This window comes from Epinephelus moara, chromosome 24 (genome assembly GCF_006386435.1).
Source record: "Epinephelus moara isolate mb chromosome 24, YSFRI_EMoa_1.0, whole genome shotgun sequence".
Taxonomy (NCBI): Eukaryota; Metazoa; Chordata; class Actinopteri; order Perciformes; family Serranidae; genus Epinephelus; species Epinephelus moara.
The window spans coordinates 27,220,589-27,291,370 of record NC_065529.1 but is presented as its reverse complement, the minus strand read 5'-3'; the positions used below and the strand labels follow the sequence as shown (position 1 = coordinate 27,291,370).

General features: G+C 39.6%; 5 protein-coding genes across 7 annotated transcripts; 2 read left to right on the top strand and 3 right to left on the bottom strand.

Moving 5' to 3' along the window:
* Positions 1-5,869: 5,869 nt before the first annotated feature.
* ppil1 (peptidylprolyl isomerase (cyclophilin)-like 1) lies at positions 5,870-8,321 on the bottom strand. Its single transcript, XM_050038021.1, has 4 exons — positions 8,121-8,321; positions 7,535-7,689; positions 6,700-6,768; positions 5,870-6,336 (listed from the first exon to the last, which is right to left on the bottom strand). The coding sequence occupies exons 1-4, from the start codon at positions 8,174-8,176 to the stop codon at positions 6,116-6,118; spliced, it is 501 nt and encodes a 166-aa protein (XP_049893978.1). The 5' UTR covers positions 8,177-8,321; the 3' UTR covers positions 5,870-6,115.
* A 2,263-nt stretch (positions 8,322-10,584) lies between these two features.
* Positions 10,585-22,473, top strand: eno1b (enolase 1b, (alpha)). 2 transcript variants are annotated; one of them, XM_050038603.1, is made up of 12 exons: positions 10,585-10,703; positions 13,386-13,480; positions 15,387-15,482; positions 16,136-16,194; positions 16,330-16,399; positions 17,998-18,131; positions 18,256-18,478; positions 18,957-19,154; positions 20,880-21,081; positions 21,198-21,306; positions 21,923-21,981; positions 22,357-22,473. In XM_050038603.1, the coding sequence occupies exons 2-12, from the start codon at positions 13,396-13,398 to the stop codon at positions 22,421-22,423; spliced, it is 1,302 nt and encodes a 433-aa protein (XP_049894560.1). In that variant the 5' UTR covers positions 10,585-10,703; positions 13,386-13,395; the 3' UTR covers positions 22,424-22,473. The 2 variants fall into 2 exon arrangements, with proteins under 2 accessions (XP_049894560.1, XP_049894562.1); XM_050038605.1 differs by having other exon boundaries at positions 10,650-10,698.
* Positions 22,474-25,902: 3,429 nt separating this feature from the next.
* rereb (arginine-glutamic acid dipeptide (RE) repeats b) lies at positions 25,903-41,267 on the top strand. Of its 2 annotated transcripts, none has more exons than XM_050038313.1 (17): positions 25,903-26,074; positions 27,004-27,052; positions 27,634-27,758; positions 29,632-29,731; positions 29,832-29,930; positions 30,232-30,312; positions 30,422-30,572; positions 30,698-30,784; positions 30,936-31,129; positions 31,413-31,571; positions 31,863-31,973; positions 32,940-34,081; positions 35,813-36,017; positions 36,110-36,812; positions 36,911-37,051; positions 37,146-37,320; positions 38,669-41,267. In XM_050038313.1, the coding sequence occupies exons 1-17, from the start codon at positions 26,049-26,051 to the stop codon at positions 38,700-38,702; spliced, it is 3,582 nt and encodes a 1,193-aa protein (XP_049894270.1). In that variant the 5' UTR covers positions 25,903-26,048; the 3' UTR covers positions 38,703-41,267. The 2 variants fall into 2 exon arrangements, with proteins under 2 accessions (XP_049894270.1, XP_049894269.1); XM_050038312.1 differs by having other exon boundaries at positions 31,410-31,571.
* A 106-nt stretch (positions 41,268-41,373) lies between these two features.
* On the bottom strand, positions 41,374-52,193 carry perm1 (PPARGC1 and ESRR induced regulator, muscle 1). The gene is made up of 4 exons (XM_050038314.1): positions 52,091-52,193; positions 45,717-48,598; positions 45,514-45,630; positions 41,374-43,904 (listed from the first exon to the last, which is right to left on the bottom strand). Exons 2-4 carry the CDS (start codon positions 48,571-48,573, stop codon positions 43,816-43,818), a joined length of 3,063 nt encoding a protein of 1,020 aa, XP_049894271.1. The 5' UTR covers positions 48,574-48,598; positions 52,091-52,193; the 3' UTR covers positions 41,374-43,815.
* A 1,968-nt stretch (positions 52,194-54,161) lies between these two features.
* c24h1orf159 (chromosome 24 C1orf159 homolog) lies at positions 54,162-63,426 on the bottom strand. Its single transcript, XM_050039158.1, has 9 exons — positions 63,247-63,426; positions 61,317-61,397; positions 61,138-61,222; positions 59,289-59,384; positions 59,138-59,194; positions 57,713-57,847; positions 57,532-57,557; positions 57,368-57,392; positions 54,162-57,051 (listed from the first exon to the last, which is right to left on the bottom strand). Exons 2-9 carry the CDS (start codon positions 61,386-61,388, stop codon positions 56,948-56,950), a joined length of 600 nt encoding a protein of 199 aa, XP_049895115.1. The 5' UTR covers positions 61,389-61,397; positions 63,247-63,426; the 3' UTR covers positions 54,162-56,947.
* Between the last annotated feature and the right edge of the window lie 7,356 nt (positions 63,427-70,782).

The following is a 70,782-nucleotide window of genomic DNA, read 5'->3' as shown; positions in this document are numbered from 1 at the left end:
CTTTTTGCTGTTTCTCTGATTCCCAGTAAATATTGAAACTTGATGTATTGTAACTTGTGTATTGAAAATCCTTGTTATTTTTTGTACAGCAGTCTACATTAATGTATATAAGGTATGGTTAAAAAACACAACATTATTGCTTTCCTAAAATCACATTTGGCAAAACATTATTTATTTAAAATAAATGTATGCCTGTATATTTACTTTAGGGATATTAGACATTATTATTATTGGACATGATCTATTGATGTGGGGGATCTTTGTCTCCTTGTTGTGTGTTGTTGTTGTTTTTTCCACATGTTTACATGTTCTCTGTGATTTTTCTGTGGGGTATTCCATCAAGCAGGCTAAAGGCAAATCCAGGCTTAAATGGCCACGTCTGGCTAATGTGAGCCAGAGTTCTGTTCCATCAAAGTGGCTAAGATTAGCCTCACATCGGTAACCATGGAAACCATGAAACCATGATTCTGGCTAAGCCTGATACATTGAGCTAAACTCTGGTTTCCGTTCCATCAACCTGAGCCACAACTCCGTTCCATCAAGGTGGTTAACCTGAATCCCAGCCTAGTAACCATGGTAATTTATGATGCCGGGCAATCCTGGTCTGTAGCCGGATTAAGGTGAGGATTAGCTCCATCTATGATCAAAAAATGTTCAATAGACAAGAACAGACACCTAAAAGACAGTTCTAATAATTATAAAATAATATCTAGATCATAAAATATATAACATAATTAATAAAAATAAAAGCTATTAAAAAAACAAATTAAAATGTAATAAAAATAAGATAATAAAAAAAAAACACAACTGTAAAGCCAAAATCAATTTAATAAAAACAAAACTATAATAAAATGAAACTGAGGCATTAAAAAAAAGATTGTACATGAATATGTGATTGCCCTCCCATCCCCACCCCACTCTGTTTCCAATTGGCTAGCAAATTCACAGCCAATTAAGGTCAACTGACAACGGCCAGAGAAGGAGAGGGACACACCCAGAGAGACACAGAGACAGAGCAAGAGAGAGTAAATTAGGAAATAATGGCATGCCCCTTCATCGAGGATCCTGTTGATGAGGAGGCCCACATTGTTCAGTTGGCCTTCCAACCACCACCAGCCCCAAGGGTCTTCCAGGACAGGACCAACCCATTGATACAGATGGACTCCTGTCTGTGGGAGAGGTACCGGTTCAGCAGGCAAAGCATAGTGTATCTATGCAGTTTGCTGGAACCACACATTATGAAGGTCACACGCCGCAGCCGGTCTCTGACCACTGTGCAGTCAGTCTGTACTGCACTGAAGTTCTTTGCTAGCGGTACACTCCTGTATAGTGTTGGTGATGCTGAGAGGCTAATTAAGGCAACTGTTTGCAGAGAGGTAAAAAAGGTGTATTTTCTATTCATTTTGATTATTTCTAGCATCACCATACATCATGCATAGGGCTTGATTTGCTCACATTAACATAGGTTATCTTTTATATTTATGAATTAACCATGACACAAAGCAACCACATTAAAATGGGACACACACCATTGTGGTTTGCCTGTTCCTCATCCTATAGCACATTCCATACATGTAAGGGGATTTTCCTTATTTTGATATAATAAGGGATAGAGCTTACAAATGACTCCCAAATGATGAGAAATAGATAATTGATTCACTATCACCTGCATTCACTTAATAGTTTTCCTCATCTCCACTGAACTGATGGATTTGCTAAATGGAATTTTCTACAATCAATAGATAAATGTAATGTGATTATTTCCTATAAACTGATCATTTCGGAAATGTCAAAATCTACAATCAATTATGTGATAATTGCGATGATTCACATAAAATAGTTTGATTAAATGCATCATCTGAAATGTACATAGGAATCAGTAGATAAATGTGATAAATAGTCACTAATATTCATTTACACATTTGGTGAATTTCACTAGGCATACTTGAATTGTTAGATTAAATAGGTGTTCTTATCTACATATGCTTTGTCCCTTTGATGCGGGATTTATATAACATGACATTATGCTGAAATGCTGAATTTTCTTTGTCACTTGCGCATTAAGCCTGTCGGCAGTATTCCGCCACGCCACCTGCCTTGCTTTATTAATTGCTGCAGTATTGCCTTTGTTCGTAATCATATCCTTATAGTCCTCATACACTTCCATAAGGAGCGTTTGCTCCGCCTTAGGAAAAGCCTCCGCTCGCTCCTTTCCTTTGCTTTTTTGACATCACAACATTTTCGGCACTCGACTAGTTTGGGCTTTTTATTTTCCCTGGGCGCGTGCATGAGTTGAAGTTTAACAGGTGAGGCTTGAATTAGCGTCAATTGGAGCCACCTGATTTCACTTTATCTCATTTAACCTTTATCTTTTGTTATTTTAGTTAGCCTATAGGTTTTAGTTTTGATGCATTTTATGTCTCTGTTTTAGATCATTCTTACCTAGCTACTAACTCAATTTTATGAGCTAAATAGCTTTTTGTTGGGTGGGAGGGTTGGGTTTTCTCTTTTCTTTTTGTTTTCTGTTTGGATCTTTGTTGTTTTTAACCTCTGTGAGGCACTTTGTGTTACTGTTGTATGAAAAGTGCCATATAAATAAAGTTGATTTGATCTGATTTGATTCTGGTGTTTTCCCCATCTTTTTTTGGACACATCCACATGGCCTACACCTTTAGCGCCCTCTGCTGTTTACATATTGGTGTCAAACAGAATGCCAACCTCACCTGTATATATTTGAGATTGATTAGTTGTTTGTCAGACCCTGAAGAAGACTTTTGGTCTGTTTTGTTGCCTTTGCTCAAATAAAGTTACTTTATATATTTTTACCTGAAGACGGAGTGCCTCAGCATTTTTTCCTTGGTTGTCTGCATTTTTTACAAACAGCAAGACCTCCTTGGTTTTTGTTCCATATCAGTTCACCTACTTTACTGAAGAGCACCTGTCGAGTCAGAGCCTTGTTTTTCCAAGCAGCGCTTCCTTCCTTCTTTCTTTTTCAAAGTATGGTGATAAATATTTGATTTGCTTGCTGTGGAGTTTTGTCTACTCAAACTGTTGTCACTGTTTCACTTTTGTGCCTTTTTAAGTGTTTAAAATTTTAATGTTTTCACCTTATTTTTAAGAGCAGCCCGCAGGCATTATACAAAAGGACGATATTTATTTATTTATTTATTTAAATGTATTCATTTCTCTTTGTTCCATGACTATTTTCTTTACTGATTAATGTGACGATTTGTTTGATAATAGTTTAGTAGATTAAACATTAGAAAACTCCCAGGATTCAATGTAATATATTTCTTGTTTTGTTTTACCAACAAAATCCACAGATATTCAGTTTACTGTAAAGACCAAGAAAAGCAGCAAATATTAATGTAATAATCTGGACTCATCAACTTCAACGATTAATTACTGATCAAAATAGTTGCCGTTTAATTTTCTGTCAATGACCTTATTAATCAATTGGAAAATTGTTGCAGCGCTGGGGCCCGTTACACAAAAGTAGGATTCAGACATCCTGGGGCCTGTTGTTCGAAACCTAGATAAGGGATTAAGCTGGGATATGTTGGTTATCCCGGCTTAATTTAGCGTTGATTCGGTTGTTCGAAAGCAGAGGCACATATGTTGCCATGGATATTTATTCTGTGCACTTAGCCCGGTCCCGACCAGGCTAACAACCAGGCTTAGTTTAGCCTGGTGCCTTATCTGTCCAGTCAGCTGTCACTGCGATCGGAAATCAATGTGTTTTACCGTCATTTCATGTTCTTATGTACGTATTTGCCTCATTTTTGAACAAAATACATTAAGCTTACAATAATAAAAAAAAACCCGTAACATTTAAAACATTATTTTTGTCATAGCCCAAACATACTTTGACATGCACATATCTTTACCAATAAAAAGATTAATTGTTGGAATAAACATACAAGTAGGTGTATTTGGCATTAACACAATTAGCCTAGTGGTTATTAGGTATCATAACTGTATGACCTTCCCAAATTATATTCCCAGTTAAGTGGACCAATACTCCAGTGTACTTCACATCAATGAATGAAAACATGAAGATGAAACCACAATATTCTTTGACCTCATTTTATTTAAATGAAAAATACTGTAATCAGTCACTGTCTGCTTTGAGCTGTGGAGAGAAAGAGAGAAATAACATTGATTAATACATTGCATCACAGTCATGCTTACAGTGTGCATTAAAATCACTTACTTCTTTCTGTAGTTTCTTAATTTCCAAGTCCAGTTTCCTTAAGGTTTTTCTTTTAATTTGTCAATTTGTCTTACACTGCAAGACAATCCAAAGTCAGACAGTCCACATAACACCAACGGTTGATTAATGAATGAATAAAATGATTGATTCCATGTACAGTATACTGGAATAATGTACCTTGTACGAAGAGGGCGGTTTTTAGATTACTTACGCATTCAGTCGGTCCGCAATTGTTTGCCACGCACTCTGCATTCAGTCGGTCCGCAATTGTTTGCCACGCACTCTCTCTCTGCTTTATTATCGCTGCAGTGTTTGCTTTCTTTGTGATTATATGTTTTACCTCTTCATAAGTGTCCATGATGAGACGCTGCTCACTGAGTGAGAAGTAGGCTATGCGGCACGTGCCCTCTCCATTGCTGCATCGGTGAATCTGTGATCGATCTCGAGGTCTATTTAAGAAAGCCGTGGACACGCACTCACCTGAATAAGTTACACCTGGCTAGACAAAGCCGCGCCTCCTCAGCCTGGCTTGGTGTTTGAACAACATAGGCCAGGGTTCCTACACATTTTCCATTTTAAAACTCCACACTTTACCAGACTCCTTGGTAGAATTTTCAAACCATATTTTACATCTGAGCAAAAATAGCCAGATGTTTATTATGTAAATAAATGGTTTTAAAGTCAAACTCTTAAAATGTAGGTAAAATTCTGACTATGTGTGCAATTATATTGCCAAAAATGATATAAGATATTAGATTATAGGACTGTAGCTCATATAAATCATGTAACACCATTTAGTCCACATTCCTGAAAGTTAAACAATGTTGTCAAACATCTCTGCCCAAAGAGAAGGAAATCTAACGAAAATAAACTTAAAATGAGTTTAATTTTCACGACCTCGGTGCAGCCTTGTTTGTTCACTGCATCCATGGAAACATACATTTTTGGTTTCCTTACATAGAAAAGATAATATGTTTCTTTTCTGATAACTACATCACTGCATACGTCATGAATGTTCAGACAAGCTTAATATTTAGCTATATTGTGATACAATGTATTCTAAACCAGTGGTTCCCAACTGTTCCAGCCACGGGGTCCAGATTTCTCCTCAGTCATTAGTTCAAGGTCCACACAGTTCAGTGTCATTTTGCCATGTCTTTCAGCTAGTTTGCTGTCTCTGTCAAGTAGCTGTCCATCAGTCACTCACTCTACAGCAGGAAACAGCACTTAAAAATAAAAGCTCTGTGCTGGAAATTCACTGTACTTAAAATAAAGTGTGGGTTTTTTTTTTTGTTTGTTTTTTTTACAGACGAGTCACTTGCGGTCCATTCAGAGTGGACCCATGACCCACTTTTGGACTGCAACCCACCAGTTGGGAACCACTGTTCTAAGATATTGCTGCATTTTCTTTCCAACTATTTTGGTCTCCGATGTCTGGATGTGGTTCAGTTACAGGGCACTGGGGGCAGAGCTGATTTGCAGGCTGTGACACAAGCATAGAGGTAGCTCTGCGTAGGTGCGTGCGCTCAGCTGCATGCCACACTTCTTGGCTTGTTTTTGATGACACCAAGCTCACTTTGGCCCGCACTCACACAGTAGTAAACATTATGGCTGCTCTAACTGCTCCAAACGCTATGAAAAAAAACCCCACTCAATTCGATTCATTGAATCTTTTATATGTAAAAAAGACAAAAGAGGCAATGGTCTGGCAACACACGTTTTTCCATACTCTCTTTTTCACACTTATCCAGATCTGGAAATGATTCAAATCAAATTCAATATTCTTTCAGACTGTGTAGTAACCCTGGAAGGCCAGCCTTATACAATTAAGTCACACAGCATTGAAACATTTAACAAACATTTATTTAGAAAAAAAATCAGTGTAAAAAAATCAGTATTTGTTTAACTGGCTACATTAGTTCTGATGATTTTGATATCATCGACTGGCCGATCTTGAGGGTTCGTCTCTACCATCCCAATGCGGTTCAGCACTCCTATCCCCTGATATACTCTCCCAAAAATACTGTGCTTTCCATCTAACCACTGGGTGGGTCCGAGAGTGAGGAAGAACTGGCTGCCGTTTGTGTCCGGTCCTGCGTTGGCCATCGCCAGAATACCAGCACCTACAAGACACACAAATGAAATGACAGAGTTAAAATATTTTGACTTTTCGCTGGTAAAAGTTTATCAGGTGTCACATAAATATTAAATGTTACAAATCAGTAACACCAAAGTTGTTAATTTTAAGCAGACTTCAAATAAAACTCTTAAGGGACAATGTTTGCCTAACATTTGATGCACATTGATTTAAATCAATGTATTTGAATATTGAGTTGTATTAAGTACACACAAACCTGAGTAATGACACAATACTAATAGCAATAACAGTAAAGGGCGCTGGAGCCTTTTCTTTATTTGCAAAACTACATTTGTCTCTTTCACATCTACAACCTTGTATTGAATTGGGATTTTCCCACTGTGATTACCTGTGAATTTCAGTTCTGGGTTCAGCTCATCTTCAAACTGTTTACCGAATATGGAGGCGCCACCGCGACCTGTTAGACAAACAAAGATCAGTTAAACCACAGATTCACTCCCAAGTAAAGTAAATGAACTATATTTCACACTTGTTTTGTCAAAGAGGTCAAGTTTGGATTTGTAATGCGTTTTCAGGGTGACAGGATTACAAATGAAATGTGACTGATGCATTAAAAAAACAAATGTAGGAGCATGAGCTACAGCATGTGGTGTAAGACTTGGTATGATATTTATTATGAAGAACAAAAATGTTACAGGCCACATATTACTAAGCATCCCGCTACACTCCTTAATAAAGTATACATTAACAGATAAGGCCCACAAAATATACAGAGATTTGACTGAGATGCAAGCCACTAGATACACCACATGGCCAAAAAATATGGACACTCGAAATGAAACACATCTGGAAGCTGGCCGCAGACATTGGGCGTTCCTCAAACCCAAGAAGGCAAAGAATGGACTTATGTTCTCACGGAGGATACTCTTGCTACTGCGCTATGCCCCCATCACAGGGGCCACCTGCAGTTATCCACAAAAACAAGTCAGGCTTTATCCAGTGATAGAAAGTAACACCTATATTTGTTCAAGTAAAGTACTTTAGGGGATACTTTGCCGATTTTCAACCATCTTTGTATCAGGACAATGTGGGCAGTATGTGTAAATAAAGCATGTTAAACTTGCCTCCATCTGTTACCAGCCCAAACCATAAAAAAACATATCAAAAGAACATGAAAGTATGTGGACCCTTATTTATATTGTATGTTAATGTGATGAACCCACCTGTTCCTGTGGGGTCTCCTCCCTGCACCATGAAATCTTTGATTACTCTGTGAAACTTTGTGTTGTTGTAGTAGCCTCTTCTGGCCAGCTCTGCAAAGTTCTTGCAGGTCTTTGGTGCATGTCTCCAGTACAGCTCCACCACAATCGTCCCCATCCTGCAATGAATGGTCTGCATTAGTGGAGCCAAGCTACAGTATACGTTCCCAGTCCTATGTTTCCCAGCACAATATCCTCATTAAGTAGGCTTTCAGAGATTATTATGTTCTGAGCAATGTTCAAATGTTCGGTGCATGTTTCCCCTAGTCAGTATATTGAAATCACCCACATACAGCTTATATAAACATTCATATCTTTAGCATTTTGAACAGCGAAGCTCTTGCAATATTAGTTTAAATCGGGAGACACGAGCATTTCATTATGTATTCATTAGTATATCATTATTATATATATCATTATTATAACGTCAACCTGGAAACCCCGACCCTTAGCTACCATCACCAGACCGCTGGCGAACCGACATCACGTTACTGAAAGCTAGCTTAGCCGAGTCAGTTAGCATTCCTAAGTTTTAATAAATAAAACTTACGTCGTGTCCAGAGCCAATGTTGGCGGCTGCCATGTGTCCGGAGGTATCCCAGACATTATCACTCTGAACAGTAGCCTTCAGTGATCTATAAACAAACGTGTTTGAATAAAAAGTAAACTATTTATCAGTTAACACATTTATCTCATTCATTTCATGAGGAGTTTCTTCTCCGGTTGCCGCTCGTTTCCTGTACATTCTTCTTCGTTGGTGTTTAATAGCGGTTAGCATCCAAAAAGTCGCATTACCGCCCTCTAGTGGATTGAAATGAGACTTTAAAAAGTTATCCACCACCTCTCATCCCACTCTTTAATAAAACCAGTTGATAAGTAAAATTAGCCTGATCAATCTGGACTCTGAGAGGACCTGAAAGCCTCTGTCTCTCTCTTTTTAATGACTTAAATTCGTTGGATTTCAAATTTTCAACAACACCAAACCACCTTTAAAGGAAAAAAAACACCAGGCAAAAATAAAATAAAATAGGTTAGAATTGACTCATACTAATAGATGAAATAGAAGCAAAAAAAAACCATAATGATAAAACCAATAAACTGAGGTACATCAAAATAACAGTTTTAACATGACATATAAGTAAATGTGTCAGAATCCAACCATACCACTGTTAAATGTCCACTCGCAGTCCATAAAAGTGTCAAAATAGTGTCCATGTAATAGTGTCCATCGCCACATCCACCTTCCTGCACTCATTGCAATTCCAACAAGAGCTGTACACACTACCGACAACATGTCAAACATATCAATATATGCGTACCATGTATGTTTTGAGCCTGGTACTTAGCAAAATCAAAATCACTCCCCCTATGCTCAGACAAGTATGTACATTTGTCATCCCACCATAGTACTGCTGTTCTCTTTGTTTTGCCTTTACTTTATATACTGTAATGCACACTGGACTGGATAATGTCACATCCAGTCACTACCTCCAGTCACATGCTGGTGGAGTAAGCCCAAGACCAAACACAGATTCCTTTATGATACAGACATCTATCCTTGCTTTAATTCCATCGTTTAAGTACCAAATTTCCTCTAACAAATCTTGTATTACCTGACCATTATCATGTGCTCTCACACCCCCATCATGTGTTAAGCACATTAAAATCCCAACATCATACATCATGATTTATACTCTGTCCTTCTACTTCCTCAAGCGTGTTTAATTCTAGCCTTTGTTGGCTGATGGATTGTAGTAATTTCCCACCACTAACTTTTTTTCCTCTCACCCTGCACTTCACACAGGTATTTCTGACTATGCTTTGATGACTGAGCCCTTGGGTGTTGACAGAATTACTAAGATCTATGATAAGATGACAAGATATACTGAAAACTGACAGGTAAAAGCACACAGAGTGTGTGTGTGTGCAGCTTTGCTCATTATTAAAAAGGGAGGGAGACAACATGACTGATGATGGAGTACAATATGTACAGACTCATGAAGCAACAGTGTTAACAACCAAAGCAAGTCGGGAAGACCTGAAGAGAAAATGTGTAATTGTGGTAATTCTAATTACATGAGTGAGCAAGTAAATAAATATTTATTTGGCCCTTATTAAAACAAAAGTTACTACTTGCTTCACAATAAATGCATTCAGGACAGAATATGATGATTAAATACATCCTTTACCATTATATCAATGATGGGGAGTAACTAGTTTCATGTAACAGAGTTACAACATTAAATTGCAAGATAAATGTGACTGTAATCAGTTACAGTTACTGAGAAAAACTATGTGATCAAATTACAGTTACTGAGAAAAACTATGTGATCAAATTACAGTTACTTCGGCCTATATGAGGAAATAACAGTGATTTATTCATTCATTCATTCATTCTGTTGCTTTGCTTTTTTTTTTTTTTTTTTTACCGTGCAGGAATGTCTTCTTTTGGCTTTCAGGGCAATACCAGCCAGCAAAGCCCTTGAGACAAGTTTGAGTGTGACACGTATGCAGTTGTGCTTTTAGGACTTTTCAGCTTTTTGCCCAGTTTAAAGCATATGTTAGAAAAGTAATCAAATGTGACAAGTAATGGTTACTTTACTTATTTTTTTTTCACCGGGTAACTAGCCATCTGTAACGTATTACATCTCAAAAGTAACCTTCCCAACACTGCTTATCATAATTCATATACTTCTACTACATTCTTGTTAACATTCAGTTTAATTTGCAGTTACTGTCCGGTGTATTACTTTATTTCAGTTTTTTAAACTTGCTCAGTTTTATTTTTAGTTTTTTTTTATTTATTTTGTTTGCGTCATCATATCTTTCTTTTTTTTAATACTTATTTGATTAGAGTTGTTTGGGGGGGAGACTCAAGCTTAAAATTTTCATTGCCAACAACTTGAAAATGATGAGCTGAGTTTTATGTCAGTCTGGTGTAGTTCACATTTAAAAACCTATGGGGGCAGCAACACATATATGAGGCGTAGGGCGTGCCGGAAAAATATAAGAAGAAGAAGAAGAGAGTCTTCTTCGTTGATTCTTGCCTATGATTCTTGCACGCATTTGTCTTGGACGCTGTCAAGACACACTTCGTCCGAGTCTTCTCATCTTGTCTGCGGTTTACAGTAAGGTATGGTCACCTGTTGCGTCTTCACTTCTGTTATCGGGGATGTTTCATCATTTTGTTTCTCTTTTGGGCATTTTGTGCCAACACGCTCTATTTCCTGTTTTACGTAACAGTAAGTTCAGTTAAAGTTAGCTAGCGTTAGCAACCGTCGGAAACGTAGTGTTTGAGGTCTAGCTAAAAGTCAGAAGTTCATACTCTACTTAAACTTTGAACTCCTTACTTTGTTATGGTTAAACAGTGGTGTGATAGTTTGCGATGTTTAAATGTTATGCAGTAATTAATCCTAGACAAATCAGTTGTGACGTACTTATTCAGAATAACGTTATAGTTAAACTTGTCACATTGACACATTGAGATGCAGCGATAACGAGCACTTCACTCCATGTCCTCTTGCTTCTCCACTCCTAACCTGACCTCGTGTTCGTTTTTGTGTGTCAGTCTACTATTTCCAAGATCAAGAATTACTTAGAGTAAAGTCCCTAATTTCCATAATGACAGTGAGTCATATCGACAGCTAGCTGTTATGTAATGCATGTGTTCCAGCAATGTGCAAATAACTTAAAAAAGATATGTAAGATATAAAAGATATTGAAACATTAAAACCACTGGTGGTGAGGTGAATAAAACGGATCATTTAGTAACAATGTAATGTTTCGCTGGGAAACCTTGGGTCTTGCCATTCATGCGGATGTCACTTGATGTGCTCCACCTACCCGCACGTACACCACCTCATGGTAGCGGCACTTCCTGATGGCAGTGGCACCCCAGCAAGACAGTGAGCCATGCTACACCGCAAAAACTGCTCAGGAATGGCCTGAGGGACATGACAAATAGCCCAATACGTTGACCTGGCCTCCAAATCCCCCAGATTCTAATCTGAGCGTACTTGGGATGTGCTAGTATGCCACAACCCACAGTACTATAAGGATCCATCAGCAACGCAACACCATTCCTTGACGGGTCAGAGCCAAGTTCCATCCAGAGAGGTACCTCTGGGCTACCTCTGGGGTACCAGTATATTCCACGAAGGCTCAATCAGATTGGGATCTTTTGAGGCCTGGTTAATGCCTTGAGCTCTTCATCATGTTTTGTGGGCCATCCTTGAGCAGTGCTTTGCAGTGTGACATGGCATGTTGTCCTGCTGGTGGGCCACTGTCGTCTGGAGTGCAGTTGCAATGAGACGGGGTACTTGGTGGAGCACATCAAGTGCACCCACATGAATTTGAGGACCCAGGGTTTCCCAGCAGAACACTGAATTGTAACAAGATGATCAACGTTATTCACTTCACCTGTCAGTGGTTTTAATGTCTTGGCAGATTGGTGTATGTGTAGTTGTTATTCTACTACTTGGTTCTGCTCCTGTATTGACTTTTAGAAGTCTAGTGTTACAAAGACGATGCCTAAGCACATGCATTTGTTTTTTCTGTGTTTAATTGCTGCCATTGTTGTAGTAGATTTGTTTAAATCTAATTTGAACCACACCCTAGGCCTGCCTGAACCCCAGGTGGTCCAAAGGCTTTAGTTCAAGCACCCTGCAAATAACTACATTGCTTAAGGCTTGATGACCTCTAAGTGAAGATAACCTCCTACAGATAGAGGAGTCTGGCTTTTTCACATGGGTTGGGCTTTTTTTGTTCTTTTATCAGGAATGGCTGGGAGTGGGGGGTCGAGAGTTAATCAGTCATAAGTCTCTCATGGTTTTTTAACTTGTGTTAGGGATTCTTATACATTTTTTTCCCTACTCTCCTGTTTCCTATCAAAATTCAAAGGTTCACACTAAGTCACGGATGAGTCCCATGACAGGCAGCATCTCCAAGCCAAGACTTGAGACTTTGTTGTGACTTGCAAAACATTGCCTTACTAGTGCTGATTGTTCTTCAACTCTCCAAAAAAACTGTCCATCAGAGCCCAAGCTGACATAATCAGATGTCTAGTTTTATCCGACCAACACTCAGAATCAAATCTTCACATGTGGGAATCTGAAACCATTTGATTTTTGGCCTTCTTGTTTTGTAACATGACTTAAAATGATCAAAAGTTTATCAAAAAAAGTAATTAGTTCATTTTGTCCTTTGACTTATTAATTAATTATCTAATTATTTCTGCTCTCAGTGTTAGTGAGAAACTGAAACCCAGTCTGCAGGAAGAGTCATTGTGTTGGTGTGTTAGCCTGCTTGTGTATGTGGCATGCAAGGCAGAGGGATTACTGTGGATATTATGTCCAGCGGTGAATGACAGAGGGACTTTACTATGGCATAGATTCTGTTGTAATGACGGTAGCATCATGACTCCTTGGTACAACTTAAATTCATACACATTTCCCTGCAGCAACACAAGTTGTAACTAAAAGCTTATCCTGCCTTTGACAGATGCAGCAATTTCTACATTACCTCACTGCCATGTGATTAATCAGATGAGAAGGTCTAATCCAATTAGGATAGTAGCAGGCCTGTTAGCACGCCTAAGCTTGCACGTAGGTCAGGATATTTTTGTGAGTAAGCTCCAAGGAGGAAGAAAGTAAAAGAGGTGCAGCAGTAGTAACAGACAAATAGCCTTTTTTATAGCATTAAGGGTTTTTTTGCATTGTTCTATTGTCTTAAATCCGAGTTTTTACAGGCTGCAGTGCATCTTTGTCCAGAGGATTGAAAGATAGTGACAAGTTTAACCTCTCTGTCTCTTCTCAAGGTCCGACACCATGTCCATTGCCAAGATCCACGCCCGAGAGATCTTTGATTCTCGTGGAAACCCCACTGTAGAGGTTGACCTTTACACTGATAAAGGTAGGCAACAATATGACTTATTGAAAAATGTGCATCGTTTCATCAGCCATTAAATTCCTGCAAAAGTTATGAGATCAGAAGAACTGTTTCCCAGCCCTGGAGACGGTTTGAAATTAACAGGATGTTTTGGAAAAGTTTTGAATAGACATTGTTTTAGCTATTGTTTGAAATATGGTTATAGAAATTCCCAAACATACCTAACCTTACACAAAATACATTCTTTGTATTATTTATTTAAAATATAGTGCTGTGCTTTGTGACCATTGAAACATCATTAATATCATGTGATACACAGACCGGACTGACAGGACTGCATCACTGCTATTAGTTATTAGACATGTCTATAAAACAAACATTTGTTTCATAAGAAATAAATGCATATAGACTTTAAATCAAACACACATCAAATTGCATTGACATCCCAAGTATAGACGCTAATATATTTAAGCACTGGCCCTAGAGGCCCCCAGGCCCCTAAATTTGATGGCCCAACTTCTGTAAAGGCAGGTTGACCCAACTTTCCAAAGCCTTCCGTGACTGTGATAGTTCAAGGTCTTTGTGAACATACGATACATATATTCTGTCACACTTTCTTTCTCCCACTGTCTGTCATGTCTGCAATAAATGCATTACGAAAAACAGTAGAAAACCTATAGCCCTTTTTAAATAGGAATTGTGCAAATTTGCAGGAAAGCCCAATCAGTCTTCGTTCAGCATTGGCAGTATTAAAACAAAATCGGGGAGTGCAGCAGAAAACTGCCTGCCTACTTTTGTTCATACAGAATGTGTCTTTTTCGGGGGGTGAGCAAGTAACACAATGTGTAACCCAGCGTGTGACATAACTAATGACTTGCGCCTTGCTCCGAGGGAAGCCGCGGCTGGTCAGTCCTTCGGTGATTCTCTCATAAGTTGGCCTGTCCCCGTCATTTTGACGGTTAATGGCCTCTTCGTTTGCGAGTGCAAGGAGGGCGCGCTATTCCTTGTCTCCCCAGTTGCTCATCTTTACAGTGTCTGTCAGGTTTGTGTTTCCCTCTTGCTACTAGCTGCTCATTCCTGCTATCAGCTGTTTCCTGTTAGTTCACTGCCAGCGAGTCGCACGTGCGGCGTCATCAACAGCTCCTCCCACAAGTCATCAACAGCCCCTCCCGTGGCGAAGGGCACCTTTTTTTCAAAAAGGTTCCGCCAATATGTTTACCTCTACGCGGAAAATCTGGCAGTGTAAAAGGCTTATGATACATACTTCCAACTGTAGCCCTCTTTGTAGCTACTTAAATGCCTGCTTCCTTTCACACCTAAATTTCCGTTGCTGTGTTAGCAGTTTGAGCAGGCTTAGTAAACCCATACTTCAGTAGTCCCAACATATCGGTAGCTAGCCGGCAACGAGCAGTACTGTTCTCTATCTTCATAGAATGTTGAGCTAAAACGTGCAAATGAATCGGGATGTTTGTGAAACTGTAATGTGCATTGGCGAATGCTTGTAATATGGGGATTTTTTTTTTAAATTTAACCTTATTTAGACAGGTAATCTCATTGCAGTGACATTCTCAAGAGAGACCTGTGGCCATAGGGGGCCACATAAAAGAGTAACTTTTTTAAGGCCACAGACTGTCATGCATCGGTTAATGCTGAACCCTGATCTTCAGAATCTTTTCTACTGTTTTTCTGTTTAATTATCTATGGCTGTGTCAGACCTATTAATTTTAAACTACTTATATTTAAGTCATGGAAGTGGGGTAAAATAGTTGTGGAAAAGTTTTGAAAATTCACTGGTGAAAATGTGTGGGAACCTTTGAATGTACAGTCATAGTACCCATGTGCCTCAATCACAAAATTCATTTCATCATCTTTAGTTTTTGTCATGGCACCACTCTCATGTCCTCTCTCTGCTCCCATGTACATCTCACAGGCTTGTTCAGGGCAGCCGTACCAAGCGGTGCATCCACTGGAATCTACGAAGCCTTGGAGCTCAGGGACAATGACAAGTCTCGCTACCTGGGGAAAGGTCTGTATGACACTTTAGTGTTAATTTTTTAATAGGATATAATGAGTTTAATGTCAGGTGTAGTTTTTATTTTTACCACCGAATATAAAAAAACCCTTTCTTGCCTTTACAGCTTGAAGCAGAACTAAAGTTAATGTAAAAATACTATATTATACTTTTCTTTTTTTCTCTGTCTTTCTTTGTGTCATCTTTACTCTCCATTTTCTTTTCTTCTCTGAGCCAGATGTGAAAGGGTTAGTGAGTTTCCATTGCCTGTCACTCTAAAATTAAAAACCAAGATTTGTCCATTTGACAGAACAACCAATTACATGATCATTTAATGACATGACAACATAAAAACTCATCACTGAATGCTTCTGACAATCAACCAGATATGATTTGCATGGTGAACTGTCATTAAAGAATGCTCGCACCCCAGTGTTGCTGATGAGCCTGTGGATTGATGGACTGTGAAATGAAACTATGTTTAATAAGACTAATTATGTTTGTTCATCTTAAACAAATTATAAAAGAAGTACTATTGCATGCTCTCTGGATATGTATTTTATATTAAAAAAAAAGTTGCATGTGTTTCTAAATCTATGCATTGGTTTCGTTACAAGATTTACCCGTAATGTTGTGAAAGAATAATCACACTAGTTTTTCTGTTGCAGGAGTCTCACAGGCTGTCGAAAACATAAATTCAACCATTGCACCTGCACTTGTTGGCAAAGTAAGAAGATTAATTCTCAACCCTCTGTCTTTGTGCTTTGTCTCTCAAATGTTGAACCAACTAAATTTTGGACTGTTCATTGTTGTCAGTGCTAATATAAATCATCTCTAACTTGTTCCTCTCCCGTCTCCTCAGGATGTATCTGTGGTTGAGCAAGACAGAATTGACCGTATGATGATAGAGTTGGATGGCACAGAGAACAAATGTAAGTGACAGTAATCACACTGTTCACCTGTTAGCCTAAGGTTCTTTTCCCATCTGAAAGTCCGAGCCAGGGTTTGCATTTTTGTTCAAATGTATACATTTAATTTTGGTTTCACATTTGGGTCAAGCAAGTTCACTAAAGAACTTTACATGACATACCCATGTTCTGTTGTCATCAGCTATGTGAGCTTCTTCTCCTGATACTTGACATAGATTGGTTGCAAGACCAGCTCTCTCATTCTCTTGTCTCCCTCTCCCTCATCCTTTTGGGAAATAATTTAAAAGTGTCAGAGTTTTTGTAAATGTTTCCAACTGAGTCTTGATAAAGTCCACTCCTCGTCTCTCCAAGTGCTACTGCAGCTCAGTTTGTCACGTTTTGTTGTTCGTGGACAAATTGAAACTGACGGTGTACATTTGCGACCACTTGACAGTTAACTGCTGATTTCTCCTCTGGTCTGATCACCAACAACTGTCTTGTCTGAGTGCAGTGAATGTCTCTGTCGCTAAACCGCTCATGCACTACGCACTTAGGCACAAGATTACTCTTATCACATGACGATAGCCTGCCAAAACACCCCTGTAATTGTTTCAAAAGTCCTAACCATCCAAAAAGTGCTTTCACACCATGGTTTAGTTTGATCCAGACTGTGACCTCCTCTTTTCATTTGACCAAGGTTTAGCTGATTGCTTTGGACCGTGGTTCAGGGGAGGTTTGACACCTGTAATTGTGGTTCTGATCAATCTTTATCTATAATTTTTTATAACTGTCTGGACTACGGCAGTGTTCTGGCAAGGCAGCGATTTTCACTTCTTGTTTGCCCTTTTGCCTTCACTCTTGCGTTAAACAAGTGAAACCCCTCTTCAGCTGACTTGAGGTCAGACAACCAACTTGACCAGTAAAGAACTTTTTACTGTTTGGCTCTATGTTTAAGATCATTGTTTTGCTGCATTATTTTTTATTATCTGAGCATCTTTTTACTTAGATGTGATGCATGTACTTAAATCTGAGATGTTTCCATAATAACGTCACTGCTGATTGCAGCAGGAGGACAGGAACTTCCTGAATTACTGATAAATACTAAATTCAGATATAATCTGGTGATGAATGCAGGGTTTTCCTGGCTCAAAATGAGTTGGGGCTGGTACCATCAAGACCACTTGTACAATGTATATGCAACGGCATTTACAAACTCCCATCTGGTGATATAAAACTATCATTGAACAGCAGGGAAAAGTAGTTTTGTTTTCTTTAGTGTTTTCTTTTATGTTGTGTTGGCAAAGACTTTATCAGCAAAAACACGGTGGCATACCAGGCTGGCCCCCACTTTGATGCGGTTGCTGTGTTCTTCCTCTTTGGCAGTTTTGGCAGTGCCTTTCGCAATGAACTGTGCTGATTACGACAGAGCCACCACATATGTGTAATGCTGCAATGGCAGTTACAAATGACAGAAATCTACTAAGTGCAACACTTGTTAGAAAATAGTGTTTTCCAATTTGACACTCGTCATAGAGTTTTGTTGTGAGCTGGAGGCAGGATGGAATTTGAGGAGGCCGCCTCATAATTTAAATAAATCTTTCTCTCTCTCTCTCTCCAAACAGCCAAATTTGGAGCAAATGCCATCCTGGGTGTTTCCCTGGCTGTCTGCAAAGCTGGTGCAGCAGAGAAAGGTGTCCCCCTGTATCGTCATATTGCTGACCTTGCAGGAAACCCAGAGGTCATCCTGCCTGTGCCGGTGAGAATCTGTGTGCCAAATTACATGCATCATTTTCCTGGTAGATCTTCCCTTTATTATTCAGTTCACCTCCAGCTTATTGTGAAGTCACAGCTCTTGTTCCTTTCCCCTCCACCTCCACCAGGCCTTCAATGTGATCAATGGTGGCTCCCATGCAGGCAACAAGCTTGCCATGCAGGAGTTCATGATCCTGCCCATCGGCGCAAGCACCTTCAAAGAAGCCATGCGCATCGGAGCCGAGGTCTACCACAATCTCAAAAGCGTCATCAAAAAGAAATATGGTCAGGATGCCACCAACGTGGGTGATGAAGGTGGTTTTGCTCCAAACATCCTGGAGAACCAGGAGGGTATGTATGAGAAATTATTTTTTCTGAGCTTCTGATGATGACACACTCCTACAACTGCAAGATTAGCATAACTTTCAGGTTCCTTAAAAACCACTGCAAGCTTCTTTTATCATCATGAAGAAATTGGCTTTGCTGTAAACCAAATGTGCAGCCAGTAAAAATTTGTGATCACACCTTGTAATAAAAACACTCACACTTAAAATGTTCTTCCTTTTACTTGTTTCTAGTGTACAGTGTTAGATTGCAGTTGGTAGTGGTATGGGAGTGTGTTCTCTTGAAAGACATTTCTAATATTTGTTCCACTCTACATACATGCTTTTGAAGGTAATATTTGCCACAGGACTATTTGATTATATTACAATGTATAGGAATTTATATTTTTCTGTTCAGTCAGTGTGGAAATCATGATCATCATTTGTTGTTTTCTGTGCTGCTCAATGCAACTCATATTTTCCACATTTATTGTTTAACTCTGCAGCTCTGGAGTTGATAAAGGAGGCCATCTCCAAAGCAGGATACACAGATGAGGTTGTGATCGGCATGGATGTGGCAGCGTCTGAATTTTACAGGGAGGGAAAATATGACCTGGACTTCAAGTCTCCTGATGACCCGAGCCGTTACATCACCCCTGACGAGCTGGCTGACCTTTACAAGAGCTTTGTGAAGGATTATCCAGGTAGCCTTCACACACTTTCTCTATTTACACATTATATAGCAGGCGGAGAGTGAGACTTTCTTTTAAAGCGGCTAAAACATGTTTTGCTGCAGAGCCCCGTCCACAGCAGTGCATTACTTAGCTTCTGTGTTGGACTCTAACCTGCTTCTCCATGTAAAACACTGACTATGAATAGGTTTCCCATACAACCCCACTTCAAAAAAATCCACACTGTTCTTTTAATAGGAATATCCGACACTGTAACAGTGTATACATGAGAGAAAATAAGGGAAAGCAATGTAGGTCCCCTTTAACTATGTGGGGTATCTTAGTTTTAATCTACTCACCCTCTAAGAGGCCCAGACAAAATGATTTTGTGTGCTACTGGCAGCACTGGTTTACAACACCACACACCTGATAACCTTGGAAAGCTTTCAAGATCAGCAATTTTCATATTTCATCGCTATATTTTCTTAAATTAATGTTTAATGTGTCGGCAGCTCAAGTCTCAAACAGATATGAAGCAGAAAAAATAAAGGAAAACATTTTGAAGTAAAAAAAAAATGTTGGAAGTCATCTCATTTTTGAAGCAAGTAAAAGCTAATCAAAGCACTTGCCAAAGTGTAGACTTCAGAGATTTGTGCTCTGAATCACAATGACAGCATTGAAAGCTATTGTGAATTCCAACAGGAGCTTAAATGAATATTTGTCACAACAGTTGTCTTTGTTTGGAGTAAAAAAATAACCCTGTACAAAGATAGAGAATTGTCATTCCAGCAATGTTCAAACCTGCATTTATATTGAGTTTTTACAAGCTGTAAAACTAAATTAAATTTCCTTTTTATAGCACACATTCACTTTGAAATGAGATAACACTCAAATGTAAGTACATCCAGACTGATGTCCTCATGATTCTTTTAAAATGAAAGGATACTTTTGTGTGGGCACAACTTGGGAATGACAGCCAAAGATGCGAAAAATAAAACCTAATCAGGTTAACTGCAAAAAGTCTGAGAGAAATAACATGAGCAATCAGACGATCATACAGGTTTTAAACAGTTTTGGCAAACTGAAAAAAAAAACAAAAAGAAAGAGTCTGTTAGACTTTTTAAGTTTTTCCCATGTCATTCAGTTAGTTAAGGACCTTCAAATTGCAACCTGTGGTTATGAGTTATTGTCATGTTTTACCACAAAGAAAACCAAACATAGATAAGGACTAATATTCAATTGCTGAAGCCAGCATGCTGCCTCAGCACACAGCTCTTTATATCTGTTTCTTTAACCTTGATTCAATCCTCATCACTCATCAAGTACCTTGTGCTGCTGTTGATGTAGCCTCTGTTGTGTATTGTGTTTTAATGTAAATTGTTTTAATGTGTCCTGTCTGGATGTGATATGATTTGTTAGTGCACGTACAAACCAAAGATACATTTCCAGCTTTTGCATGCAAAAAGTAGATGATAAAGTATGTTTTTATTCTGATCTCTTTAAACTGTTGAGTTCTTTATGACCCTGTTGAATCATCTGATTATCTCATCGTTCATGTTTCTTGCCCTGCTGGACCAACAATATTATTTAGTATTTGATCATAAGCTATGATTAGTTCATTTAGGAGCTGTCTGTTTCTCTTCTGAAGGATGTGTTGATGGAACAACAGCTGAACATGATCAGATATTTCAGTTTAAGCCACACTGATCATTTGTGTCACTATCCAATAAGAAATGTCTTCATATTTTTGACTGACAGTGGTTTCCATCGAGGATCCCTTTGACCAGGACGACTGGGCGGCCTGGACCAACTTCACTGGCAGCGTAGACCTCCAGGTGGTTGGAGACGATCTGACGGTGACTAACCCTAATCGCATCACCAAGGCTGTGGATGAGAAGGCCTGCAACTGCCTGCTGCTTAAAGTCAATCAGATTGGCACAGTGACTGAGTCCATGCAGGCGTAAGTCAGCACTTAAGATTTGAATAAAGTCTGGGATGTGGCTATAGATAAGGTGAATATTGAATACTCTGTATACCATACAATGAGCTGTAATGTGTCACTCGTCCTCCTCACAGGTGTAAGATGGCCCAGGAAAACGGCTGGGGTGTGATGGTCAGCCATCGCTCTGGTGAAACTGAGGACACCTTCATAGCGGACTTGGTGGTCGGCTTGTGCACTGGGCAGGTAAATTCGAATAAAAAATATTTATTGTTTGAGTGTGTCTTTTAAGAACATAATAAATTAGACATTTAGGACAATAAAATGTATTTTTCTCCTGTCTATTTTTACTCTGGGACAATGGACCTCTCATGTTGGAATCAATATAGGCATAAATTTTGTCTTATTTGTATTCCTTAAAATTATTTGTTCTTATTTTTAGTACCCATTGATTCATCAGTGTTAAGTTACTTTGCTATTTTCTTGGGTAAAACAAAATTTGGTAACACTTTACTTGAAGGTATCTACATAAGGGTGACATGACACTGTCATAACATTATGTACATGTCATAAATGTTTATGACTGCTGTCATTAAGTGTCATTCAGTTTTTGTAATGACAAGTTGACATTGTTTGGGTTGTCTTGATTATGACAACTTGACATTAATTAAAGTGACATTACCAGGAGTTGTCTTTGTCATGACAAGTTGACATTAAATTTGTTTGGGATGTCCTTATTATGACAACTTGACATTAACATAAAGACATCTCCTGGTAATGTCATCCTGGTTAATGTCAAGTTGTAATCAAGTTGAAATCTTTCAGTTAAGATCATTGTACATGTTTTGTCCTGCACTTTCAGATCAAGACTGGGGCACCCTGTCGCTCTGAGCGTTTGGCTAAATACAACCAGATACTTCGGTAGGTCTCATTCTTCTCCTATCATAATTATGATTTATATCCCAATTGTGCCATCATTTGAAAAGTATAAAATCTGACTGTGCATGTGGTGTTCTTTAATTTCTCAAATAAAATACCACCAGTGCCTTTCTGCTAACTACTACTCCTGCAGTATTGACTAAAATCTACATAAATAATACTGTTTAAACTGTTTCTGTTAGTGCAGTAATGTCAGTTTGTCATTTCTGATCCTTTAAACAGCATTGTGTCTGTACTAAGCTGATGTTATATCCATACCATTGATGTGATTAAATACAAGGGGAAAGACCTACTTGTTGTAAAAATACATACATTAAAAAAAGGAAATTAATTTTTACTATGTCTGTTTTACTGTAGCATCGAAGAGGAGCTGGGAGACAAGGCTGTTTTTGCTGGTAAAAACTTCAGGAAGCCATTGGCATAGTAAATGGACGAAGCACTTACTTCACAGGCAAATTAATTTCTACACACAAATCCATGACAACACATTTGATAATACTGGAAAACACATCAAAGAGATAACGGTTAATGTAGAGCTACTAATCATGGTATATAATTCATAGAGGGAACAAGACTATTAAGATTTCTACTGTGTGTGTTTGTTAATGTGGAGTAAAATAATAGAGCAGATGTTACTGTGAGTAATATTTAATTACAGCACTGACGTACTGTAATCATAAAAGCTGCACTTTGAGACCGTTAATAATAAAAAAAATCTTATTAGTAACAAAATGTATTGTGATTATTTGTCCCATGTTTCGTTTTATTTTACTGTGGTGGTGGTGGAAGATGTTTATGTTGAGTTGAAGGAGATCCCACATCTTTTGAGTACTTCAGTGATTTGAAAATATATCTATAATACAATGAAACAAAAGGGCAATCTAGTCTGATTATTAAACTAGAGTGGAACCTGTGGAGCTGTAAATAAAAATATGGAGAAAAAAAAGATGGACAGATATCCAATTCTGCAAATGTGTAGACTGTTAATTTCTCAGCAGACTTTATTACAGTAACAAAGTAAAATTCAGTGAAGTGTTCATCTGCTTTTGTTAGTTTTTGTGTCATACTATATACACAAAGTTACACATTTTTTAAGTCTCGAAACTTTGTAGTGTATCAATCATAAACTTGTTTTATGTTGGTAAATTATTTAATTATTTCTGGCTCCTGATTCTCTTTTCCATCATTTAACTGTCTCATTTACACACACTTGTACCATTTAAAGCACCTTTGTGGGGAGAAGTCAGAACAGAAGAGTCTTGCTTGTTGTCTGCCTGAGTTGTGTATCTGAGCTCAGGTGAGTCTTGTGTAACTACCTTACCTCTATCTACCCCTATCACTTAAACTCATCATGACCACCCAGGGGAGTGAAACACCACATGTCCTCTGCAGGTTAATACAAATGGATGCTTTCACTTGGAATGGAAAACTTGCACATTACAGAACAACCTGTTTCCAGCTTCGGTAGATAGTCTAGATTCAGCTCTCTGTGTTTGACACACACACAGATAATAACAGGTAACATGTTGGTTTGTAGATTGTCATTCCAGAATACATCCACATCTATAATATGGTGAATATCAAGGTTTGTTTTTTTATTGATGCAGATTGATAATATAGAGTATAATCATCATTATGTCAGATATGTATGTACATAAACATCACAAACACAGATACATGCATATATAAAGTTAACACAACTCTCAGGGAAAGTAAGTGTAGTTTGATTTCCTTCATTATAAAATCATGACTTAAGTCAGGGCTTTAATTGTATACTTTATTCAAACATGAATCAATAAATTAAACTTTTTGAGGTTCAAGAGCAGGATATTAATCTGTTCACCATGTAAGTTGTTTAGAAGAAGAAGAAGAAGATTTACCAGCCATAGCACCAGACTACATCCACGTTTATAATATGGTGAATAACAATTTTAGATTAATGACATACAGTATACCATCATTGTTTGTATGTATATAAACATCACAAACACACACATGCATACAGAAACATAAGTAAACATAACACACGGTATACTATGTAACATTTCTGTATGTATATTTATTGTATATATATATATATATATATGACAATATATGAAGTTAACATGTACACACGTACATCTGTATACGTATGTATGTATATCTTACTATATAATGACGAAAACTCTGTCTGTGTGTCTGTTCCACGTTTTTCTCCTCACTGACTTGGTCAATCCATGTGAAATTTGGCACAGTGGTAGAGGGTCATGGAAGGATGCGAATAAAGCAATATTACATCAACTGGCCAAAGGGGGGTGCTATAGCAACCGATTGAAATTGCAAACTTTGAATGGCCATATCTCATGCCCCGTATGTCGTAGAGACATGAAACTTTGCACAGAGGTGGCTCTCCTCATGAGGAACAAATTTGCCTAAGAACCCATAACTTCTGGTTATATAGATTTTCCGCCATTTTGAATTTTTTGAAAAACACTTAAAATCGATCTCTTCCTAGGAAGTTTGACCGATCTGCATGAAACTCGGTGAACATAATCTAGGGACCAATATCTAAAGTTCCCTCTTGGCAAAAGTTGGAAAACTTACTAAAACTGAGCTTCTATAAGGCAATGAATATTGCGGAGGGCGTGGCTCATCACATAAAGGTGTATAACATCTCAAGGGTTTCACCGATCACCACGCAACTTTGTAGGCATATGACCACACATAATCTGAGGGGACCCCTCCATTATTGACCCCATCAAACAAAATGGGGGCGCTAGAGAGCTAATTTCTTATCTAGGCCTAACCGCCATATCGATTTTTACTAAACTTGGTAGATATGTAGAACAGGACGCCTCAAGGTGACTGGAGAAATTTAACTCTAATTGGCAACTGGGTGGCGCTATAACAACAGAAAAATGCTTAAAAATGGCTAAAATGCGACCGATCGCTGTGGCTCCCCCTGTGGCCCAATGTTGTTGTTGTTGTTGTTGTTTTTGTTTTTTTTTTGGTATCACTAAGTCATGGTGTGGTATGCTGTACATAATCACGGAAACTGTCAGTGTGATATTCTGTCAGTGAGTCATTCTGTCTGTCCCACGTTTTTCTACTCACTGACGTGGTCAATCTATGTGAAACTGCACATAGGCATTGAGGATTGGCATAGGTAGAAGGTGACAAAGCTACCAATGGGTATGGACTAGTGTGTATATATATATATATATATATATATATATATATAAATTAATAAAAATAAGTAATATTATATAAGTAGGCTACTGTAATATTAATAAACTTATAATAAACTTTATTTGTATAGTACTTTTCAAAACACAGTTACAAAGTGCTTAAAAAGTCATATATAAGCAATATAATGAGTAATATAAATAATAATATATATTATATAATATATAGATATAGAACACTCATATACATTATATGTGTATGTATAACATATATCATATGTTATTATATATTAAAATCTATCTATATACATATATATGTATGTATGTATATATGTGTATATGGGTGTTTATGGATGTATTAGGATGTTTATTTTATATATTATAATATATATATTTTAATATACTTTTAGTATTGAATAATAACCTTAAAACCAGTCGGGCTGTGAACATTACAAAGGTGTCAGTGTCTTCATCAGTCAGTGGTTTAGTATTAACCACAGTGGTACATGACAGTAGTGTTGGTGTCGGTGTCATGGCTTACATAATGCTGTCTAATAACCACAGCAGCAGCAGCAGCAGCAGCAGCACACACAGTATGAAGTGTTGTTTGATTCATGGAGGCCTGTGCAGCAGCTGATGAGCAGCCTCACTGGTTCCTGCTCCTGCTGATCCGCGGCACATGCTCAGTTATGTACACCCAGACAACTTTGAAGGCTTAGCTGTGGCTGCTGAGGTCATTGCACTGGGAAAAAAATAGACTGACTCCCTCCACTACACCGCCTCCATTTTGAATAGCCATGTAATAGGGGATTCGCATAGTTTTTGTGTGTGTATCGCCCACTGCGCTGCGTAGTGTCAACAAGCCACATCCAAACATCCTTCGACATGGACGACCTGTTCAGTCCGCGGAGGTAACTTGATTAACTTACCGTTTATATTTATATTTTACTTGTTACGTGCTGAATATGTCTGTAAGTGTTTTGTAGCGCTACTTTGGGAGCCGTTTGTATGAAATACTCGGAGTGTCAGTGGTCACGAAGTTCGTGTCTGGCTAACAAGCTAGCCAAATAACAGCGTAATGTTACTGTCTGTTAGCAGCTAGCCGCTCCTGTTGGAAAATGGCTTTGAGCTCGCTTTAATGTCGCTAACACTTATTTGTGCAGCTATTGTTTTGGGTAGTGTCAGTAAAGCAGATTAAGCGTATGCATCGTTTAATTAATCGGCTGTTATTCCCTCTGGGTTTGACGTGCGCTGACACGGGTCGTTGTCGCTATTATGTATGTATGTCAGCGACATGTTGTGCATGCTAACGTTTATATTTATTATTGATCGCATACTTTAGCTAACAGTTCACCCCGAGACGGAGTCAGCCAGCTACTGTCAACCTGTTAGGATCTCCAAAGTAGCACACACTGTTCTCGTAATGGTGACCGTAAAAATTAGCAGCTCATGTATGATTGATTGACAGTCTTTTGCGGTAGCTAGCGTCGGATTTCATTCATGTAATATAAGGAAACGACGCAGGTCACAGCTGAGATTGGCTCACAGTGATGGAGGGGCGGGATGTTATTCTGCTGCTGAAATCACTGTGCACAGGGAGGGAAGCTGCTCTGACAGCCAACTTATACACATATTGATCATACGTCTGTCTGCATACTGCACAGCCTTAATTACCCTCTTATTAACAGCTCATATATATCAGACTGACTTTTAACTGTGTGGACACTATTGACTGCTTCATTGTAAACACTTTAATACTGCCAGGACTGAAGTTGGCACATTATTATGACTGCACATGATGAAATGGGATGCTTTATTTATATTTTATGTTTTATTTCAGGAGCCTGAACAGCACACAGGGCGAGATAAGAGTGGGACCAAGTCACCAGGTACATCCTGCTTGAATTGAAATATTATTTATGTCTCATTTGAACACAATTAAGGACATCCAAAAGTCATATTTATTATTTTTTATAGGAACACTGTTGTGAGAGAAGTATGTTTGCCTACTTTTGATTTGTTTGCCTTCAGAGTGGCACATTATGCTCATTATGAAACTGGTCAGACCTGTCTGTTCAGTGTGCTTTGTTATTTGCATGTCATACAGCATGTATGCTTCTTTGTCATGTGTTAAATTGGAGGATCTTTTTGAATGTGTAGTCATGTGAAACAGACTCTAGCAGGTACCTAAAACAAACACCAGCAACATCTATTTGTGTGTGAAGAAATCCTTGTCTCTATTTATTATTTTAATATCACATGGTAATAATACACATTTTTTGACAGCTCTTAAAATGTATTTTTTTTCTTACTTTTTTATAAAAAATCTTGTATATTTTGTGAATATTGTCATTTTAAAAAAGTGCTTGGATTTTCTCCTTTTTTAAGGCATAAATACTACATTACATTGAGTTGCAGTTCTTGGGGTGGTCTAATAAGTGTTTCCTGGTCTTCTCTGGTGTCACTGCAGGCCAAGCTTCCAGAGTTGCAGCCGCGGCCTGGTCCTGGTTTACAGGCTCAGACAGAGAGCGAGGAGCTGATGTGGACGCCTGGGGTCAATGACTGTGACCTTCTCATGTACCTCAGAGCTGCCAGGTCAGTGTTTGCACTACACTGCTTAAAATCACTGGTGCTTCTGTGAACTATGTCAGTCTTGAGTTGTGTGTTAAGTAGGGCTGTACCAAATATAAATTTTTTACATTAAAAGCTTTTATTGAGGTTTTCAAATGAAGCTTTAAATGTCTGTTGTCATATTTGATGACGTCATGACCCTTTAAGAAAATAACAGAAAACCTCAATTTGAGTAGAATGATTAAACAGATTAAATGACTTAGTCTGTTTTATTAACTCAACTTTCATTAATGAATAAATATAGTTTATGGTGTTGCTGGACCGCCCTGTTGATACAGGTGTGTGCCTTCCTTTGTGTGCAGCAAGTGGGAGAGCAAACAGTTTCTTGACCACAGTGGTAATTTTGTTTTTGAAAGGCTAAATGCCAATAAATGCGGATTGAAGCAGAATGTTTCATTAGATAAAACTTATTGTGAATTTTGGAAATGAAACATATATTTTTTTCAGTAAATTTTGACCTTTGGATTTTAAAGACACTCTGAAGTGATTGGAAATGTTTGTATCATGCAGTTCAAAAACAATCCTGCGCAGCCAACACTAAAATATAATTCTACAAATAGTATAATACCAATAATATTGGTGTAGCCTAATCTTTGTCTGCAACTGTGCAGAAATACAGGGTTTAAACAGAATGGATAGACAATGCAAAAAAATAAGCTGCGCAGTGTTTGAAAGATTTAGAATTCAAATGTCAGCGCCATCAGTGAAGCTTTGAACTATTTGATACAGCCGAAGTATAGAGGTTAGCACCTTTGCCAAAGGAGCCAAAATATTTTTGGGGAAATTCACAATAAACTAATATAGCATGCAGCCATGTCCTTACTAAACAACAAGATACAGATGCTATTTAATGCTTTACTGAATTGCCCTTACTATGTATGTCAAACCAGTATTTACAGTAGGTCATGTGGGGCATTATTATTTATTATTAGTAATGTTAAAAGCCAAAAAATAACCACTATTACTTATTAACCTTTTGACACTGTATTGTATGCAACCTCTGTTTACCTGATTTTTAAAAGGAATGCTTCACCCACAAAATGACCATTTGTATATCAGTAAGTCATGCTGTTACCTTGAATTTGTGGGAAAAAAAAAAGTTTATCCTCACATGCCTTCATGGAAAACTGTGGACATACTGATTTATTAATTGATTGAAACCATATTTAACAACAACAAAACTATATCAAAACATTCATTTACAAACTCTCACACAACTCCTGCAGTGTAATCCAAGTCTCATTTAACTAATCATATTCTCAGTATTTCCCAAACACATGTATTTTTGTTAAAACCTTAGTATTCAAGTCTGGCTTTGAAGACAGCATAGACAAGTCTCACTTTCAGTTCACTTTTGAATAGTAAGGTTATAGCAGAAATGCATGTGCTGGGAAAGTACTGAGCATACGACTAGATACAAGAGACTTGGATCATACAGCACAAGTTGTAAAAGAGTTTGTAAACAGATGTCTTGATAAAGTTTTGCTGTTGTTAAAGTGTTCCCCAGTCAGTCTATAAATCAATATTTGCCTTTTTCGGTAGAGGTATACAAGATAAACAAAGTTGTCTTCATGAATTCAAGGTAACACGGCACGACTATCCGGTATAAACATAGTCATTTTGTGGTTTAAGTATTCCTTTAAATGCCATGCAGCTGAGAAATGTGGCTTAATGGGGAAGTGATTAACACTGTTGACACTGCTAGTTTTCTGTTAGAGACACCAGGGCCTGTATTTTCAAGTATTTCAGAGTCTCTCCTGAGAATCAGACTAAAAATGAAACCACAAGAGTGTAAAAATTCATCCTCAATGTTTATTTCACCTGTGTATTTTTCCAGGAGCATGGCAGCGTTTGCAGGGATGTGTGATGGTGGATCCACAGAGGACGGATGTTTGGCCGCGTCCCGTGATGACACCACGCTCAACGCACTCAACATGGTGCGGAGCTCAACTTGAATTAGATTCATCATTATACAGTAAAGTCAAAGAACAAAAATATTGCATTGCAGATTTACATCTATGATTTTATCCTTTGTAGCTACATGCAAGTCATTATGATGCGGCAAAAGCTCTCCAGCGTCTGGTCAAGAAGCCTCTGCCGAAGCTTATTGAGAAATGCTGGTCGGAGGATGATGTGGTGAGAAACCTTTAGCTTGTAACACAATCCATCACAGTCACTGAGTTATCTGCAGGCAGATAAAAATCCTTGGTAATGAAATGGATGTCTAGAAATTGGCAGTTCCTTAAATAGTAGCCTTTTATATGCTACAGTAAACAGCAAATCAGTCTCGTACTTATTTATAATATTTGTGTCAGACATCTGTTTGATAAATGCTATGTATCACAGGATTAACATTATCTATGCCGGATTCTTTCGATTTTCAACTGTATATCATGTAATTTCATCTGCCATTACCTTTCCTACTTTTTCCCAACAGAAACGCTTCATCAAAGGCCTGAGACAGTATGGAAAGAATTTCTTCCGCATCCGGAAAGACTTTCTGCCCAGCAAGAAAACTGTAATTAAACACTATGTTTTTGCATACAGAACAGTTTGTAATGCATGCGGTGATTTAATGGTAGCTATAGTTTTGGATTGTTCCCAGAGTCCTTTGTTCTTATCATCAGGGGGAGCTAATCACTTTCTATTACCACTGGAAGAAAACTCCTGAGGCTGCAGGAACGAGAGCCTATCGACAGCAACGCCGACAGCCGTCCTCTCGCAAAGCAAAGACTCGCTCTGCGGCAGCTCCTGTCACCCCATCGCGAAATTATTCAGGTGAGCACTTCTCAGATGTGTTGCCATTTTATTTTCTCACATTCATGCAGATTATTTTTGTTCATAGTCGTGCTGTCACAGAGTGTGGTGTTGGTCTTCATTGAAGCTGATCTTTTCCTTTGCAGTGGATGTGAGCTCTGCCAGTGAGGATGATCTTGATAGTGAAGACAGCGAACAGGAAATCAAGAGCTGCAGCCACTGTGGCACAACAAGTGAGTACACATCTTTATTCAGATTTTTCAGATTAGGCTGAGTGCTTTTCTGTGAAAGCCTTTTTATTCTGAGAAAATACTTGAATCCTGATGTACAAAAGCAAACAGTTTGTGAAATGTGAACCTGAAGTGTTTTACTCTTTTGAAACAGGTTCTAAAGATTGGCACCAGGGGCGAAGAGACAGCCCGCTGCTCTGCACGTCTTGTCGCACATATGAAAACAAACATGGATATCTTCCAGCAGCTCCAAAATCTGCAGGCGCTCCATTCATGTTTAAACCTGTGAAAGAGGAAGAAGAGGTTAACAGCAAGCATGGCATGAGGACACGGCGGAGCAGAGCACCTGTAAGCCTGAGGCTGACAGATCAATCAAACTGTCATATTTATTACTGCTCATTAAGATACAAAAGAGTTGTTTGTGCAAATGCAGCGCTGCAGTTAAAATGTCATCACGATTTACAACAGATTCCAGATCCTTATTGAATCTGTCAAAATGTGTCTGTCACTGTTTAATCTGAAAAATATCTTGTACGTGAGGGCAAACGTGTCTTTCCTGCACGTGTTATTACACTAATACAATACAAAAATTACAACAATACTAACTGCTGAATATTTTTATTTAAAGCAGCTGTCATCTTTGAGAAGCGGCCACAGGAGGCTCACAGGCTCCCCCACCAGTGAGGATCAGCAGATCAGCAGCCAGCCATCTCTGATCGGAGCAGCTTCTAACTCTTTGAGATCGTCTTCCACTGACAACAAGAATGAACCCAGCAAGAAGACAAACAAGGTAAACACAATCTACAAGTTTTTCTTATATGCATGTAGGCCGACATGTTGCCTCTGCATGACATTATCTTATCAGACTAGTGAGGAGGTCTTCAAAGAATTCAGCCATTAAGTAAATGAAAGTTTAGTCAGTCCCAGCCTACATGTGACTCAATTATACGTGTATGTTATACAGTTTGTAGGTGTGTCCCTTCAGAATACATGTCTCACTGCTGTAGCTATAGATGCTTGTTGAATAGTCATGTTGGGTGGTCATTAACACTTCTGTGCAAATCTCATGCTGCGTCCACAGAAAATAAAAGAGGAGGTAATGTCACCAAAGACAACAAAACGTGTACGGGAGAGTCCTGCTCAGGAGCCTGACGAGCCTGAAAAAGTTACACCGAAAAGGCCAAAGACACAGGTAAGAGGGAACACATAAGCCCGCTTTTCACTGCATTAACTTTCCCCAGAGACCAGGAACCTTTTGAGGAACTCATTGCCTTTTGACCACAGGGATCAGGGTCCAAATCAAGTTGCAGAGTCATTATTTAATCACTCAAAAAGTCCCTGATAGTGGGGTAGTACTTTTGGGGTGGGGTTTGTAGGGACCGTCGCTAATTGATCAAACACACACAGCACTGCTGGTTCAATGCATGCACCACTTCATTCACAAAACAATCAATTCAGGACCGTTTTAGGACAAAGGGGAAACATTTTATCTTGTTTGGTATCATTACACGTAAAGTCAGGCTTTTCTGTCAGCTTCCCGACTCATTTTAAAAAAGACAAAGAGGAAAACAAAGCACAAATGAATAACCTTCAAACACTCGGCAGATGATTTATCGTAGAAAAAGGCACTCTTGGTTTCATTTTCCTCCTCTGAATTTCATTCATTACACCCAACTTACATCTGACATCCGGCAGTAAATGTTGTCGTAGTGAGACAAAGCCTGAGGTGTGTTGTTTTTTTAATGTGTTTTTTAGATGAAACGGACGGGCACACTGAACTGCAGGCTGCAGTGTGTTCACTCCCAGGATAGAAACACAGACAACAATGTGCTAATGGAACCTTTAAGTTCCTTGAAAAGTTGTCTCTGGGTTTAAAAGCCCTGGGAACTGGGTTAAAACTCTACTTTAATGTCAAATACCATTTCGGTATAAACTTCTCCAAAGGTGCTCCATTTGTGATATTTTGTGCAGCAGAGACAGTAAATGTCTAGTTTTCTGCAGTAAAATCTGTCAATCTTGAAATGTCAGAGAAAATTCTGCAATATGTTTCAAGTGCAAGTGGCTCATTCCTTATTGGAAGCTCGTCCTTCATATCTGAGCACAGAAAGTTATATAGTAATAATGTATTGGAACTTAATTAGTTTGTTTTGTCCTCTAGGATCCACGGGGCTCGCGGTCAGAGGGAGAGGCCGAGGTAGAGGAGGAAAGCTCTTCAGAAAGCCGCAGTGCTCAGGATGATGGCAGCAGTGACACCAAAGACATCGATCAGGACAACCGCAGCTCCTCTCCCAGCATTCCCAGCCCTCAACAGGGCAATGAGAGTGACTCAGACTCATCTGCCCAGCCGAACGGCGTCCCATCAGAGCCTGTCGCTCCTGCTGCTGTGCTGGCTGACACACCAGTCCCACAGGCCCTCCCCTCTCAGGCTCCTCCCATCACTCCTCAGCCAACGCAAAGCACTCCCCCTGCTGATTCAGCTCAGAGCCCCCCCCCTCCTTCTCCAGACCCCCCTCAGCCAGCTGCCGGTCAGTCAGCTGCGTCAGAGGCTCCAAACATCCGACCGCAGCCCGGCTCTCACGCTCTTCCCGGTCCACCGCCTCTTCCGCCAGTACTGGGTCAGGACTCTCCTCTTTCTCCAGCATTTCACGTCCCACCTGCTCTCAGCTCTGCACAGCCTCTGCAGCCTCATGGCCCGCCACCTCAGGCCCCCCAGCGACCCCCGCCCTTCTTCAGGGAGTCTCAGCTCCCCCAGCCTCCTCTGGCCGGCCCACAAATCAAGCCTCCTCCCACCACTCCAATTCCACCCTCACACAAACAGATGCCACACCAGTCTGCTCCACCTTTTCCTCAGATGCCCTCCAATCTCCCCCCTCCCCCTGCTCTAAAGCCACTCAACGCTCTGCCCAACCAGCATCCTCCGGGTGCTCCCCCTCCCCCCCTTCAGCTCATGCCACAGCCTTTGCCAATGCAGTCGCTTCCTACCCAACTTCCAGTGATCTCTCAGGTTCAGACCCACCCTGGAAAAAGCATGACTTCCTCTCACCCACCTGCCGCAGCCTCACACCCTCTCACCTCCGTAACATCTTCTGCTATTGGCCCTGTCCCGAGCCTCCAGCCGTCATTCCCACCTCTTCCTCTGAGACCCTCGCCGAGCTCCACAGCAGGAGGACCCCAAATTCAGATCAAAGAAGAGCCACTGGATGAGATTGAAGAGGCTGAGAGCCCACCGTCTCCACCTCGGAGCCCCTCACCAGAGCCCACCATTGTCAACATGGCGAGTCATGCCAGCCAGTCTGCACGGTATGTTGGAGGGCTGTCTTATTTTTTTTAGGGAAGTCACAAAATGTTTTTGACCTTGAAATGCCTCCAGTCCTACAAATTACTTACATTATGGAAAGCAACACAAGTGGTCACTTAACCTTACCTTTCAGAGAAATCTGATTTTTTTAGCCAGCAGCGAAAACAAGCTGTAAACACTGACATATTATCGCTTAATAAGCCAACTTTTTAGCAGACAGTTGCCTATTTCATTTTAGTTGCCCAAGATTCGCAGAGTATGGCTGCCACATCTTCATCTCCTCTTCAATGTAACTTTTTCCTTAATGAGTGTTGTTGGAGGAACCCTAAAATCCAACATTTTCATTGCTAACAATCGCCTCTTTGTAATTGTGTGTCTTTAGAACTTCAGGCAGCCCCTTTTACGTACAAGTAGTCATGAAAACTGTTGATAAAAAATATTGGTCAGAGGAGCTTTACGATAGTTATCAAAATCACTTATTTAGGGGTGAAACCAAAAGTGAACATATCCCAAAAAATGTCAGAAGTTTCACTTGGTTTCGTGTGCATAACTACATCAGATAGACAGATTGGATTGTTTTAAGTGGGGCTGTGTGAGGTACCTGTATATAGTCGGTATAATATATACATTTATTCCCCAGTTTGGAGAAGCAGACTGGAGTCTGACACAGAAGCTAAGCAGTGTACTGCTGTGGATTGGGCCAGCTGTTAAACATATTTTAGCCACCGAAAAAAAATGTGACCTAAAAAAAATCAATATCTGTTTAAATGTACGTAATATATCAAATATTTTTACCGCTTTACCTTGCCATCAGACATTGATTTCCGATAAGGATATGAAGTTATATCGCTCTTTTTAAAGCCAGGTACATTTGAGTAAAACAGCAATTTAACATCGCTGAAGACAGGAGCTGCTGGTCTGTCGTGGCTTCCTCAATCAGTTAGTTAGCTTGTGTTATTGTGTGACTTCGGCGTTAAAAAGGGTTTGTTTGGATTCACCTAAGTCACACAGTAACACAAACTAACTAATCAGAGCAGCAGTAGATCAGCAGCTCCAGTGTTCAGCAAGCCAAAATTACTATTGTTGTCAATGGAGTGTGTTGGCTTTTACAAGAGCATAGACTGGGCTGTTGGACGGAAAGTAAAGAGGTGAAAATATTGTACATAAACACCTAAATAATACACTTAAACTGTTATTGATTTCTGTGGGTGGGACTTTTTATAGAGGCTAAAATTTGTTTTGCTGCTGCCCCTGTCCACAGCAGTAAATTGCTTAGCTTCTGTGGCATTACTCCTACTGCTGCTCCACACTGGGGGCGTGTCAAAAAACTTTTACTGTATGTAGTACACTGACTATGGATATGTACGTCATAAAACCCTGCTTCAAAAGGTCCAAACTATCTCTTTCAGTGTGGTTGATTGAGTTGAAGTTCCCATGGCTGTCGGCAGCATTTTAACGTCGGTTTGGGTTTGGTTAGGATTTCCTATACACATAAGTGGTTTAATTTGTACACGTAAACTGTGGACTTTCGATTGTTGATGTGGTTTCTATTTGGACTTTGTTGTAAATGCACTTCTTTCAGAGTTAATTAATTCCCAGATCTCTATAATAAAGTTGCCTCTGAAATTTTAGAACCAACAGGAATAATCTACCTTTGAATAAAACATGTCACTATTTTGTGATGAAGTTTATTAGTTATACTAAAAAAAATGTACATCTGTTATTTCTTTCAGGTTTATCAAACACTTGGATCGTGGTTACAACTCCTGTGCCAGAACAGACCTGTTCTTCACTCCACTTTCATCCTCCAAGCTGGCCAAGAAGAGGGAGGAGGCTGTGGAGAAGTCGAGGAGAGAGGCTGAGCTCAGCGCTCGACAAGAACGCGAACGGGAAAAAGACAGAGAGAGAGAGAGAGAAAGGGAGGCAGACAGAAACGCTGTGAGTGCAACAGTGTGTTCATTCTTTTTTTTAAATATCTTCTCTGTCACCAAACATGTACATGGTATCTCACTCACTGTCTTTGCTTACAGAGAGCCTCCAGCTCCTCCCATGACAGTCGTATGAGTGATCCTCAGATGACGGTTCAGGTCCATGGACGCCCCTCCTTTGAGCAGCCGCCCACCACTGTAGCCGCTGTGCCCCCCTACATTGGCCCTGACACACCCGCCCTGCGCACCCTGAGCGAATACGCCCGACCCCATGTCATGTCGCCCACCAACCGCAACCACCCTTTCTACGTGTCCCTGAGCCCTGGCGACCCTTTGCTGGCCTACCACATGCCTGGACTGTACAGCGCTGAGCCCAGCCTCAGAGAGCGCGAGCTGAGGAACCTCCGAGAGAGGGAGCTCCGCGAGAGGATGAAGCCTGGCTACGAGGTCAAACCTCCAGACATGGAAACTCTACACCCCTCGGCCAACCCCATGGAGCACTTTGCCAGACACGGGGCGATCGGTCTTCCCCACATACCAGGGCCTCCCCACCACTTTGCACCTTTCCATCCTGGGCTGAACCACCTGGAGCGGGAGAGGATGGCGCTAGCAGGACCTCAGCTGCGCCCGGAGCTGACTTACGCAGAGCGACTCACTGCAGAGCGGCTTCACGCAGAGAGGATGGCATCTGTGGCGACCGACCCTGCTGCCAGGCTGCAGATGCTCAATGTGACGCCGCATCATCACCAGCACTCTCACATTCACTCCCACCTCCACCTGCACCAACAGGATCCCCTCGGTCAAGGTGAGGTCGGATTTATTGACTTTACAGAGTCAGCAGTAACATATCCGGTGGTGGAACGTTGACCTGCATTTACTGTTTGACTTTGTTTCTTCATCCAGGAACAAGCCCTCATCCTTTAGTGGACCCCATGGCTACAGGACCACGTCTAGCTCGGTTCCCCTTCCCTGGTGGCCCGATCCCCAACCCTTTACTCAGCGATCTTCCTCATGATCATGAGATGCTGCGCCACCCACTGTTTGGTACATAATCTCATCTCTTAACACCCACAACTTGATTCTTTCCTGTGTCCTGCTCCATCAATTAGTATTTTTGTTTTTCTTGTGTTTTCGGTAGGCGCTGCATATCCACGAGAGCTGCAGGGCCCGATTCCTCAGATGTCTGCTGCTCACCAGCTCCAGGCCATGCACGCTCAGTCTGCAGAGCTGCAGAGGATGGCTATGGAGCAGCAGTGGCTGCATGGGCATCACCTGCATGGCGGCCCTCTACCAAGTCAGGAAGATTATTACAGGTAAGGTTTGTCAATGTCTGATCTACTGCACAGGCTGAAACAATCACTCGAGAAAAACACCAGAGAGAAAAAGAAATCGCATCTTTTATTTTATATATATATATATATATATGTACTTAATTGCAATATTTCATCATTTTCCAGGCAGTTGTTAACTTCAGAATCCATTGCACATTTTTATACTTTATATACAGGTTAAATTAATATATAATAGAAAATAAATAAAATATACAAAACTTGACCAAACCAAGAAGAAAAGAAACAAAAAAAGGGGGTCAGTGGGAGAGGAGGGATTAGGCAGTACCTGTTTATGGCTAGATTAAAACAGAGTCTGTCTTTGGAATAAGTCTTATTATTTAATCTCTGATTGTAAAGCTTATTTTTCCTTGTCTAAAATTTGTTCTATTGTTGATCGTAGGGGCGGGCAGAAGGGCCCAAATCTTCTATACCAATATACAGTATAGACCGTTTCAAACCAGACAACATAAACATTCTAAATGGGTCCCTTTGTATTTCCTGTTTGAATGTATGTTAATGCAGAAGCTGACAGGAAGTAAACAGGGACCAAAGTTGTTGCCCTAGCAACAGAATATCACAATAAAGTAATTGTTCTGTAAATTTAATTAAGAAATTGTTGGGAAATAACCATACTGTACTTTTTTTTACTTTTTCAACATTTTTTATTTATTTTGTATTTTTTGGAACTTACATACAAATCAATAAACAACTGACTCACATGAGACAACACTTGAGTTAAAAACAAAAAAATCTAAACAATAAAACTAAAATTCTTTCAAAATTGAAGCTTTAAGGTTCCTGAGTACAATAATTTCAGGTGTTACAGGTTTCCTTATTTACAGCTTCTCCCCTCCTCCATTTCTGCTCAAATCATATTACTTTGCCACAGTCTGCTCGTATGGTAGAAATGGTATTGCTGAATCTCTTCTAGTGTTGTCTCGATACTGGAATCACTAACCATGATACAATAAATTCAAAACTGTCGATATTTGATACCATTTTCAACACAGGCTATAACAGATGACAACTTTTTATTAGCTAGCTAGCAGTAAATGCATGCTTCCCTCTGCACCACGATACAGTTTGTGGGGGTAGTTCGGTAGAAAGTAAATAATTCCTACATGAAACTGCTCACAACAAGGTCTGTGGATTATCTTGAATAACCAGGTCATGATTTCTGGAAAGTATGTACATATATATAGATATAGATATAGATATAGATATGTATACATAGAGCCAAAATTATTCCACATTACTTAATTAAACTCTTATAAAATGTGTTTTACAGCCAAGTGCTTAAAGTGTTTTTCTTTTTCTCTGTTCCCTAAAGCCGACTGAAGAAAGAAGGTGACAAGCCATCTTGAGTGCCAGGTGGTGCATGCCCTGAATCCCTACACTCATACCCAATAGAATACTGTGTACTTTTAAGACTGTAAGAGAATATTTGTGTGTCAATTTCTTTGTTTTAATATATTTTAGGAAAATCTTTGTGGATCTTTATGTGCATTCCTTGTTCAGCACTTAACGGGACTGTCAAAGTCCGTCTGAGTTTTTCATATCACTTAAGACTTTATACTAGTTTTATTATCGAAATAACGGAGCAGTCTCACCTGTTCATGTGAGATTTAAAGTGATGGATTTTCTCTAACAAACTGTAAAACTGTTTCATATGCAGTGACATGAATTTGATAAAACACAACTCTTTTAAAGGATATGAAAACAGACTGACTTTGGTGTTGAGTTTAAATATCTATCTATGATTTCTAAATGGTTTCCTTGTACAGAATGACATTTAAATCAGTGTTTGAATGATTGTAATGACCTAGCATGACTCAGCCTTCATTTTTCACCAAACTAGAGTAGCAAGTTGCATTGTGGTGTTTAGAATTTGAAATGATAACAATAATAAGCATAGTAGAGGTTGGTTTTACTCTTAAATCTGCTAAATATTTGTCTAAATCCTGAAGTTTTATATATCAAGATATCTTTTCACAATATAACCGAAGCTTTTATTCGCTCATTTTTGAGACTGTAAATATTACATGTTCACAATATTCTATATGAATGAGTACTATTGATATAGCAGTAGATGTGAACACTTGACCCTTGATTCAGCACGATAGCAGTATAAATCATAAGCTAAAACAATATATAGTATTATAAGGCGAGATAATTATTAATTGGACCATGACCTGTCGCTGCAGACAGTACGTTTTACTAGAATGATGTATTTACATTGTTTTGAGGAGAGAAACTGAATTGGAGAAAAGCTAAATCTTGAACATTTTAAAGGAATTTTTGAAAGAACTGCCTCTAAATTCAATATTTATGTGACATAATATGAAAGTGTATCCATTGCATATTTATTTCAATAAATATTTCTGCAATGACACCTTATTCTCTTTGCACTGGGAGTTCCTCTGTAAGAACAGCCTGAGGTCTACAGTTTAATTTGTACACCCACCTAAAACTAACATCCGAGCCACACTGCCTATGTGAGCAGTGCATGTGTGTGTCCTGGACCCTCTTGTTTTTCCTTTTTGTTTTTTTTTTGGAAACTTTGTTACCAGGTAAGAGCAGCCCCACTGCCCGCATGAGCAGCAGCCACTCAGCAGGCAGTGTGGCTGCTGCTCAGCTGTAGAACATCTAGACCAGTGGTTTCAAACTGTTTCAGCTACAGGTCCAGATTTCTCCTCAGTCATTAGTTCAAGGTCTCACAGTTTCATACATTCAGCATGATATTTGTGTTTGGTTATGTCGTTAAGCTAGTTTGCTGTCTCTAGCAGGTAACTATCAGTTAGCCACTCACTTTACAGCAGGAAACGGCACTTCAGAATGAAAGCTCTGTGCTGGAAATTTGCTGTACTTAAAAATAAAGTGTTTTTTCTACAAACTAGACAGGTTTGTGAGTCACTTGCAGTCCATTCAGAATGGACCCACGACCCACTTTTGGACCGCAACCCACCGGTTGGGAACCACTGATCTAGACAGTACTGTAGGATTCTCGCCTATATATCATTAAATAGTCTTTTAATGATCATACTGACATAATACCATCTTTTCCTGTAGTTTCAGTGTCAGTATCAGTTACAGACATGAACAGTTACGAACATTTATTTTTTACCTCAGCCTTTCCTGTTTTCATTTCTACTACATTTGTTTACTCAAGGCTTTTTTGTAAAAAAAAAAAAAAAAAAAAGTGCAGGATCCTGTTGTTGAAAATGCAGTGGCTTGTGCGGCTCCATAAACAAGGGTAGTATTAGCTATTAATTGTGGAAATACAGTAGTTATAGCAGCAGGCAGCTCTGCAGCAGCTCTGCAGTAGCACTGCAGCAGCAACGCTGTCTGTGTGAAAACCACACGTGCGAACCGCGGCAGTTTAGAGAGGCCGCCGTCTCGCACTGCTCACACCCGCAGGCATTATGCTGTCTGGAGCTGTAATGATCAATTGATTAGTTGCCAACTAATAAATCACAGATCAACTAATTTGATAATCGGTTGGAGTATTTATTTATTTATTTTTTTATTTATTTTTTTTGAGAAAAAAAAGTCAGTTATCGGATTCCAGCTTGTAACATGTAAATATTTTTTTGGTTCGCCTCTAAAAAGCAAATGAAAAAAGCTAAATAAACTGAACAGTACACTGAATATCTTCGGGTTGTGGACAAATAAAACATTTGATGACGTCATTTTAGGCTTTGGGAAACACTGATTGACATTTTTCAGCATTTTATAGATCAAATAACTAATCAATTAATTGAGAAAATAATCAATTGAATAATCAACAATGAAAATAATAGTTGCAGCCCGAATGCCACCTGATACAACAGTCTCACAGTAAATTAAATCTTTAGGAAGGTTATAATGTTCAGTTTGTGTTGTATCTGCTTTAGAGAGGTGTTGATTCAACTAATTTTGGAGGGTGTAGTTTACGGTGCAGTTGAATAAAATTGCATTACACTAACAGGTGCTTCTGTTATTTTGTCCACCCCATTCATATTAATAAAGGCTTAACAGTAGCATCTCTTTGTATAATGTAATGTATTGAACTGCATTAGTTTTTAGTTAGGTGTACCAACTGGCAGCAGCGTGTAACAGTGTCAAACTAACAGAACACTTCCTGTTAGCACTGTGGTTTTTCTTGCACGCATCAACTTGGACAGAGGGGACTGTGATGTATTCATGGTTTTATTGCATTAAAATACTTATTGCACAAAATCAGTCATATATGTAAAATCATATGTACCCAGTCTTGTTTGACAAGAGATATGAAGAAGTGTTCTGATAACAGTCATTTGCTCTTAGATCTTCACACAAAATGTGACAGCAGGTAATGTAGGGGTAATACATAAAAGTGCCTGAGACAGCAACACCTAACAGACATAGCAATTTTATTTTGCGTATGTATACAGGCAGATATATTAAATAGCTACTCTGAAAAGATGACCTCACCCGAAAAATGATCATTTGTATATCAGTCTCTCACCATGTCACCTTGAATTTGTGCAGAAAACATTGTTTTTCTCGCACGCTGCCACAGCAAACGGAGAACCCAAAAAGGCGAACTTTATGAAGTGGAGAGCGTCCACATTTAACAACAGCCAAACTGTATAAAAACTCTCACACAACTCATGCAGTATAACCCAAGTGTGCCTGAGCATGTGTGAGCCTATGAGCTCCAATTCACCCAGACTTTTCACTGTTTCTGGATTCTTCGTTCACCATGGAGGCATGAGAGAAAAAGTTATTTCACAAATTCAATGAATACGGTGGTAAGTTATGAATATACAAAGAATCATTTTGTGGGTGAAGTATTCCCTTAAAGGGGCAAAAAGCAAAACAGTTTGTTACCCTGTTTCAGACTATGCTTACCCATGATGCACAGCTCAAGCAATCACCTACTGAACCTTTTCTTACAACATAAATACAAACCAGGCACATAACTACAACACAGCTTTCTTTCAGCTTTCCATCCCCTTTGTCCTCCTCAACAAAGACGGCCTACATACACTCTGCATCTAATCAGAACCTCTACAGGCTGCTGTTAAACCTTAGCTTGATTACAGCTGTACGACAGACAAAGCCATGACATTCATAAACAGCACGTGTCAAAAAGTGTGAGCGTCTGTGCTTACATAATGGTCCATATATCAACATCAGTTTAACCAGAACTGAAAAAACAGTCATTGAAAGTTGAAAATGCAGATGAAATGTTTAAAGGATGTGGCTGCAGATAAGCTATTATTTTTTATTGTCAGCCAATTCCATAAAAAGGACCAAAACCAACAGTGTAAGTTCATCTCTTTACAACTCACACATCCTGCGTGCGGCTCTCAACCCAAAGCCATTTTGTTCCTGTTAGGTCTCGAATACATACTGATTAAATCAAATCTAATTCAAAATAATCTAAATAATTTCCTATAACAACTTGGTGCTGTTGTTTTTAGCAGTGTAACCATTAGGATGCCTGCTTGTGAGCATGTTCACTTGGTTTTTTTTAAAAATCATTATGCAGTCAGCCTACAAATGTGACATGAACATTTTTGTTTGTCCAATACTTAGTTTTCAATCTCATCTCAAAAATCTCATTTTTTTATTGCGCATTCAGCCTTTTATCACATCCTCTAGAGAGTGTCCCTGCATTTCACTGCACATATTAAAAATATGAATATGTGACAAATAAATCTTTGAATCGTGATCTTGAATCTTGAAACAGTCCATCTGTTGGGAACTTTTTTCAGCCCGATTTGTGACTGAGTATTTTCAGCAGCAGGATCGTGTCTGAGCGACAGCAGTGATACTCAACTTACAGCCCGCAGGTCAAATCCAGCCCCTGATAGGGTGCTGTGTGACCCGTTGACCATTTTCCAATTCACAATGAAAATATATTGATGTGCAATGAGAAATTTTGTACTCTGAATGCAAACAGGGAGCGCAGGAAGTGCATAAAATAGCATCAAAATAAAGCCTGTTTACAGGTTGAGTTTAAAAAAAAAAGTGTCAGGAGAGGATCCCCAGGACCCCCTGACAGAAGTCTGAGGTAAGCCGCAAATATCCTCAAATCCTAGAAGTGCCCTTAGGTACACCTGACCTGTGCTGGCTGCTATAACTGCCCCCTGGCATCTTGTAAGGTGGACCACAGGTAAAGCAAGTTGAGTATCCGTTCTCTAAAATGTCTGTATTCATTGTAATGAAGAGTTTTTGAATAATAATAGAGGAAGAAGCTACATCAAGCTTTGGTAACAGCTGTGTTTGTCATGAGGATCAGTTCATTGTTGGTTTGTCTCTTTTTATGGAATCTGTTGACAACAAGAAACTAAAACTTCCTTTAAATAAAAACCTTCAACTAGCCTCAGGCTGAAAAGAACTTAAAACATCAGTTTTCTTTTAGATTCTGTATTGTAACTTGAATATATTTTTATGGATGGACCCAAGTGAAAATGTTTGGAAATTACTCTTCCCTCTTGCGTGCACATATCAGGCTTCATCTTGAGCAGGATTCTTCTTCTTCACATACTGCCGCAGATACTGGATGGCCGACAGCGCACTCACATTTGCCAGGAGAACTGAACAGGATTTCAATAAAGGTTACTTTGAGGAATTGGTTGTTAATGCACCAAGTTATACAGTGCTCCTAATGTTCAACACTTGAAGCCCCTGAAAACATGGTTTCAAATATTAAAGGTATACTATGCAGGAATCATCAACTACTATTTGTAAACAGTATTGCCAATGAAAGTGAAAGTCAGCCCCAACTTTGTGGTATCTCGTCTTGCTACACTTGTACTTTTATTGGCATGGTGTCTGAGATTATTGTAGCTTCCTCTTGGATGTGTGCTGCTTTCAGTCTGGCACCTGGTCTCTACCTGATAAAGTCTTGACCTCACCTGTGCACCTGCGTGCTGTGACCAGGAACATCCCAAATAAAGCAAACTATTACAAGCAGAAGGCCAGTCTGGTTGCCAGAAGAAAATGTTTGCATTGTACATTTCTGCAAACCACGAACGCATACATTTGTATGTTTAATACTGTACGTATCATATCAACATTTCTGAAGTGACCTGATATATAAGCTGACTTTGTCATCAAGAGGTGGAGAGGACCTAGCAAGACACCTGCCAAGCTGCAAACAACCAACTTACGACAGAACTTAAGACATCGCTGCATTTCCCGCCAGAATAGTTCCACCAAAACTGGGTATTTTAGGTCAAAACATGATCTTTTTCTAACCATAACTGAGGGGTTTTTTTTGTGCCTAAACCTTACCCCACGTTATCCACAGCACTGTTGAAAAGCAAAGTTTGAATGTCGGCTATATAATAACATAAAAATGTAACGTAGCCAGGTTTGCAGAAACGAACAATCCCAACATTTATTCTGTCAATTTGGTTGAGGGCAGAGTCTCTGTGGAAAAATACACCATCACACACTTCTAGTGGGTCATAAGCAATGATTACTTCTGTATGGGTTTATACACTTTCTTTTAGGAAAATCCTGCATAGTATACCTTTAAGTATTTCTCATTGACAACAAGTGTTTTTATTTATTATCTATTAAATGTTCAGCACTCAAAAGCTTACAGAACCAACAGATTTTGAATCCAGTGTTGCTAAACTCAGATTGGTGCACAGGAATACGTGACATCACCTTTCAGGAAGAGGCTGATCTCGAAAAAATGTTTTCAAGGCCTTTAAATATTAAATATTGTGTTACAGACAACAGGTCTTCGTTAAAGGTTTGTATGCGACATTCAGAGCGTTAATACAGCAGCAAACAACTATTTGCTTTGCTTGCTTAGTGAAGATATAATAGCATCCTGAGCAGAGAATGAAGTCACACTCCCTCTTCTCTGTCGTTTGTTGCAGTAAGTCGGTTCAGACTTGCGTGCTTGTTAGTGCATGTGTATCCCAATGGTTAGTTAATCTCTGCTGCTCTGAACCACTTTCATACACGGTTACTGCTGATATTGGGACAGCGTAGCGCCCACCCCTAGTTAACACCATTAGCTCTGTCAGCACCGTTGCTGTTGTTTAGGCACAGTTAGCTGCCAGCTCAGCCACCTCCATGTTGAGAACCATGTGCAGACAACTCATACACTCTGAATTTTGCATCAAGCTCCTTTAATTAGTAGATTAATGACTGTTACAGCTGAATATCAATCAAGGAGTTTCATACCTGCTTTCCAGGTATCAGCACTCTCTGGATCAGAGGATTTTAACACCCAGGAGGCAAAAGCAATGCAGACTAAACACATATCTGACTGCTTCAGTGTGGAGAAGATGCCCTGTCGTCCTGTCAGAGACATAAACATGCACAAAAAAGTAGATTTTATTTCATTGTAGTTTTGCTTTGGATTTTTTGGATTTGCCCAGACTTACTTTTTGTCTGTATAGCCTCAAATACCCTCTGCTGCACAGCCAGCTCTCTAAACAGCTGAGAAGGACTCAGAGAGACTCTCCTCTCAGTGAGGACTGTTACTGGTGGATCAGCACTCTTGATGGTGATCTTCTCTGCCTCAACGGGGAACACCCAGGCACCAGATCTGCTGCACCAGATGCTACCTTTGTCGGGGAAGCGAATCTTCCTCATCAGACTTTTCCAGGTGAGAAATCCATGTGAGGCCGCTGCCCCACAATCTCTGCCCTGGATGAAGGAGCGAGACATGACTCTGATTGGAGAGATGTCGTCCTCCATCTCACAGTCTGCACTCAGGAAAACATAGTCCTGATTTGGGAATGTGAGTTCTCTGACGGTCGGGTGAGAACAGGAGAAAATGGGGATGGGTTTCTCCTCGATGCACGGAAGGTCATGGAGGGGAGAAAATGACCTTTCATCTCTGACTGTACAAAGAGTGAAGTCAAACACAGGAGCCGCTGAAAAGTCCTCTGGATCATAGACGGCGACACACTGGGAATCAGTCTTTGTTCTATCCCCTGTGAAAAAGTATTCAAACACTTCAGGGATGGATATCTGATAATGTTCGCCCAGAAAAGGTGTAGGTGTTAGTTTTTCCAGGCTGTCGCTCGTTTTCAAAACCATGTCGTCCTCCAGAGATGGACAGCTGCTGAGACACGGACTGCCCTCATCGTTACCAAGCAGAACCTGTAGAGATAAATCGTCTGTGATGAGAGCCTGTACGTTACGCACGCTTTTGCTTTTTGTTATCTGTGTCTGCAATGGAAGTTCGCTTGAAATTAAAGCATTCGAGTCCTCATCCTCAAAACATTTCATTTCATAGTCTTCTGAAGGCACAGGTGTCTCCTTTCCCTCGGAGCCTGAGGACTCCTCTTCCTCATGTGCAAAGAACAGAGAGTCACTCCTGCTTTTTTTGCTTTGAGGGTCAGGACTGGGGTTCCTACTGGCGCTAAGAAACTGCCAGTACTCTTCTTCAAAATCAGAGGTGGAAAACTCACAGCTTGAACGATCTGGCTTGGATTCGTCAGGCTGTGTGAAATAATCTGAGTCAGCAGCATCTGACGTGTCCATCAGACCCCCGTCAGATGAATTATACTCCACAGTGTCAGCCACAGAGCTGTGATCATCTGTGACTGGTGTCACTGTGTCTTGTGTTTCCCTGGGAGGGGTTCTTCTACCCATCCTGAGCTGCAAAATGTCATTTATTGTCAGTTTTTCCATCTCATCCCAAAAAGCAGAAATGGCATACACAGGTCGAGTGTGGCCCGCGGCTTCAGCGTATGTTTCGGGGCTGTCGGCCACAGAGCATGGTGTTAGAGTTAACTCAGGAACAGGGAGAAGCTGATCTCCTGAAGAGCAGCCAGATGCCGGAAGATTAACTTCATGTTGTTGGAGTCCAGGTGCATCTGAGGGCGGCGTGCTGTGTGTGTGGTTGTTACATGTGGAGTTGTCATCTGGTATTTTGTCAGAACTTTGGCGAGCAGATGGAAATGTGAGGGTGGGCTCGACGTCGGTGCTTTCGTGACCTTCAGCGTTGGGAACTGTGACAGTGCAAGACAGAGGGCTATCACAAGAATCTCTGTCTGGTGTAAAGTCTACATTGTCATTTTCAGTCAGATTGAACAGATGGCTGTTTTCTGTCAGAGATAATGAGCTTTGGTGTTCAACATTAAGACGCTGAAGGTCCTCCTCTGATTCAGTCGCTGACAGATAGATTTCAGAATCAAAACTGTGAGTGGAGAGGAACTCGGCTGCGTCATCAGACTCCACACTGTCCAACCGTGATGGTTCTTTGGGTGTAAATGTGTCATCAGGCATGGATGCTGAGCTGCTTGGGTCGTGTTGGTATCTGTCTGTCGTTGGCTCTGTAGGAAAATGAGACATCACCAGCTTTTCTAACAAATCATCTTCTTCACCAGACGTTAAAGACACTTGCGATGAATCTGAAATGAGTCCCATGTGAACACTCTCAGGATCTTCTTCACCACCTTGATACCCTTTTGATTTTTGGTTTGTGTGTATGACACACTCTGTGTCCATCCCTCTGTCGGATTCATTATTATTTTTAATTATCTTGCCATTTTCAAGTAATCCCTCCTGCCCAGGTCTGCCCATGTGATTGTCCTTACAAAGTTTTTTTTGTCTTCGTTTTTTTTTCACAGAGGCGGCACGCACTCGCGGTCGTGCAGGACTGTAGTTTACTGTCACGAACCAGCGTTCTTTTTCTGCTCTTAATGCAGCGCCGCTCACACCCTCGCTCACAGCTCTGTCTGTATTGAACGGCTCGTTCACATTTAGCTCCGCTTGGTTGCAAGAAAGTGGGTCAGGTTCCTGTATGGATTTGAGTTCACTCTCTGTTTGTGCATCTCCATCTTCTTCTTTCAGCTCTGATGAGTCTCCATCTGCAGACTGAACATTTAGTTGCTCAGTTTGCAGTGTGGTGTTGTTATTTGTCTCCTCTGTGATGTGCTCTGCTGTGCTGATGGCGGTCGCTTCAGGATAATCAACACATATCTCAGCTTTTGTTGTAAGATCATCTTGTCCTTGTCCTGAACTACTCTCTGTAATCTGCACTGATGTACACTTTACACAACCAGTGCAAGTCTCTCTCTCTGTGCAGCATCTCGCAGAGCTGTGCTGTGGCTCCTGCCGGCCTGTGCACAGCACTGAACTTGGGTTTTCCGAATCATCTGAATCACTGAGGTTCCAGCTATCAGGGCAGGCGAGTGAAGCCTGCAGCAGACAACACTCCTCACTCTCATCGTAGAAGCTCGTCCAGTCGTACTCTCCAATGTGTATGCTGTGATCTAAATCATCCATTTTGATGACTCACATGCTCTTCAATCTGGAAAACCAAAACAAAACATAAAGGTAAGTGTTAGAAGGTTGCAGATTTAACCCTCCGGTCCCCCTTATAAAAAATCACACCTGTCTCCTTCTGGACATTTTTCATCCTTGTTGAAACACAACCATAAAAATATTAAATATTAATAATTTTTCTACTTTTTTTGCTTAAATCTTTCAACCAACTCCTACTCAGATTATACATATCAAATATTCAATCATTTCAAGGATTTTTAACCCTTTATATGCCATTTTCTTTACATGAAATCACTGTTACTTTTATGAAAAAAACATAAATTATGAATAACTTTCTATATAATAAATGTTGGATGGAATTTTTTTTTTCTAATTATCACAGTCTGGGATATGTGAATGATTAATAACAACACCAATTTTGATGCATTATTATTTTTTTGTGCAGTTTCAATTTTTCAATAAACACAGACACCTTTCCCCCTCGGGATGTTTTTCGTCCTTGTTGAAAAACAACCATAAAAATATTAAATATTAATATTTTTTGCTTAAATCTTTCAACCAACTCCTACTCGGATTATACATACATGTGTGTGTATGTATGAGAGAGAGAGAGAGAGAGAGAGAGAGAGAGAGAGAGAGAGGTGAGAGAGAGAGAGAGAGAGAGAGAAAACAGTAATGTAATCTTGCAGCAACCTGCAGCTCATAATTTGCAATTTTTAGCTATGCACACATACACACAGACACACATCAACACTAACCTAGCATTTATTTTTTAAATTTTTTTATGCAACAATGGCTCGCAAACCTCACTCATGAAAAAATAGGAGAAAAATACAGGCAATTTTACTGCTTATTATTTAGTGTATGTTTGCTCTGCTGGGGAAGCAGGAGAAATTGATTGAAATGACACACACACACACACACACACAAACTAATGTTGCATGTTTTATACAGACCACACTGTCACATCCTCATGAGCACAGCAAGACCATTTTTTGAATGCATTTGCCCTCCCTGTTAGGGGCCTATAGTGCTTCAAGTGGCCAAACCAGGAATTGCATTGAAAAGACAGCAGGGCCCCAAAAATGGAAATTGGCTCCATCTGGTTTTTTTTTTTTTTTTTTTTTACCATTCTTGGGTCTCTCTAACCAACCTGACTGCCAGAGATAGAAAAAAATAACGTTTTTTTATGTAAATTGAAGGGAAAAAATGTTGTTTTAATGGGTTTCAATGGGGACGTTTTCTAAGGTTTCTGACCAAATGTCATGCTATATGCATGAACACAGCCAAAGTTATCAAAAAATAAAAACTGAAAAATGACTGAAAAGGACGTTTTCCGTCCGAGGGGGACCGGAGGGTTAAGTATTCTGCATGAAATATAATAAAATGCTGCAAGTCACGAGCAAGTACCGAGTTACTGTGATGAGAAGCAATAATGTAAAATCCAGTCCCTGCTATAAGTCAAGCAAATCAAATCATTGCTCGGGTCAAGCAAGTCACATGTTGTCTGAAATTGTGATGATCCTGTTATCCATGAAAGCTAACATTTGACCAGCCGATAAGCTAATCAGTTAGCCTAAGGGACACAGTCCTCTGCATTCTTTGTAGTGACAGTTGAAGTTGGATGTTGCAGTGGTCGTGTCACTGATGTTTGAGCTGCAGAGCTTGCATGTCATGGCTCTCTTCTCACCACCATCATTAACAACATAATCCTTGTGTGATATCTGTCAAGTTTATCTTCATGTGTTTGTGCCCAGTTCCTGTTTTATTTTGAAATGTGTTCTCATTGTGTTTCTTTTACTTCCTGAGTTTTCCCACCTGTGTCTTGCTCCACTCACCACTCACCAGTGTTTCCTATAGCTCACAGTCCATAGCTGCCCCTGATTCATACTTGTCTGTCCAGCTGGCTTGACCTAAATACACCTCTGACTGCTTCCCAGTTGAACACAATTTGGAGGTAGGCTTTGAGATCTTCTACATGTGTGAGATTTAGGATTATACAATATAAGATTCTGTGCAGAGCATATATATTACTCCTGGTAGATTATCCAAGATGGATGACAAACATCAAGATTTCTTTATTCCCCTTGCTCTGGGACTGTCCAGCTGTTAAAACATCTAGTTAGAGGCGATATCTCTTATGTCAGAGTTTTTCAATGTCAATTTCCCAGTGTGCCTCCAAGTATGCTTGCTGAGCCTGAAGTTGGATAATAATGTTGGTGTAACTGTCGTGCGCCTATGGACACTGGGTTGCTTATCTATTAAGAGACTAATTCTTCTGAACTGGAAGGAACGTGAAGCAGCCTGCTTCACAAGGGACCCCTGGCTGATGGAATATCTGGACTTACTAAACATGGAACGGGCAGCCTGCCTGTTAAAAGACTTTGATAAGGGGCTGGAAGGCCACTGGGACACTGTCTGTACACTTTTAAAACAGTTTATACACAAAGGATGTATGAGATCCATTTGTCGCCTTTGTGTGTTCATGCTCTCTAGCCTTTTCCTCATGTTTGATTCCCTGGTTTTTGACTCTGCTTGGATTTATGGACTTCTTGTGTGATTTCCCTGAATGGGTTTTTCTGTCTTCATGTGTTTGACCCCTGATCTCCTACGAAAAGATTTGGAATTGATAAACTGTTCTTGGTGTTTGATGTTTCTCTCAGCAACTGAGTCCCAGTTTTACACTAAGTCACTACACCTTGACTCTAAACTTCATTATTCTTGGACTAGCCTCCTCCATGATAGCTTCGTTATGCATTGGCCTCTGCTGGACTACCCCGTCTTAGTTGGTTGCCAGATTTGCACACATTGCACTAGAATTGTTTTTGTTTTTTTATCAGTGTTAGTCAAGCAAGTCTTAAGTCAAGTCATGTGACTTCAGTCCCCCACCTCTGACCCTGGGTATCTCCGCCGGGTTAGATTCAAAATTATATCAACACATCTGAGTTAAAAATAGAGCGTGTATTTGTATGAAGCTTAACATCGCTGGTAATCAGCTGTCATTATTTAACTGTTGTGTGGAAAGCAAACAAGCTCCTGTATTAGTGCAGAGCCTGAGAGGTGAAGAGCTCAGAGAGCAGCTAAGCAACACCAGAACACCGAGGTCACAGGATCCATAACAGACCCCAAAATACTTTGGTCATGTGACATGATATGAAAAAATCAGCTGTCCAATGTCAGGGCACAACAAGCTGTATCAACTTAACAAACAAGCTCAGTGGTGGTTGTTGATGCTACGTGATATAAACATTAATATCTGATATTAAACAAATTAAAATTAAGTCAGCTCTAATAAATCATTTTGTATTTGATCATGTTTTGTCGTAGCTGCAGGGGAAGAAGTTTACATCATATTTCAGGTGTGGAGTTATTAGGATCACTCAGGTGTAATTTCAACTGCTCTCTGTCAAAGTCATCTAAGGTCTTGTCCTCTACATTATCATTACATTACCAACATGAAGCACACAGCTACAGTAAATCCATGTTAATGTGTCTCTGTGGTAGCAAGAGAACCTACCTGTTGCAGAAGGACGAAGTGTCCACTGTGAAGGTGTCAGTACTTTCTCCCTGCAGGGACATTTCAGCTCTGATGTCCGTCTGTCCTTGCATATGTCAGACGGGGGCCTGGCACTCAGCTGTTATAAATAGAGTAGTATGTCCAGTCACATGTAGCTGCAGACATCCGTCCCTCTATTACCAGAGCTATGACATTTCACTACCTTAAAATACCAGCCCTGTCACAGTTATTAGAGGTGATGTCAATAATCAATTCTATTCTATTATTGACATGATATAAGTTTAAGGGACACACTGACACATTTAATGGATATTTTATAAATATTGTGCATTTATTCAAAATGACAAAGTCTGAGCAAACATCAGAACTTTTTATTTTTGCAAATATTTGTTTTTATTAACAGTGCAGGTTTCCATTCGTGCATTTGAAAATATTATTCAAAAAGAAAAAGTAAAAGTACAAAGAAACTTATCCAAAAACAAAAGAAAATAGGCAAAGAACAATCACCAAAAAAATAAAAAGATAAATAAAAAATTAGATGACATATTAAATATAAGGATACTATTTCTTAAATATATATACAGAGAGGAAAACACCAGATCTTTTTTATGAAGTTGTGCAAACATTATTTCTTTTTAAATTTACAAGAGTTGGATTTTTTTTTTTTTTTGGCTTCAAAATATATATATATTTTTTTATCACAAAACTTTGCTGCATCATTACAATCCCAGTAATGACAGAGTATTTAGCATCTAGCCTTAGTCTCAAGTCTTACACACACACCACACACACACACACACACACACACACCACACTTGTGGAGTTTTAAAAAATGCACCTGTCTTACTTTAAATCACTGTTTTCTCAATAGAGTCTGGCTTTAGAAGAGAGCTATATAACAGCTTTGTTTTCCCGCTGGAAATCATTGTCTGCTATTAAGTGAAAATATTTTATATAGTATACACTTCAGCGGATATTGATACTTTTTTTTAGGTGGCTAAAATACATTTTGTTGCTGACCCCTCCACAGCAGTAGATTGCGTAGCTTCCATGTCGGACTCCAGCCTGCTTCTCAAAAGTGGGGGCCTTCCGACTGACATCTACTGTAGGTAATATACTGTCAAGAGATAAGTACTCCATACAACTCCCCAATCTAAACTATCCCTGTAAGCCACACAGGCTGCCTATTCTTAAGTTGCCTCCCCTTCACACTTAATAAATCTATTATAGCATTATAGCACACAAGTAGCACACACTGTACCAGTTGAGCTACTGTTGCACAGCAACAGACCCTGTTCTTTAGTGATGGGTTATACCAATGACACTCAACTAGCAGCTCATGCGCCAAATCTGGCCCGCAACAGGGTGTCAGTTGGTCCCCCCAACGATTTTCCAATTCTTAATAAAAATAAGTTGATTTACAATGGGATTTTTCTTGCACTTTTAATGTAAATAAGGTGCTAGGTTCCATCAAAATAAAGCTTATTTATATAAAAAGAAATGCTAGGGGAGGTTTCACAGGAGCCTTGATAGAGATCCGGACTAAGCCCTGAATGTCCTCAAATCCTAGAAACGCCTGAGTATAGCTGACTTGTGCAGGGCTTTTGCAACTGGCCTCTGTTCACCTGTCATTTTGTAAAAGCGGGCCTTGGGCAAAGCAAGTCCAGTATCCCTGGGTTACACCTTGAAGAAAATGGAGGTCAATTGAGATACACAGGCTCTGTTCACATTATAGGAAAAAAAATATTTTTGTGAAGTTTTTTTGATATTGTAAGTATGATCACCAATTTTCATTTGTATTCATTGCGTGGAATGATTATATACATTGTTGGTCTTGTGGGTTACTGAGCGTTTACCATCTCAAATCTTACACCTGAAGACGCAGACTGGGCAGACAACTGATGTTGTAGTGCCGCTGCCCAGCCTGTCCTCAGATGTGGGATTTAAGATGCTAATTGTAACACAGGAAAGAAACAGTTCTTCAACAAAGTATTCAACTTTGTCTTTGAAAAATATAAAGTCTAAATTGTGTCACAAAAAAACAGCAGTGTGAGAAACACTGGTTATGGAAAGGTGCTTTATTTCTCCAAACCTCACACACATCCTCAGAACATTCTTCATCATGGCACTGAAAGTAGAATATGTACATCATTACAAAAACAATACATCATTTGTATAAAACAATATGTACACGTTCTCAGCTTGTGGTCGTCTGTACAACAACAAACACGTTAAGCAAAAGAGGGGAATATTCATGGAATGATTGCTGCCTTTTTATCTGGTTCACTTCATGTTGCTTCACATTTACTGAAGACGGCGAGGACTTTTGAGAACCTTAGTGTTGTCGAGATATAAAACTAAATGTCATTAAATACCATGTAGCAAATAAAGCTTGGATATCTAGCCTTGTGTTAGGACTGTGTACAGTAAAGGCCACTGGATAATAATATAATTCTGTTATTCGTCGCATCATGGTTAAATGTTTCCTGGCTGCGTTTAAAGCTCACAATGGCACAGTAATCACAGTAATGGCACACAGTAGACGCCATTTTCTTCAGACGACATTTGGCAAAAGTTAAGAGTAGTCAAGTAAATTTCACAATGCAACTATGATGTTGCCATCTATACGAAAAAAATCAATCACACTTGATGGCAAAAAGTTGTTTGGGTATTTCTTTTAAAAATTAGGGTCCAACATCAGCTGACGACCTCAGACGAATAAAGTGCACGAGGTTACAGTGAGTTTATGTTTTGTGAGAGCGACATGTTCGAATTTAGATCTAAGTCATGGAACAAATTTGTATTCAAACATGATTTGGAGGAGCATAGAGCTCCGTATGACAAAAAATATGACTTCACCTCCTTCATGTTCGCCTGGGTCTGTCCTGGAATGCAGTTTCAAGGCGCATGACTTGTTTTACACATGTAATACATTCACCTTGGTTAAGCTCACAAAAATAATAAATACAAATGCAATAATAAAAACACAAAGAGCAAATAATCATCCAGACAGCGCCTACAAGTCCCACTCTACCAGAAGAACTCTAAATGCTACTAAACACATCATTTATTCTGTTGGTCTGATTTTAATCAGTAGAACTCAGTGCACAGTCAGAAAATGCAAATAAATATCACATGTCTAAAAAAAACTAATTAGCAAACACAGATTTCTATCGAAGGTCACTGGGCCGTCTCTTTGTCCAAAAAATATTACTGTCACTCAACTTGGTCTCTGGCTCTATTAATCTTTGCTTTAAAGGAATAGTTTAACATTTTGGGAAATGCACTCATTTGCTTTCTTGCAGAGAGTTACAGTATATGAGAAGATGGTTAGTAAGGCTACAGCAAGCAGCTGGTTAACTTAGCTCAGCACAGCGCTCTGTTCAAGTATGAAATAAAAATAAATCTGCAAGCAGCTCATTAATTATCATGTTAGGCCTTGTTTGTTTAAAGAGACAGTTCACCCCCAAATAAAAAATGCATGAGAACTGGATACAGTGCTAAAGGTGGCGCCTCGTTCATTCCACTCCAAATGTATCCACTGATTTGCAGGCATCTCTTCTCCAACATATGTAAGGGACAAAATCTTTTTCGGCCCAATGGCATCACGTGATGGATCCCGAAGTTGTAATTCCATGGTTTGGCCACTATGTTAAATTGGCCTCAAAGCCTGGAGCTGTTCCTGAGGGTTTGATATCACTATGCAGAAGGAAGCGTGCATCTACTCATGGACGAGAGACTCGTACTTGTGACAGTGTGTGGTGTGAACATTAACGTTAGCTAGCTCAGAGGTGCTAGGTGAGCTAGTAGTAGATGCACACTTCCTTCTGCGCAGTGATGCAGTTAAAGGGTGTAGTTAGGTAAAAGGAAAGAGTTCCTACACGAAACTGCTCACAACAAGGTCTGTGAATTATCTTGAGTAAGTGGGTCATGATTTCTGGAGAGAGACACTGATGTTGAGTTTTTCCAACATATTTCTTTTTGGCGCCTTGAGCACCACAAGCTGAGTGTCATCTAATTCCATTATATTGAAGGCAGACATCTCTACCGCCGATATCTCCAGCACTCCACAGCTCACACCAAAACAATCTAGATTGATAAATAGTACAGGTGAGAGGGAAAATATATATTTTTGATTTTTTGGTTGAACTGTCCCTTTAAGCCAAAAACAACCCAAAGTGGAAAAATGGTAGTTTTCTGGAACAATGCAGTCCGTACAATGAGGAATTGTGTTTTTTCCACTTCAATTTTTATACAGATTAAAAGAAGTAAAACGTGTATTTATAGTTATTATATTATGTATATTATTATAATAATTGTTAATTTCCCCTTATTGTCAAACTATTCCTTTTTTTACCCGACAGGTTCACACATTCATGAAACCCATCACTTCAAGTCATCTCAACTAAACACACACACCATCAAACAGCAGTTAAAAACAGTCCACTAACAGTGTTTCGACTTAAAAGAACAAAAGGACAGAACCTGAAGTGCTGCGTGAGAGGGAGTAAAATACAAAACCAACCTGTGATTCAAATTTACAGAGAAATACTGAAACTATTTTCCCTGTGCTGATTACGTTGTCGTGTGGTAAACTCAAATGTAATATCAGAGACTTTGATGGGTCAGTTACTGGATACTTTTTTGACATTAAACAGAGAAAAAGTCACTGCCCTAGTGACAAGAGAGCAGCAGAAGCAGCTACAGTTAAATATGGCCGCTTACGTACGAGTCAACTGGTCTTTCTTCACAATGCTGCTGAACCTTCACATGATAATAAAAATCTTTCCTGAGCGTTCTCTCTCCTACCTGCACCACCTCCCACTCCCACCCCCCCTCCTCTACCGCCTCCTCCTCCTACACATTATAGTCTTGGGTGGCGGTTGTGGTGGGCACGGTAGCACTGTTCAGTGTTGATGTCGCAGAGGGCCGCTCCCTCCTGACATATCTTGGCTTCCTCACTTCAAAGGAAACACAGAACAAGAGGAAACATATAATCACTGTTAACAAGAGGAGACATGCAGTGGAACGGCTCGATGGCCTGTTCTGTGCTTTTAAGAACAACTTATACGCCTGAGATCGTCTCTTTTAGTGCCTGCCATTGCTACAACAGTCCTCAAGCATGGAGCAATCCTCACCAACGTTACCAAAGACTCATGTGTAATGTTTTGACTGCTCTGCATTTCTCAATAGCTTCACATTATCTTACAACCTGTTCAGCAAGGTCGGAGTTTCACAACAGGAAGTTAACAGACTAGGATAGTGAAGTTGTTTTACCTGTCGAGGAGGGAATCATGACAGCCTAGCAGGGAGAAAGAAACTGAAATTATCATCTTCCCTTTGACACACATTTACAAATGTCTGGACAACAACAGAGTCACAAGGCTCCAAAAACACTTCAGTGTGTGATAAGTGCCCAACAAACAACAAAATGGACTTACTGTCTCACTTGGTTGGAATATGAAGGCTGTAAAGTACACAAAACATTTTGCATTTGAGTTTAACTGACTGAAAGCATAGAAATTAAACTGTTTTCAATGTTCTCTAAGCACTTTCATGCTTTATCATATTCATTTTAATGGATGTGGTGGGTAATTTGTATCAGAGCTGTGCAGCACTCACCCTTGTTGCGGCGGTAGAAGATGCTCGGGAGTCGGTTGGAGCGTTTGAGGTAGAAAAAGGAGGCGACAGAGAGGATCAGGAACAGGCTGATCAACAGTGTTCCCAAAAGAAGAGAGGCTGCCACACCTGGCCCTCCTGCTCAGGACCATAAGCACAGAACAGGAAACAGCTGATAAGACACGTGGTGAATATCTTACCAGCCGCTGCAGACTGTTACTCTATTGTCATACACAGAAAAGTGTACTATTCTATTAGCTAACATAAAGCTGGGGGCGGCAGAGATCTGGAAAAGGCAGGATTTGAACGCACACCCTCCTCCTGCAGCTCCTCTCTCTCTCTCTGTCCTAAGCCCCTCCCACCAGACGACCACAGGGATATGCATATGCTGTATACAATAACCCACAGTTTCCAATACATGTATTTATTTCATCTTCTTTCATTGTAGAGTTGCCCAAACCTCACCCACTTAGCTTCCTCTTGCCCCACACTCTTTCTCTGTTTATCAGAACACAAATGAGACAAGAATTAGACGACTAGCCCCACAGCCCCTCCGTCTCGCTCCATGCTGCTGTGTGAGCCCGCAGCAGCTCAGAAGATGGACCTTCAGTCGGCAGCTGTAGCAACTTAAATTCGACCAGCACAAACCCACCCAGCACTGGGTGTCACAGCAAGCTGGTGGCCAGCAGCAGTGCCGGATCTAATCTGTGTAATGGCAGCAACAGAAAGTTTGCTGATCTGGCAAAGAGTCGGGTCTGTCCAGTCTCCAGGAGCTGGGGTTTGTCCTGGCTGAATTTGGTTTGCTGCAGCCGCTGACTGGGGGTGCATCTCCGGAACTGCTTCACACTCTCCTCCCGGTGAGGTGGTCTGTAGAAGCGCAGAGTGAGGCGGGGATGCTTCAGAGAGACAGTAATGCCTAAATAGATGCCTGTTTGAGAGAACTGACCTGTGTCTGTGTTGCAGTGAAAAAGGCTACACTGTGATACTAACTTTCTCTGCAGGACTCTTTGCCATTGAATCAGACTTTCACTGAAGAGACATGCACACACATCTGCATTTGTAGAACAGCTAACAGGAACGCTCTCTTTCCGAAATCATCTGTGATTGGTCAAAGACTCCCGTTACAGTCTAGATTTTCGATAGTCTGAAAACAGAGCCAAGAGGAGGTGCAGGAGAAGTGCAGATTTCTCTCAGTCCACTTGAATTACAATATGCTTAAAGTTTATGATGTGATTTTTGCCAAAATGAAACTACCTACCCCAGCTTTACATTTTTAAATTAATTTTACTATATTACCCCTTAAGGTTGGTTCTTTGATTCACTTTGACTTTCGTAATGATTCAGACTTGTATACACAGCTACAGAAAATGCTGAGAAATAAACATGAGGAAATAAGTAAATCAGCTGACTGTGAATTTGATATCTTACCAATTTTAGGAATGACAGTAGTTACGGTCGTGTGATTTTTCCTCTCCACTGTGTAGTCTAGCGTGCACACAAAAAGGGCAAATTGAAAAAAGACACAATTCAGTGTAGCATTCAGATTTCTGCTTACGAACAGACAGTTCCCAGTCCTTACTGTAGGTGCAGATTGTTATGTTCTCCAGATCCACAGCTGCTGAGTCACAGAATATGCAAACAGTGTTGCTGTTCTCAAGGACACGCAGGAAGCATCCTGAAGAAGCCAAAACAAGAACATATTTCACTTTTTTAACCCTTTGATACCCTTGTACTAACAAATCATCTATTTCACCCTGTACTTTAACAGACAAAGATAAAACTGAACATGACAAAATGATATGCCTTTCATATTTACCTACATTAATTGCTTTATACACTGTATTTATAGCATGTTTCTTGGTATGCACCAAAAGAGAAACATTTTGCTGAACTAATCCAGTTTTAAAAGTGTGCAAGTTTAAAATGGACAATGACAAAAAGTTGTTTTCCTTTTTCACACATTGCCAAGGATTAGCATAATGCATAAGCACAGGGATTTGTACAGGCTGTTGTTAAAGTTTCAGTCCTTTCACTGTGTCTTTATAGCTGCAGTGGCAAACTGTCTCCTTTTTTTTTCGGTCAAAAATCCACCAACATAATCTTGGACTTAACTTCTATAGCACTTTTCAAGTCTTCGACCACTCAAAGTGCTTTAATACGACATGTGCCATTCACCCATTCGCACACTGGTGGGCCTAGGCTACCGTACAAGGTGCCACCTGCTACTCAGTTAGCATTCACTCGCACTCACACACTGATGGGACAGCTGTCAGGAGCAATTTGGGGCTCAGTATCTTGCCCAAGGATGCTTCAACATGCTGGCTGTAGGAGCCGGGGATCGAACTGCCGATCTTCTAGTCTCGCCACCAGACAATCAGAGATCTCCGCCTTCTGATAGTCTGGGGACACTCCTTTCTAAAGTGTGTTTAACACACCGGAGAAAACGGCCGGCAACAAAGCAACGCCTCTTGCATTTTTGAAAAGAACACGACCTCCCGGAAATGTGCGCTCCCCCTTTTCTCGTCCGCAAGGAAACAAGCACACAGAGAGCTTGAAAATGGATGCCGAGAAATTTAACTCGGTTTTATCAAACGTGTGCTTACAACAACTTTGTTTTTAACTTTCAACTTTTAACGCAGTCGGACTATGTTTACGAGCACAAGAGTTCAGCGAGCCACCGAAGGACCGCCCTGTGGATTTACTATTAGTTCTGCAACGTATGGAGTTTTTTTAAACTCTGAAATTGTATCCGCCCATCTAAACACAAAATCAGGGAGAAAGACATCAGTCTTTAGTTAAGCAAAGCGTCTAAAGACTGACTTGTGAGTCTACCGATCTTCCAATTAGTGGACAACTACCTCCAAACTGCAGCATATCTCCTCACTGTCATTATGTCTTTTAATGAACTCTGAAAGGTTTACTATGCAGGTTTGTTACTTCCTGTTTGTAAATGCGCTTTCCAGCAAAAGTGAAAGTAAAAGCCAACCCCAGATTCTTGTTTAGCAATTCAATGTGCTGTATTTGTGGTTGTCTCTTGGATACATGCTGCTTACGGTGTGGAACCTGGTCACTACCTTTTTATACAGGGTTGACCTCACCTGAGCTCTGTGGGGGGTGCACGCCCATAAACCTCCTGAACACAGAATAAAGGAAGAAAATACAGGCAGAGGGCAGAGTCTCTGCAGAGAGATACACCACCGCAAACTTCTAGTGGGTCTAAGTATGATCGAGAGAGATAACATCTGTATGAGTCTACACATTGTTTAGGAAACTCCTGCATTGCGTATGTTTAAGTAATTATATGAGACAGACTGATTAATGACCAGAGCGTCAATTTCTAACTGACAATAATGAAATAACAACGATTTTACAAGGTCAAAACTCTTGGTGACATTGTGTATACGTGTAAAAAAGACCATCCACCTTACCTGGCTCACAGTGGGTGTCATTTGAACATGAAATATTCACTCTCTGTTTCTCGCCACAGCACTCAAGTGAGTTCTGATGTAAAGCCTGCAGACAGAACAGCATTCACAGATTAACAAATCAGTGCGACCTCAACAAAAGTTCACGTCGGCTCTCGGGCTGAGGAACATCTAGTCCCTACCTTAGTTACAGGTGTCTCTGGTCGGATAAGAATCACAGTTGCAGCCAAGACCAGAAGGAATGACAGAGCCATAGTCGAACCCTGGAAGATCAGAACAGACTTGAATTAGATACACATCAGTGACTTTGACAGGACACACTGTAGGACAAATACCTTTATATTTTTAGTCCAACAGGAAAGAAGAATGATAAAATATTATTTGACTGGTTGGATAATCATCTGACAAACATTGTATTTAATTATAAGGAAAACTAGAATAATTCGAACAAGTTGGAAACGTCCTGTCTTGTGTACTATGCTGTTTATTGATCAAACAAAATGGAACAATAAAGCTGGGTATAATACACAGTGGAGACAGTCTGTACAAATGTCTGGCCACATTTGTGGTACTTTTTATTTATTCTTTAATCATTCAATCTTGACAATAGGCTGCATTACATTTAGGCAAAGTTCTTGTACAGCAAACAACATTAAATATTAGTTTAGCTTCTTCTGGTAAATGAAAAAGGGGTACTGCAGAAAAAAACAGACTGACGTTCTCAACTTTAGGTGTACCAACACTCAAGCATCTATTTTGTGGATTCTGCATGCACGATAATATCAGCACGTCATCGGTATCGGGCCAATATTGGCTTTAAAATTAACTATCAGAATCGGCAAACATGCTTCTTCTTACTTTGCACAATGAATGAATATTACATACATTTCAAAGTATTGTATTTCATGTCTCACGGTAAGAGTATTCATGTATAATATAATGTTAATTCCACTACGGGAGAGACCTGGTGATCAATAAAACTAGGTGGGTAAAGAAGTGGATATATCAGTATCAGGTTATCGGCCAAATAAGTGGTTATATATCGGCACCAGATATCTGCAAAAATCCAATATCGTGCATCCCTATTCTGCACTGGTATCACACATGGACAATCCACAGCTGTTTTATTAAATTCTTAAATGTCTGTAAGGCTGACATTGTGTTTATTTGGAGTTAATTAAGTCTTGCTCCCCTTCACATGTCACAGAACAGTCTACCATATCAGGATTTTTGGGTCAATGTTCAAAGTTGTCTCTTATAAGCACAAGGTCGATAAGATCACTAAGGTCTTCCACTGCTTTACTTTTAAATGTTCCTCATGAGTCCCATTAAAGTGCTGGTGAGAGCGCTTTCTGTTTCTACGCCCCTAAAATGTGGAATTCGTTAACTACTTTAATGTGAAGAAACATTACAGTCTTGATTTTTAAGCTTTAACCATTGGTTTTTACCGTCTTGTATCTCTCCTGTTCATTTTTACTCTATTTTATGTATTTATTTATTTACTTACTCTCTTTTTAATATATGGAGTTTTGATGATCTTTTTTGTTAGTTTGCTCTGTTATGCTTGGTTTGCTTTTTTAATATTCTATTGTCTTGTGTCTGAGTCATTCCAGTTTTGCTAAGTGGAGCACTGCATGTTCGTATGAAAGGTGTCTATATAAATAAAGTTGAGTTGGTTGATAGCATAACACATCTGATAAGTGAAAACTATCCTCTGGCTGAAGATAAGTTACATGTTTGATACTGATCAATGCTGCACCCAAACTGTACAGATAAGTCCCCCACAATCACAACACTTTAACTATACACACAGCTAACTTTTTTTAATGGATCATAACTTTAGTGTAAAGAGTTAAACAACATATTCAATGTCTCAAAGATGGCATGAAATTAGCTAACGTCAGTCACACAGGAAACAACCAAGGTGTTTAGCTAGCTAGCACCTGTCACTGGGATGAAGTTAAATCGTGATAGCGCTCACAGTCAGAGCTGAAATATCGATGTCAGTGTTACAGAGGCGGATCTGATAATCTATTTACACCTGTTTAACATTATGGGGTCATGTTTACAATCTCAGACTGAGCAGCTGCACATAACAAAAAGTTCACTCACCAGCCAAACGCTCGGCTCCGGCCTGACCAGACTCCTCGGTGTGGTTTAATCAGCGTCAGGTCAGGTCCGCCGCACAGGTCCGATCAGAAACACACCGACAGTTACAGCAGATATGTCTTTAACACACCTCCAGACACGGACAGACACTCAGTGCGTAGCTCATAGCTACCTGCTTTCATTTAGCATGGACACTTCCGGGTGAGGTTTTCAGAATAAAACACTGGCAGTGTTTATATTTCAGGATGTCTGCCTATAAAACTAAGTAAAATTAAAATTAAAATTCTGGCGAATACTAAAAATATAGAAATACAACAACTAATAATTATTATTACAATAATAAATTCTTCTTCTTATTATTATTATTATAAATAATAATGATAATAAATTATTCTTCTTATTATTATTATCATTATAGTCTTGTGTGTACAGTTATTTCCCTTTAGTGCGTTTTCTATAAATATATTTTTTAAATATTTTTATCCCAGACAGATATGTTCAATATATATATATAATATTCTATTTTTTAATCTTTATTTTTTTCTATGTAAGTATACATTGTCACCCCCCTTTTTCTGCCTGTGCTTTGAGCTGCTGTGACATGGGAATTTACCAAGTGTGGTATTAATAAAGTTTATCTTATCTTATCTTATTATTATTATTATTATTATTATTATTACATTTAAAAAATATATAATTAGAAAATATAATTAAATTATAATGGAAGAGGGCTGTTTATTTATGAAACATGTAAAGTGAAAACTAATGTAAAATACAGATGTGTTTAACTTTTGGGAGTCATCTAGGGAATGGACTCAGTGCTGAGTTGAAATTGTGTTGCTCCCTGTTTCAAAAAGCCTTCAAATGTAAAATGATTAAAATGTAAAATAACTGAGGATCACAGAGTATAATGTTTTCAGTTACTAATTTATTTATTTCCTTTCTTTGATATTGTTGATATCCTGAGTTATCCTTTGTTTGATAGGCAAATAAAAGCTTTGGGATTCAGCCTATTCCTTTTTTTGGGTTATAGACTGTGAGAAAATTTGATATGCTGTGCGTATGTATGTATATGTATATATGTATTCTCATTACTGTACAATATATTTTCAGAAAAGATTGAAAGGGAGAATACTACACGACAGCTGCATATATGTGTATTTGGATACATTGACACATTGCTTGACTATATATGACGCTATTTGTTGACATGCCTCAGTAAAACACATTTGAAACAAACTGTGAGAAAGTTTGTGTGTTTCTCAACATGTATGTAACCAAAATCAAAATTATTCATTGAATAATAATAATAATAATAATAATAATGATGATTATAATAAAACAAGGGAGTTGTACATAAAGCTGGTTGTCGTGAATCTACAAATCAACTGTTTATAGCAGGGGTGCCAAACATACGGCCCAGGGGCCAGAGCCAGCCCAGCAAAGGGTCCAATCCGGCCCACTTGGACACCTAATAGTGATGCACTGTGAAGGCTAAGAGGTGGCAGGTTTCAGGAGCAAGTTAAACACTGAGTAGCTTTCTTCATGTAAAATGCTGCTTCAGAGGCTTTTCCACGCCGACCAGAACACAGTTCTTTTCTTTCACCGTAGTTTGGTGTGGTGTTGTTAGGATTACTACACATATTGGAAATGTATGGAAATATGCACATGTAATGACTGTAAGCAGTAGACTGACTGAATGTGACCTGTAAACTGAAATGAGTTTGACACCCCTGGTTTAAAGCATCCTATACAGGGGCGTAAATATAGACAGTGCAGGCAGTGCAATTCCAATGGGGCCCCTGGGGTGGAGGGGCTCTGTTCATCTGATATAAACTTTGTTTGGTGCATTTAATGTCCTTAATGCACACAGATACACAACACACTCCTCCAGTGTGTGTATGTGTATGCTTTACTATGATTATTCACTTCATACAGTCTGCAGGCCTCAGTGTCTCAGAGACTGATAGTGAATCCAAACATACAGTTTAATGGATGGATACTGAGTTTATTCAAACAAACAATTCATATACTGACACTTGATCAGCTGAGAGACTTCAGTACACACTACAGTATCTCTACATGGTGTACTGACCATCAACAACAAGTGCTGAATGGATCTCAGAGTAGTGTCAGTGCATTGTGTTTACATTTAAAATTAAGAACTGAATGGAAATGAATTCTATGGCCTCTGTGACATCACAACTCACTCTAGAATCTCATTCTAGAAATAGCTAAATAGACCCTCTGGGTGGAATTTGCTCACTTCAACTACAGCAGTTGGGGAGACTACAACCCTCGACTTATCAACAGATTACGACAGAGCGATCCCAACAACTGGACCGTATACGAAACTGTGATACAAGTAAGTCAGCGTTTCTGTCTCTGTTCGTTACATGTGATTAAATGACAAAAATATATGTAATTGTAATGAGTTACAGTTATTGAGAAAGATATCTAAGTACATTTTACAGTTATTAATCAAACTGTGAAGGAGTTATATCCAAATATAGTGTTTTCTGTAAAAAGTCAAGGATAAAAAACATTCAGTCTGTTGCTTTGCATGTTTTCTTCATGCAGAAATGACTTCTTTTTGACACAACATATTATGGACATTTCCAGCTTTATTGCAAAACATTTGTTAGACACTGATGAAGTAATTCAAATTGTTACATTACTGATTTTTACCAGGGTAACTAGTGATCTGTAACCTGTTACGTTTAAAAAATAATATTCCCAACACCGGTTACAGATCAGATTGTTTTGTAATTTGATTACATGAAACTAGGTCCTCTCCAAAAGCTGCTGGTAATTGATGAGGTTTGGTCAGGAGTGAAGTATGAAACACGAGTTAAAGACATGAAGACCCAAAGCAGTATTTTACATCTTCTGTGTAATCCATGACAGAATGGAAACCAGCAGATGGAAGAAGAAATAAGATGTGTACACTGTTAGGATCCTTTAAAGGGAATTAATATAATTTTCTCTTTTCTTTTCAGCTTTTCAAGACAACAAAATGACTGACCCCATTTACAATCCACCATCATTCTTTGGCCGAAACACCATCAAGCTCCCGAGCCAATACAGGCCTATAAAGTTTCTGGGAGCGGGCAGCTATGGAGAGGTGGTGAAATGCTGGAAGAAAGACATCAACCAACCCGTGGCTGTAAAGATCCCCTTGAACGCAGATGATGACGGCAAGGAGGTGAGACAGTTTGTTGATTCTGATGTTCACAGCTGTAAAAGAGTGATTGCATACAATATATAAGCTTTTACTACTTTTAATATTTAGTGAGTTTTATTTAGTAAAGTGCAAAAAGCATTCCCCTTAAGTTAGTGCTATGAAATAATATATTAATAGGGTCAGCTGCTGATGGAGGTGGAGGCATGAACCATCCTCAACTGCACATCAAAGAGTTCATGTTTCCATGTTGGCCATTGCTCTGTTATTACCTATTGTATGTAATGTTTGTGCTCCATACTATGGGATATGGTCTTGAGTCAAATGAATATATGAAATGAAATAAAAAAAACTTCTAATGGGCATTATCCCTTACCTCAATTACCCAACAGTATGTAAAGCCATTAACATTAGTTGCACCTTTAGCAACTGCCACAATAACGTGATGAACAAATGAATGCATCAGTACTAAAATACAGTAATATGATATATGATATTCTGCAAAGACCCTACTTTTACTTTAGGTACCACAAGTATATTATGATGTGAACACTTAAGCAGGTATTTTAACTCTGTGGTATTGCTACTTTTAGCATTTTAGCCCAAAAAAGCCTTTAGTATTGGACTCTGGCTTTGAAGAGCGCATAGATACGTTTCACTGTCATATCAGTATTTAACAGGAAGGTTTCAGCAAAAATGCGTGTATTTGGAATTACTGAGCACACGACTGGATAAATGAGGCTTGGATTATACTGCAGGAGTTGTGTGAGAGTTTGTAAAAGGATGTTTTGAGATGGTTTTACTGTTGTTAAACGTGGTCCCCAATCAATCAATAAATCAATACAGTTTTCCATGGAGGCATGTGAGAAAAACAAAGTTTGCTTCACAAATTCAAGGTAACACGGCATGACTAACTGATAAACGAATTGTCAATTTGTGGGTAAAGTATTCCTTTAATTGAAAGATCCCAGTACGTCTTCCGCCACTGGTACAGCTTTAGTGATTATATGTAGAATAATGCAACTATCTGTCATGAGTTTGAACACAATATGAAGCTCTGCCTTCAAAAAGTGCCCCATAAATCTTCAACATAGTTTTCTCTGACTTTCATACATGTGAACATATTAACCATCAGTGTGACACTCCTCATGTGTTTCCAGATTCCCATGATGCAGGAGTTAATGCGCCTCAAAGCTGACCAGCACAATATCATCAAGTTCCTTGGCTGGTTCAACACGAGGTGTGGAAAAGCCCGGGTGTTTGAGATGTGTGACATCAGCATAATGGACTACATTCTGAAGACCAGCTGTGCCCCTATGCGACTGAGTGACATCAGCACCATCATCAAACAGGTCAGAACAGAGCGCAATTCGATAAAGAGCACAGCATTGAACACCTTAAACTGTAGTACAATGATACTCAACTTACAGCCTGTGGGCCAAATCTAGGGTGCTGGATGACCCACAACCATTTTCTAATTCACAATGAAAATAAAATAATTCACACTAGGATTTTTTAATTAACAAGTTTATTCTGATGTATTCATGCTCTCTGGCAATTTATTTAGAATAAAAGTACAAAAGAAAATAATAGATAATGATTATCTATTATTTTCTTTTGTACTTTTATTCTAAAAGAGATCCTGTTGACTCAAAGTGTCCACCTCTGTGAATGAACATGTGATGTTTTGTGATGTCTGTGATATGTCTGATGTCTGTGCCTGTGATATTTGTGATCGATCTCTGTAAATGTACAGTTAGTGGAAATGAATTTCCCACTGGACGAATAAATTGAGTCTAAGTCCAAGTCTGAATAAACAGCCAGAGAGCATGAAGATATCAAAGTAAACTTGTTCATTTAAAAAGTACCAGGGTAGGATCTCCTGGACCCCACTGATATATATAGAGAACTGGATACAGCATTGGGGGTTGTTTATTGGTACATGAAGCCAAAAAAGCCTGATTTCTGCGGTATGAAATTACCCAGATCTCCTGCATTGTGGGGCTAAATGAGAGACTTACTGTGGCTGAGCTACTAACTTACAGTTTAGCGCTCTGCTGACTTGAATGGGGATAAAAAATATGGCCCACTGGCATCAGATGACAGACCCAGACGTTCTGATTCTATTATAGCCTTTATGTAAAATTGGCTTCAAAGCCCGGCGCTGTTCCTGGGGCCTTGCCGGACCCCCTAAGTGAGATATTGGCAACTCGTGTCATTTTGCAAAAGTATCTCCCAGGCAAAGCTGTGGTACTTTCTCTGAACTGTATTACTGATCTTGTACTTGCAGCTGGCCGAGGCTCTCAAGGCGCTGAAGAGAATTGGAGTGATTCACAATGATTTAAAACTGGACAACATCATGATGGTGAATCACAGGATACGACCCTTCAAGGTCAAGCTAATTGACTTTGGCTTGGCCTTGCCAACATCTGAAGCCAAGCAGGGCATGGATCTGTTGACCATCAACAGGTAAGATCTATAGAAACACTGATTGTTATTATCATACTGGAGGGACTTTGTAGTTCCTTCCGTGTGCTAATTGAATCCTTGAAATATGACAGTGTTCCTCATTCTGTGTGATACTTTTCTTCCACACCCAGCTCTCCAGAAATGATTTTGGACCTTCCATTTTCTGAGGCCATTGACATGTGGTCATTGGGCTGTGCGATGGCCACCATGATCATCGGCGATTACCTGCTGTTTGGATCAAATGCACATGAAGCAGTAAGTCATTTACTACAGCTGGACTGTCCACTGTCTTTCTAATAGAGTCCCCCAGGGATGAGTTAGCATTTTACCACTCCTGGTACCCTTGTCTCATAGTCAATGGGTTTTTGTTTAGATGCCTGAAATCAGGTGTTTGTTTAACACAAGCCGACGAGACTTTCACATTTTGTTCTCCAACATCAAATACGTCAGTAAATACCCAACTCGTGAACTTTGAAGCTTCCTTGAATTTTAAAAAAGGCGGTTGCCATCAAGTGGCTAAATTAGACTACAGAACGTCATCATGCCAAGCTGTGCTGAACATGGCTTTACAGTCTTGTTATGGTAGTGATGTTGGCTCATGCGACGGTAGTGTAGTTTGTTTATAACCTAACATTAGCTTTTCACTTCTGGCGATTGCATTTAGGCTTCAGTAATCATGGAAGTGGTGTTTATTTGTGAAGATTATCTAGCTGAACAAAACCTGTAAGTATCATAAACATGTTTGCCACAGAGCTAATTTTTGGCAATAATCCAGAATCCAATAGAAAAATCCCATTGGCTTTTTGACAAGGAACCAGTGTGATACTAACTTCCACGTGGGCCTACAGAAAAACATCATCATCCCTTGGACACTATAGATCGAGTACTTTTGCATGTTCTCATCCTAAGGGACCAGCCTCACTTCTTTTCACCGGCTAGTTTAGCTGGCAGCTAATGTCAGACCACACACACACACACACACACACACACACACACACACACAATCTTGTACATGTGTCTTTGTGAGGAACCTCTTTGATACAATGCCTCTCCTAGCCCCTTCTTACCCTGATTCTGACCCAAACCTAGTTGTCACCTGAACCTTAAAACCAAGTCTTAACCCTCAAACAGGCCTTTGAAGACTTGGGCCCGCCCAAAATGTGTAGTGGTGTAAAAAAAGCATCTCGACAAGAAGAGAGAAGAAGCGATCCTGTAGCATGTGTTGATGTATTGCTGTGTTTTTTCCCCCCAGATGTATTACAATGTTGAAATCCTCGGTCAGCCGCCGGACCGTCTTCTTGATGATGGACTAAAGACAGAGGACTATTTCACCAGGACTGAGTCCAACAGCTGGAGGCTCAAGGTATCACAATAAAGATATTTCACCTCTAATGAAGATAACATATTCACATTTTAACAGTAAATCAGTTGGATTTATTGAAGGGTAACTTTGGTATTTTTCAACCTGGACCCTATTTCTCCATGTTTTTGTGTCTGACTGATTAACGGGACTACAGTTCTTAAAACTGGTCCAGTATCGAGCGAGACAGCTGCAGCGGGCGGTGGTGTAGCCGACTGCAATTTAACTTCTCAGGGCATTTGTGCACCATCAGTTTTGCTTGTTTTTGTCACTGACAGGCTCAGGTTGTTATTAGAAGAATCTGACAACATTATGGAAAGGACCCGACAAGGATGGACCTTTCTGGTATAGAGTAAGATCTGTTTTTTAAAATCAGAAACAGCCTGAAATTGCTAACACAAAACCCACCAAACTCCATTTAAAGAATCAGTACTAATTTTAGCGTTCTTAGAGCTAGCTTATTTTTATATCTAACTGGGTGAATTAAGGTTTTATTTCAGCCAAACCACAGTTGGTGATTGTTGGAACA

What these genes read in the sequence shown, in the direction of transcription:
- ppil1 (XM_050038021.1), bottom strand. Translation starts at nt 8,176, where the DNA reads ATGTCTGGGATACCTCCGGACACATGGCAGCCGCCAACATTGGCTCTG. An exon ending in ACATTGGCTCTGGACACGAC is followed by an intron (nt 7,690 to 8,120) that starts GTAAGTTTTATT and finishes CATTCATTGCAG; the next exon opens with GATGGGGACGATTGTGGTGG. An exon ending in CCCAGAACTGAAATTCACAG is followed by an intron (nt 6,337 to 6,699) that starts GTAATCACAGTG and finishes TGTGTCTTGTAG; the next exon opens with GTGCTGGTATTCTGGCGATG.
- eno1b (XM_050038603.1), top strand. Translation starts at nt 13,396, where the DNA reads ATGTCCATTGCCAAGATCCACGCCCGAGAGATCTTTGATTCTCGTGGA. An exon ending in CACCTGCACTTGTTGGCAAA is followed by an intron (nt 16,195 to 16,329) that starts GTAAGAAGATTA and finishes CCGTCTCCTCAG; the next exon opens with GATGTATCTGTGGTTGAGCA. An exon ending in GTGACTGAGTCCATGCAGGC is followed by an intron (nt 21,082 to 21,197) that starts GTAAGTCAGCAC and finishes TCCTCCTCACAG; the next exon opens with GTGTAAGATGGCCCAGGAAA.
- rereb (XM_050038312.1), top strand. Translation starts at nt 26,049, where the DNA reads ATGGACGACCTGTTCAGTCCGCGGAG. An exon ending in ATGTACCTCAGAGCTGCCAG is followed by an intron (nt 27,759 to 29,631) that starts GTCAGTGTTTGC and finishes GTATTTTTCCAG; the next exon opens with GAGCATGGCAGCGTTTGCAG. An exon ending in CAGCCACTGTGGCACAACAA is followed by an intron (nt 30,785 to 30,935) that starts GTGAGTACACAT and finishes CTTTTGAAACAG; the next exon opens with GTTCTAAAGATTGGCACCAG.
- perm1 (XM_050038314.1), bottom strand. Translation starts at nt 48,573, where the DNA reads ATGGATGATTTAGATCACAGCATACACATTGGAGAGTACGACTGGACG. An exon ending in TGAGGCTATACAGACAAAAA is followed by an intron (nt 45,631 to 45,716) that starts GTAAGTCTGGGC and finishes TGTCTCTGACAG; the next exon opens with GACGACAGGGCATCTTCTCC. An exon ending in TGCTGATACCTGGAAAGCAG is followed by an intron (nt 43,905 to 45,513) that starts GTATGAAACTCC and finishes AATCCTGTTCAG; the next exon opens with TTCTCCTGGCAAATGTGAGT.
- c24h1orf159 (XM_050039158.1), bottom strand. Translation starts at nt 61,388, where the DNA reads ATGGCTCTGTCATTCCTTCTGGTCTTGGCTGCAACTGTGATTCTTATC. An exon ending in CAGAGACACCTGTAACTAAG is followed by an intron (nt 61,223 to 61,316) that starts GTAGGGACTAGA and finishes TTCTGTCTGCAG; the next exon opens with GCTTTACATCAGAACTCACT. An exon ending in CATGATTCCCTCCTCGACAG is followed by an intron (nt 57,052 to 57,367) that starts GTAAAACAACTT and finishes TTTCCTTTGAAG; the next exon opens with TGAGGAAGCCAAGATATGTC.